This window comes from Canis lupus, unplaced genomic scaffold (assembly GCF_011100685.1).
Source record: "Canis lupus familiaris isolate Mischka breed German Shepherd unplaced genomic scaffold, alternate assembly UU_Cfam_GSD_1.0 chrUn_S1814H2011, whole genome shotgun sequence".
In the NCBI taxonomy this organism is placed as follows: domain Eukaryota; kingdom Metazoa; phylum Chordata; class Mammalia; order Carnivora; family Canidae; genus Canis; species Canis lupus.
The window spans coordinates 1-69,069 of NW_023330672.1; the positions used below are offsets into that span (position 1 = coordinate 1).

Below are 69,069 nucleotides of genomic sequence, written 5' to 3' on the forward strand. Positions count from 1 at the left end.
GCCTTTGGCCCAGGGCGCGATCCCGGAGTACCGGATCGAGTTCCACGTCGGGCTCCCAGCATAGAGCCTGCTTCTCCCTCTGCCTGTGTCTCTCCCTGACTCTCTCTCTCTATCATAAATAAATAAATAAATCTTAAAAAAAAAAAAAAAACAAGCATGCTCTCTCCTATAAAACTAGAGATATGACTCCTATAAATGGGTCCTGTGCTTGTTGTGATCCTTTATATTATTAATCACAGGAGCCATGAGCCAGTTGTAATATTTGTATGCACATTGTGTTTAATGTTTCCAATAGTTACTCTCAAATTTGAGATGAAAATTGTATTACTATTGTTAATTTTTTGAAATAAAAAGTGAAGTAAAATGGATTTTCGTGTAAATTATAAGTGGAAGTTGGTTTACAAAATATATCATAGATTATCTACTGCTAGGAGTTACTGTTTTTTCCCCCGGAACACTAAAACAGTTCTTACAAAGTTATCTTCCCATCCCATAAGATCTAAACCTCTTTTGTTGTTGGAACATTTCAAATTAAAGAGATACTTTGAACAGACATTATTCCAAGCTTTCCCATCTGAAATCTAGGGTCCAGTTACCCTATAAACATACTCCTGTATGATTAAGGTACCAGCCAAGCAATATACTCCTAAAAAACATTTGGAAAGAATTATATAACTATTACTTCCAAAGAAAACATCAAAGTAGTAATCACGGGGGGAAAATCAGAATTTGTTTGGGCTCCCTTATACTTACTTTACAGATTTTTGTTGTTGTTGGTTTAATTTACCCACAGTGGTGAAGATGGGAATACCACTGAATTTTTAGTGCAAAAGGCCTATATGGTCATCTGAAAGCTCTGCTGGAATCATGAATATGTGCTTTGTCTGGGGACCCCACACAAGTAAGAAAGACACTTTCCACTTCTCTCTTCTCTGCAGGGCTAGTCTCTAAGCACTTGTCCTTGTTCCACCATTGTCTCTTAACTTTCTGAAATTATTAAGATTTAATATTGGGTGATTCTGTTTTTTTTTTTAATTTTTATTTATTTCTTCATGACAGAGAGAGAGAGAGAGGCAGACATAGGCTGAGAGAGAGACAGGGAGCCTGATGTGGGACTCGATCCTGGGACTCCAGGTTCACACCCCGAAATCAGGTGCTTAACCACTGAACCCCCCCCCCCCCGCCCAGGCGTCCCTGGATGATTCTTTTTTTTTTTTTTTTTTTTGGATGATTCTTTTGAATGATCAGAATCACAATTACACCATGACTCCTGGTTCTCCCTTAAAAAGTCCTATACATTTCTGGGAGGTTTCCCCATTGTCTAACTTTCAACGAGCTATACTTTTTGCCTACATCTGCAAGTCAAAAGCATGGTCCTGACACTAGCATCATCGACATCTGGGAATTTCTTAGAGAAATGCAGCATCTCAGGCTCACCTGCTGAATCTGAATCTGCATTAAAACAAGATTCCCAGGAGATGCCTGGGTGGCTTGGTGGTTGAGCTTCTGCCTTTGGCTCAGTTCCTGGTCCCGGGGTCCTAGGATCGAGTCCCACATTAGGGTCCCCTGCGGGGAGCCTGCTTCTCCTTCTGCCTATGTCTTTGCCTCTTTCTCTGTGTCTCATGAATAAATAAATAAAATCTTAAAAAAAAAAACACAAGGTCCCCAGGTAATTCATAGGCACATTAAAATTTGATAAGTACTGCTTTAGAAACAACACAGAACATATATATCTATGAATCCCTTTCCTGATAGATTAAGAGTGCATATGTATCTTTCCCTCTGAGAGCCTATGTCAGAATAAGAACACCCAACCTAAACAAGCTACAGTAAAAAGAACATTTACTCTCTTAAATTACATGAAGTTCCAAGGTCAGACAACTCCAGGCTGAGTCCTCCGCGCCATCAGCCCATCCCTCCCATCCTTCGCTCTGCTATTTTCAGTATGTTAGTAGAGTCTCTCACAATAGCATGGTGGCCTCAGTTCCAGGCATCACACCCATGTACAACAGATAGAGTGAAGAAGATAGTCTGTTTCCTTCTATGTATGTACCTTTCCCTCAGTGGGTACACATTTCTGGAAGCCTCCTAGCAATGTCCCATTTGTACATCACATTCCTATTTCTAAAATAATCGTAGGCAAAGAATACAGAATTACCTTGGCAGGCTTAGACTAATTAATATCCTCTTCATAATCCTGAAACACGAACCTGATCCTTAAACACGCACCTGATCCTTAAACCACTCAGGCCTCTTATCTCTTATGAAGAAGAGAGGTGAAGGTGAGGTGGAGATGGGGAGGGGGGAATTTGCAGAGTCAGCAACTGGTAATAACTTTACCTTCATGTGTAAACAGAAAAAAAAGAATAAAGTAGAGATGATAGAAATCCTCTTTAAGGAATGAATCCTCTCTGATTTATTATATACCCACGCTAGAAGCATAACTAACTAAACATGTGTATATAATTAATGTTTGGCTTCAGTTTACTTTATTGCACTCTATGCCAAATGAAATCCTGATATGTACTTTACTTGCTAATAAATAGGCTTACATAAAAATTATTTGGGACAGGGCTTGGCCCAGGTTAAAAAAATCTGGTCTATTGCAATACTTCTAACTTAACCTGCCAGCCTTTAGACTTCCTTCCTGTGTATCAGATACAGAAGAGATTTCATATGATTCTTTTTACAATAAATAATTTTTTTTTCAAAAGTAAATTGATAGGGTGCCTGAGTGGCTCAGTGGTTGAGCGTCTGCCTTTGGCTCAGGTCGTGATCCCATGGTCTTGGGATTGAGTCCCAGCATCAGGCTTCCCTCAGGGAGCCTGGTTCTCCCTCTGCCTGTGTCTCTGCCTCCCTCTGTGTGTCTCTCATAAATAAATAAATAAATAAATAAATAAATAAATAAATAAATAAATAAATAAATAAATAAATTTGCCTAAAAACAAATGTTCAAAAGTAAATTGATAATATTGCTTTTCTGATTCAAATCCTTGAGTGTGTTCCACTGCCCTTCAGATAAATCCTAAGTTATTTAGCATAACATAACATCCTTCCGAGTGGACAGCAAGTAGTCTTTCCTGTCAGGTCCCAGGAGTCACCTCCCATCCCTCACCTTATTGCCCCCAAAAGTCGCTTCTTCCTTTACAACTTCAGATTTTTCCTTCCTCTGTTCCTGTGTTTCTCACACTGCTTTGTGAGTAGTTGTGAAAATATCTGGTTCCACAGAGTTTGTGAGCTCATTTAAGGCACAGACTGTCCCTGCTCCCAGTACAGTGTAGGTAATCTATCAGCATTCAATGAGCATATATAGAGCAAAGGTTGGCAAACTTCTATAGACAACCAGATAGTAAATATTTTGGCTTTACAGGGCATAAGGTTTGTCACAACTATTCAACTGCTGTTGTAGCAAGGATCAGTGTTGCTGTATTCCAATAAATCTTTATTTTAAAAATCTTTATTTAAAAAAAAAAAACACCGGTGACTAGCTGGATTTAGCCAATGAAACATAATTAGAAGAATAACATTATGTTAAGAATAAGCATTTATGTTGCCATAATGAGTCTTTCCCCTTTTTCCCACACCATCTTAAGACGCTTGGGAGCCTCAAACATTATCTTTAGGTCATTCTTTATTGATCTGTCTACCAGATGACAGTTTCCCAGTGTCTGGACCTGTTGATAGGACCCTTTTCCTGTTCCTATCATAAAGAGTGGAAGCAGGTGAGACAATAAACCAAGAACCAGAGCAGGATATTTCTGACACATCAAGAGTCTGAAAGTTGACTCTAACTTTTACAGACTTAGCAGCCACCCAGGAAACCTTGGGGTGTGAGGTGGGGGAATTGAATCAACTTGTATCAACTAGCTGAAACTCTGGATTTAAAATGTAAGACATGAAGCTGGAATCATGGCTATGGAAATGCCAGAATTAAACTATCTTCCTAAACTCTCAAGAAAAATCTGGGGATTTTTTTGGTGGGAGGTAATGTTTCTTTCCCAGTCTTGGTTTTTCCCTCCATGAAAAGGGAGTTTAGTCAAGCAATACCCCCCTGACATTCCCTGCTTCACTCACCACCTGCCTGGGGAAGGCAGTTTGTCCTACCTGATCAATACATTTGGGAAGAATCAACTGGAAGTGTTTGACTCATCTCCTGACCTTTTTTTTTTTTTTTTCTTTCCCCTCCTGGAGGTAAATTTGCTTGCAGTAAGCACAATTTATTGTCTGTTGCTCATGCTGTGAAATCCTTCCCACTTGGGAAAGTTTATCCTGATCCAATGCTACCTATGACCGCATGAGTAAGTCTGACTAATTCTGGATGGAGTTGAAAGGCCTGTTTAACTCTCATGTTAAGACACGTTCTCAAATGGAGGCTTTCTCAGTAATAGAGGGGATACTTTGTCCATCATCTGCCTCTCCTCTGTCTTATTGTTCATTTTGAACCCAGGTGGGAAAGAAAGGAGCATATTACCCAAATGTTCTTATTTTCCAAATTCGTGATACTCTGCCATCCAGGATCTCATTGACTGGGGCTAAAATGCCTCTCCAGGGCTAATTCCCAGAGATAGCAAATAACTCCCTAGAACCATCATATGCAAACTGACAAATCCAGAACCCACATCTCTCCACCATCTCCTTTATTTCAAACTCGTATGTACTAAGCCAATATTCCCTTGCCCTAACAAATCCAGGGCCAGGAACCACAGACTGTGGAACAGCCCCTGCACCCCAGAGACCACTGAAATCATTCAAACTGAGCCCAGTCCTGAACGTGCTCACTCTGCCTTGCTTTCCTTGCCTTGCTTTTCCTGAGGAGACCATGATACAGATTTTCCCCATGCCTCTTCTATCTGTAGAACCACCCTGTGGTTCCCCATGCGGTCCTGCATGGTGTGGTGTGCACCCTCTTCTTGGGGACTAAAATAAACTATCTTTTCAGTGGGAGTCATCTCCTGATTTATTGGTTTCATCATCTCTGGATAAAAATAAATCCCACATTCTAGAACAGGTAGTTGTTATTGGGCCCCTCTGGAGGCCTGAACAGATAGCTTCAGAAGTTGATGCAAAATGTGACTTTATGCCCTGGTCACTGATATTGGTTCCCCTTCTCTCTTCCTATATTTGTTTTTAACCAGAAAAATGGGAACAGAATTATCCACAGAGTAGGTCTGTGATTAGCAACAATTTCCTCATTTTTCACTTACTCTTGAGCTCCTGACAGTTGACTTCCCAAAGAAAGGTAACTCAACCAAGAATTTAGCAGTCCATCTGTCTCTTACGTGTGAAAGATTCCTTGTGTGTGTGTGTGTGTGTGTGTGTGTGTGTGTGTGTGTGAAAGATTCTTAAGTGTTGTGGACACAAGAGAAATGGAGTTCGTGGTCCAAGGTTTTAAGAGGCTTTTGGTACAGTAGGGAAGTAAAACTAGAAAATGCTGAACAATTGAGACGATCTAGTTTTAATGCAATATAGATGAAGTAAGGTATAATGGGAATTAAGGAAAGGGAAGAATAATTCAAAAGTGGCATGAGGGCTAGATCTCAAAGGATGAATTTAACTTGAAGGGGTAAAGAGATGGGGATACTCTTTGTAGACCAATTCAAGTTGGTTTAAGCAGAAGGGAAAAAAGATTGATTGTTATTACCGAAGAGATCAGGCACAGGTAGATCTAGAAGCTCAAACTATATCCTCAGGAATCCCTTGCTATTTGCTGGCTTTGCCAAGTACTACTCTTTTTAAAGGTTGCAACAAAAGATCTGGGTTGGGTGTCACTGGACAGCCTGAGTCATGTGTTCTGCATTGAATCAATTGCTATGACCAAGGATTGTGGTTTTCTGATTAGAAACATGTCCACTTCAGAGCTGGCTGTGGAGTCAGCCACATCCAAAGCTATGGACTTGATGGGTTTGATGTTTCCCAAAGGAAATTCTGGGTGATGCCACCAAAGGGTAAAATCAATTCTGGATGAGAATGTATACAAATCTTTGATGTTGTGGGGGAATAACAATGTGAGCAAGGTGGAAGGGCAGGCAAAGACCAGTCTGATTATAATTCATAAAAAGAAATAGAGGGAAATAAATTGCAATAATTCAGGTAGTATAAAATCATTAGAAACTTTCAAAGTCAGATAAAAGAGTTTGGATGAGTCACTAAGCAACAGAGATTTATTTTAGATTCTGAAGCAGCAGAATGATACAATGAAAGTGGTATTATGGAAGGATTAATCGGGCAAGAGCAAGGGGATAAGCTGCTGTCAGGAAGACCAGATGAGGAGATTGTTCGAATAATCCTGAAATGATGTGATAAAGATTTATGCTAGACGGTAATAGTAAAGGAAAGAGAGGAAGGTAAATCCAGATCATAATTTCAAAGGAAAAAAAGGTCAGAATTGAATATAGGGGATGAATAAAGAAAAGAATCAAAAAGGATGACAATGATTGTAGCTAGAGTTACAAAGATATCACTGAGAGAAATTATAAGGAGAGTGGATTTCTCCTCCTTCCAATGCCCCTGCCTCACAAGCTTGCTCCTTCAGCCTGTGATGGCCATCAGCAGGCTGGATAAAAACTGGAGAGTCTAAGTACTGGGAGATCATGGTAGCCTACCTTCACCATCATGTGCAATTACACATAAAAATAGATGATAGAATAAGCACAAGAAGTTTGACAGTCATGATGTGTCATGTGATGCTGCTGTGATGTTTGTTTATAATCACAAATACCATTTTACAGTTTTCTCTCATTAGAAATTTACCTGCTTATACCCTAACTCATGCTTAGTTTATGTAAGCCCGCACCACTTATTAGTAATAATGTCCTTATTTCTCACCCTCGGGTTGGAAACATTCTTAGACTATACATGTACTTTGGATTTTCTTTTCTTTTTTTTTTTTTGGATTTTCTTTAAATGCAACTTTTACAGTGGTGCTCTAATGCAACTGAAATTCTTTTTTTCCCCATAGGAAATGAAACAGGGTATTGAAGAGATATCTACATTCCCATGTTCATTGCAGTGTTATTCATAATTGCTAAGACAAGAAACATATATATACACATATACACATGTATATATGTATGTCTATGTATATATTTGTGAATTCCTATAAATACATATGAATATATATAAATTCTGAAATCTTGTTTATGATTTCCAGCTGTTTAAAAGTAAAAGCATATCTATCTAATCTTAGAATTAGGGCTATTTGATAGGGTTACCAATTATATGTACACATGAGGAAAAGAATAAGGAAGGAAAAATTAAAAATGCATCAGGTAAAAGCTATCTCGTGACTGGGGGGGAGGACTGTTAGTAGCATGCTGGTAATGAGATTCAACTTCCTTTCCAAGTTCCCTTCTCTGCTCACCCACATCAGAGGATAGATTCTCCTTCATTTTGGGAAACTGGAGAGATTCAATGATTTTGTTGATAGAATACAGGGAATGTGAGGATTCCCCCAAGGAGTAAAGCCAAGCATGGGAAAAGAAAACTGAGTACAAGTTAACAATTTCAAAATTATTGAGTACTGAGTTAATGGGGTGTGTGCCTTCAGAGTTATATTGAATGTTTCATCACAACCTTCCACTGCTACAAATTTTATTTTTTTCTTTTTTCCTTTAAACAATAGCTAATATTTAACAGACCACATCTCTTGTGCCAGATTACTGTGCTCAACGTAAAGTGTTTGCATGGGTTAAAAATGTTAATATTCACAGCAATTTTATAAGTAAGTTGATCATTAATTCTCTGTTTCACAGACAAGGTGAGTAAGCCCCAAGAGGGACAATAATTTGCTTAAGGTCACACAGAAAGATTTGATTCTGTTCTGCATGATGGACCCCGAAGCTCTGGTTTTCATTACCCATGTTATACTCTTTTCCAGACAAATAGAGAAACTCTTCAATTTCCTTTAGCCAGGTGACAATGCTCTAACTGGAAGACCAGAAGAAGCTGTATTGCCTGAAGAAGGGTCAGATGGAAACTGGGAGGCATTCTCTGCCACATTCCATAAAGCAGCACAATTCCTTTCTCCATGTTTCTTCAGTGGAGCACCAGATGAAGTAACTGGCTTGCATCAGGGATTGTGTCTCTAAAGGAACCAATATTTAGCCCTGTGAGATGCTCTGACTACAGGTATTATTTGGAGAGCTGGTGATAGACCTTATAAATTCACATCTCAGGGCACCTGCGTGGCTGTCAGTTAAGTGTCTGTCTTTGGCTCAGGTCATGATCTCAGGGTCCTGGGATCAAGCCCCACATGAGGCTCCCTGCTCAGCAGGGAGTTTTTTTTTGCTCCCTCTCTCTCTGTCCCTTCTGCTTTCTCTGCTGTGTGCTCTCTCTCTTGAATAGATAAATAAAGATTTTATTTATTTATTCATGAAAGACCCACACAGAGAGGCAGATATATAAGCAGAGGGAGAAGCAGGCTCCCTATGGGGAGCCTGATCCAGGACTTGATTCCAGGACCCCGGGATCATGACCTGAGCCAAAGGCAGATGCTCAACCACTGAGCCACCCAGGCAACCCCAAATAATAAAATCTTTAAAAAAAAAAATTCACATCTCATCCCATGGTACCTTCCAGGGATGCATTGATACCACCCTCACCCCATTTCAGTCTTCACTAAGCCTATGTAGTTGATTGGAATTTGATGCAATGGCACTCTCCCCCCCACCCCACCCCATCTCTTTTCCACCCACCTTTTGAAATAATTTTAGACTTCAGAAAGGTTGCAAGAGTAGAGCAGAGCAATTTCAGATAGTATTCATTCAGCTTTCTCTAATTTCAACATCTTGCATGATGGTCAAAACTAAGAAGTTGGTATAACAGCATTAACTGTAGAATTTATATGCACTACATCAGTTTTTCTACTAATGTCTATTTAATGTTCCAGAAGGCAGTCCGGGATCTGGCATTACATTTAGTCATCAGGTCTCCTCTGTCTTCAGCAGTCCATGACAGTTCCTCAGTCTTTTTCTGTCATAATCTTTACACTGTGGAAGAATACTAATCATTTGTTTCATAGAATGTCCCTCAACTGGGTGTACCTAGTATTTTCTCATGATTTGACTGGGGCTCTGAATCTCTGGCAAGAATACCACAGAAGTGATGTGCCCTTCCCAGTGTATCATATTAGGGGGTAGGTGCTTTCGTGGAGGGTTTTTTTTTTTTTTAAGATTTTATTTATTTATTCATGAGAGACACACACACACACACACACAGAGAGAGAGAGAGGCAGAGATACAGGCAGAGGGAGAAAGCAGGCTCTATGCAGGGAGCCTGACGTGGGACTTGATCCTGGGTCTCCAGGATCACCACCCTGGACTGAAGACAGCGCTAAACCCCTGAGCCACCTGGGCTGCCCTCGTGGATTATTTTTAATCAAGGGCAATGGCATGATGCAATTACAATTTGGAAAGATGACTCTGGCAGCTGGGTGCAGAATGAGTTGGAGTAGAGGAAGCTTGTGGTCAAGGCCCCAGTTAAGAGACTAGGAGTGAAGGTAGTCTGAACAAAGACTGTGGCTGTAGGGGGGAAATGAAAGTCTGAATATGGAATTTCTGAAGTGAAGCTAATAGGATTTGGGGGCTGTTTCCATAAGTGAAATGAGAAGAGGAACTGAGGATAATTACTAGGATATTAGAATAACAGGTAGATGGTGGATGCCCCTACCAACTGGTGACCAAAGTCTTTGTGATTTAGATTTCTTAAGATTTAAAAGAAATAATTTGCTGGCATGTGGCTTCTAGAAGAGGCTGTTTGAGTGTTGTGAAAAAAAGACACAGAAAGAAGGAGGAGATGCCCAGCTATGATTTTCTTTTCTTTCAAGTTTCAAGTTTGTAAACTCAGCATCCTTGGTGTGTATGTCTGAGTGAGACCAAAGTGTCAGCATCTCATTATGACTCTCATTTTCTCTGGGTAAAACAGATTTTTCATACGTATTTGACAAATATTTGTGGAACCCTGCATGAAGAGCCAATGTATCTGAGTCAGGGGCAAAAGGAATGTGATGGGAAGCCATTGCAAATTGTCCCATGGCCAAGGACTGTTTCATATAAAATGGCTTTGTTCTTAAGTCAAACAATGAAGGCAAGAGGGAAATTCAAGAGGAAAGTAGTGAAGATGAATCTTTCTGGCTCATTTCTATGTTAGAGATAGAGGGGAGAAGAAAACTAGATTTTCTTAATGATGGGGAATGCCCACCTGAGCTTCCAATCGCCTGAAAGCTAGTCTTAACTTTTCAGTGCATTGTAGAGGAAGGAACACAGTTTAGCTGATTCAAAGCCAGTGGATTATAATTGTACATTAAATATTTACACTTCTCAATAAGACAGAGGTTTTTTTTTTTTAACTCCACATGAAAATTATCTACAGAGTTTTAAGAAAATAAGATGTCCAGGATCCCCCAAGTGATTCAAATCTATTATTCAAAATGTCTTTAGTTGGAAGTGCCAGCAATGCAGCACAAATCAGCCTCAGCCAACAGTTTGGAGTGGGTTGTGCATTGTGATCTAATGCTGCATAACAAATCATCCAATTATCCAAAATATGGCAGCTTTAAAACACAGTGACCTTGTACAGTTACAGCGGATAGGGATTTTAGGAGTGGCTTAGCTGGTGGTTCTGCCTTGGAGTCTCTTACCAACTTGAAATCAAGGCTTCAGTCACCTAAAGGCTTGACTGGTCCTTGTAAGACCCATTTCCAAGGTGGTTCGGTTACATGGTTGGCAAGCTGGTGCTGGCCATTGACAGTGTGGTCCTACTATTTGCCACATGGCTTTTGCACAGGGCTGGCTGCTCGAATATTCTCACCATATGTTGGCTGGTTTTCCCCTACATCAAGTAAATCCAAGAGAGCAAGGCAGAAACAGCTTGATCCAATTTTATGGCTGGGATTAAGGTTTCTTTGAGGAGCAAAAGAGGGATGGTATTCATAGGTTCAGATCATCTGTTATTACAAAGGCTGAGGGCCCCTATATTGACTGTTAGGCGTAGAGCAAACATACCTATGTTCCATTCATTTCTATTAGATGAAATAATTAAAATGAGTAGTTGAATGAGGTCACAAGGTTATGTGTGACTGCCTCCAGCTATCCTAACAGCATTTTAACTTTGCAGGGGCCCCTTTAGATTCTATCACATGATTTTCTGATACCTTATTTGATCTTAAAAACAATCTTGGTTTGTAGGTTGAGGTCAGAGGGTTGGGATTGAAAGATGGAGTCTAATAAGAGTGAACACCCACCAACCACCAGGCATTTGACGGGATGCTTTATGTTCATTTCATACTTTTAACCCAATACCATGAGGTTGATATACAAAACTTCCATTTTGAGGGAGGCTGAGCCTCCTTGGGCCTCAAAGAATTACATGGCCTGTCCATGGTTCAAGCATCAGAGCTGGAATGAAAGCCTAGGTTTTCCTCTCACTATCACATGTGCTTTCTATTGGGCTGCTTCACTTTTCAGCCTGACCAATCATTGGTGCCACTTTCACCAGTGCTGCTGCATTCTTGACTTTTCCTCTCAGGCAGCATGGAGCTCCCCAAAAGACAGAGGGACCTATCACTGAAGGCCCACACTTACCATACCCTCGGCATGACTTGCTTTTGTTTTGTTTTGTTTTGGTTTGGTTTGGTGAACACTTCATTGCAAGTCTGTGGAAAGAAAAAAAGAAAGACAGAAGAAAGTATACTGGATTGGAAAAGAAATTGAGTTCACAATTTACACTGAAAATAAATCTAATACTCTGGGGAATGCCTCCCTTTGTTTGATTTTTATTAAAAATCTGGCTCTGATTGCAGACTACTTCAGTGGGCCTCAAGTAACAACTTGGCACCTCATTTACCTTGTTGTCAAGTGGGGTGATATTTCTTAAGTGTGGCCTAAATTTCATGGATGTGGGACAGGAGGCAATGGAAGACAGGAAGCATTTTGTATTCCTACAGTATGTGTTCGGGAGACATAAATGATCTTCAGGCTGTAAACATCATCTCTCCTGCGATGACCTCTCAACTTTCTAAATGCTCTTATAATTCACAAATATGCCTAGATGTGATTTGAGTCAAGATTTCCAGTTGCCAAGTAAACATTGCTTCTTCCATGTTTGTGGTTTCCTAAAATCAGTGGTAGGGGTCCCTAGGGGGGCAGAGTCCATTAACATTCAACTCTTGATTTTGGCTCAGGTGATGATCTCGGGGTTATGAGATTAAGCCCTTCATTGGGCTCTGCATTGGGGGTGGAGCTTGCTTAAGCTTTGCTCTCTCTTCCTCTGCCCCTCCTCCCCCCCTCTATTAAATAAACAAAAGCAATAATCATATCTTTGATTATCTAATATACATGTTGACTCTCCCATCAAATATATCCTCTATTTCCATAGACTAGCTAGGCAATAGGTCCTCAGTGCAGCACTGTCAAAGTGATTACAGGAGGAAACTCCGTTTCTGAGCCCTGTACCACCTCTGCTCCAGTAAGGACCACATCAGAGTAGAGGTCTGAAGGGCCCCACATTTACCCTGCTCCACATATCCTGGCGTCCAGAACACTCAGCCAGTCATATCTTCCGTGAAGTCTTATCCCTTCATACCTTCATTTCATGCCTGCTGAGCAGACAGTCAATCCTTCCTGTTATGGTAGAGTGTAGTGGTTGAAAGCATGACTCGGAAGTCAGCTTTGAAACGAGCTTTGCTTCTACTTGTGCAGCAGTGGGCAAATTACTTGACCTCTCTGTGCCTCAATTTTTTCACATGAAAGATATTATCTTCTAATAGAGGTCTGATGTGCTTTAAATGAGAAAATACGGGTAGAGAGTTTAAAATGGCACCTGGTATAAGGTAAGCACTCTACAGGTGATAGCTTTTTTTTTTTTTTTTTTTTTTTTAAGATTTTACTTATTTGGGATGCCTGGGTGGCTCAGAGGTTGAGTGTCTGCCCTTGGCTCAGGGCATGACCCAGGGTCCTGGGATTGAGTCCCACATTGGGCTCCCTGTGAGGAGCCTGCTTCTCCCTCTGCCTATGTCCTGCGCCTCTTTCTGTGTGTGTCTCTCATGAGTAAATAAATAAATCTTTAAAAAAAAAAGATTTTACTTATTCATTGTGGAGATACAGCATGTGAGCAGGGGGAGGAGGAGAAGGAGAGGGAACAAGCAGACTTCACATTGAGCTCAGAGCCCAACAAGGGGCTGATCTCACAACTCTGAGATTGTGACCTGAGCTGAAACCAAGAGTTGGCACTCAAACCAACTGAGCCACCCAGGCAAGGTCACCTGGGTGATAGCTATTTATATTACTGGTTAATTTTTCCTAAAGCTAGGTTACCTCCTAAGAACTTCAAAGAGTCAGGCAAATCAGAGTCCAATAAGTGTCTATATACTGCCTCTTGTGATTAGTATGATTGGACCAGATAGAGAAATCTAAAGATCAGCATAGATCTAAATTAAATAGCTTCAGTGCTGATGTCATCAATCCCTGATGCCTCTGTGCCTTCTTCTACCACACCCCCTATTTGTAAAGCAGGAAGAGGGACAAAAATGGAAAACTAGGATGAGCAAGTCCCACCAGAGTTCCTTCTGTCTTCTGCCCAGAGAGCGATAGCAGCAACTTGCTCATGGAGGTAAGTTCAAGGAGTGTGTTGAACATGGTGTTTTGAATTGTGTAGCTGAAGATCCCCAGGCACTTCTCAGCCAGGTGACTATTACATTGACTTCTGTGATATAATAAAGTGAGCACACAATGTTTCAGTGCTAGAAGGCTACTCTGATTGGTTCTTGGATTTTGAACTATGAAGCCCTTTCATAGTATATAAAGTGGGAGGGCAAGAGCCATGGAGGTATGATTGCAGGCTAATTGCAGTGGCAACAGCAAGCCATGGCACAGAATTAATTCTGGGACTAGCATTATAGTACAGCCTAGTATGCTTGTTAAGAGCTTACTGTTGGGTTCCAAACCTGGTTCTAACAAGTGTCAGCCATGTAACTTTGGGGAGTTATTTTACCTCTCAAAATCTCATAATTATGTGGCCACTAATGAGGGTGAAACCTTGTTGGAGAAGGCACTGCCATGGCTTACAAATGGCAGGAAAGTAGCTCTGGTGCCATGCTACAAAACTTGCTAGAAATTCATCCTCTAGAACTTTTGGGAACCACCTCCCCCTTTAGGGTACTGTGGAAAAGCTGCTCAGTGGGGAAGCGCCTCCTTGGAGGTACCCTGGTGTGGTTGCCAACCCACAAGAATCAAAAGCAAAATCCTTTCTTCTGCAATGTCTCTCCAGCACCCTCTATTGACAAAGCCTAACATCGTTCCACTTGGCAAAGGAAAAATATGTAAAGGGCCCAGATTAATTTTTACAGACGAGGCAAAAAGGAAGAATTTGGAGGGATAAAACCAATAACTAGCACAAGCATGATTCTGTAATATCTTTAGGGGCTGATAATACTGATAATTTCAAGCTGATAGTGTCCAAATAACAGCCAGTGTGGCCCATCTTGGGTCTGCACACTGCTGTTTGTCCTCTGCAGAGGAGTCATTCTGAAAGTCTAGTCCCTGGGTCAGTGTTGTCAGCGTCACATGGGAACTTGTCAGCAACACAAATTCTAGGGCCTTATCGCAGGCTTACTGAGTCAGAAGCTCCGGGGTTGGGGACCAGCGGTCTGTGTTTTAATGAGCTGTCCAAGTGATTCTGGTACCTGCGAAGGTTTGAAAACCACTGGTACAACAGTTAAGTTCTGGGAACTTGGTGTGCACGCTGGGAGGGAAAAGTCAATACAAATTTCTTTATCCAAACTTTAGTCTCAAGTTTTAATCTTGAAGAATATGACCTAACTTCTTTGGGATCTGGAAGTTGGCAGGGAGCATCTTATTCTATTTCCGCTTTCTCACGGATGACGTTTCTGGAATCAGATATGCTCAATTTGGTAAGAAAGTCTCTTGCTGATGCTCTCTTATATGCAACTCACACTTGATTAGAGCCCCAAGCCCACTATTGAGATTTCCATCTATTTCTGTGTATATGCAAAAAAGGGAGTGTAATGCTCACTATACTTTTTCCATATCGGTGCATTTCTCCCTAACTCTCCACCCTGGTTGGAGTGTTGGAAACAGCAAGAACCACAAGCCTAAGGTCAGCAAAAAGAGCAGCATGGAGCACATGTTAGCTTTCCACTGCTCCTGAGCAGGCCCGCCTCCTTGACTAGGCTCTAATAGCCCAGAACAGAAAGCTTCAGGTTTCCCTGACTCAGCTCTTGTCTTCCCAGGCTCCTCAATTTGCAATCCTCAAAGGAGAGAGGCCAGATGATGCAGTCTGGCAGACTTTTCTGCCCTTCTTTGCTTCAAAATTAAAAATGTGTGTGTATGTGCATATTTGAGCGCATACACAGTTTGCGGATCTGAGGTATGGGTATTGTGGCCTGGCCCTCGTCCCGCCACTAACTAGCTGCATGGGGTCAGGCAGGTCACCAGCTCTGGTTTTAATTTCCGTGCTGAAATACAGAATGTTGGACCCCGCTGATACTGCTCCAACATTTTATGATTCTGTATACCCACCACAAGCATGTCCTGAAAAGGTTTAACCTGGGTTTGAATCTCACCCTCTACTGTGACAGTCTGTGCATAGGTCCTTTTTAATTCCCTCCTGTTTGATTAAGTACGATGAAACCTTCCTACAACAATTCACCTAAAAGGATTGGGGTTACTTATGCACAGAGAGTGAAGACTTCAACAGGTTTGCTCTAATAAGCAATAATTTTTAAAGATGTGGTAATCTTCCAGTTAGTATTTATCTTCATGGCCCCACAAACTGCATCTTTAAATCTTTAAATCCATAAATAAGTTTCCTTAAAGTATCGCACTTTCCTGATCCTTCAAGCTCAATGATAAAGGGAAAGCACAAGAAAAACTTCAGTAGAATAGTTTTTATTTTGTAAACATTAATGTATTAAATTTGCTATACATCGAAGCAAATAATATACATTTTTATTTGAATTGTATATATGAATTGGATGTTATGACTAGTTGATTTTTTCATTGTGTTAGAGGTATTTTCGCTGAACAAGGTCAATTGGTTACCTCAGTATTACAGCCAATATAGCCCAAGGGACCATTCTCCCCAAGTCTGTGTTGTACTTTATTATGTGAAGTTGCATTTCTGTGACTCTGTTGGTGAGGTAGGATGAGTGCACTTGCTTCTTGTGGTAATAAACTTTTTCTGTGCCTCACAAATTGAAACAACAACAACAAAAACAGGTTTGCTTCTTTCAATATATAAAGAGCATATGCCTTTTAAAATAGATACAATGTCCCATCAACTGTGTGGGTAAGAGGAGATGCAGTGTGAAAATGCATAGCTAGAAATGAGGCACTGGGAGTCTTCATTTCAAATTTCCAATTTATTTCTCACTGATAGTAGTAAGCAAAAAGATAATTCTTTCCTCTCAAAATGTTTTGACTATTTCTATTTTTAATGTCTGTTAAGCTTTTTTGTCTCCCTTTCAAGGTAAAGAGTCTTTTTCTGACCTATTTTCACATGCTGAAATGGGGAGAAAAGTCAAGTGTAATGATCTTCAATCAGCAGGGACATCTCTCTCTGCTGGGCAGTGGGGGCAGAAAAGAATATTTCAGAAATTCTTGGAAATGATGTTTAAAAAATTATATCTAGACTTCTCTTCTAAAAAACAAAAATCCTGTTTTGAGAATAGTAATTTGGAATTGGAGCAATCCAAGCTTGATAAAATCATGGCCAGGTAAGGTAGGCAGAGTAGAGTTTGAAGTAGGCACTTTGGGTTGCTCACTTGTTCCCTCCTCCTTAAAAGAGGCTTGATTTTGTTCCCGTGGCAACATGCCCAGACAATGAATCATAATTGGTTAAAATCTGTCATGATATCCTCTGTGTCACCTCCCTTGCAGTCGGAAGTGGCCATGTGAGCCAGTTCTGACTCCAGAAACATCTGAAGAAGGTTGCTGGGGACACCATTGGGTGACTTTGGGAGGCATGTGGCTGTGTCTCCCTATGCCTTGATAGATGATGCTATGTCAGGAATCTCAAATGCTTTCCTGTGATCTCCTGGTGATAAGTCCACAAGTCAAGGATGGAAAATCCTGGCTTTTTAATGATATCTCTAAAAGATTTTATTTATTTGAGGGGGGAAGGAGGGAGAGAGAGAGAGAATGAATGGGGAGGGGGATGGAGGGAGAAGCAGACTCCCCACTGAGCAGGGAGCCAGACTCACAGAGTTCCATCCCAGGATCCTGGGATCACAACCTGAACCAAAGGTTAGACTGAGCCACTCAGGCGTCTCCTTTTTATGATTTTTGAATTGCTGCAAAAGCAGAGGTGCCAGATAAAATACAGGACAAATCTGAATTTCAGAAAAACAACAGCCTTACATATGTAGTATTTGAGACTTATTTATGCTAAAGTTATTTATAAGTAACTACAGAGTATCTGAAGTTCAAATTTAACTGTGTCTTCTAATTGTGTTTTGTTTTGTTTTTTCCCTAAATCTGACAACTCTATGTACAAACTTTGGACTGCCTGCTTTGAACTTAAAACAAACAAACAAACAAATAAAAAAACCAGTGAGTTTAAGCTACTACTCCTCAAATGATATATTGGTTGCCTGTGAATTCATTCTTGATGTAATAGGAATTTATCTTTGTACCCAATATTTTTTGTGTGTTCATCACATGCTAGACATGTGCTGATTCTCAGGGGTGTGTGTGTAAATAAGTCACAGTGGCAAGGCCTGCCTTCATGGAGCTTCTATGTAGCTGGAGAGACTGCCACAAAATGAGTGATTCTGCATGTGATAGTATAATTACAATAGTGCTTTGAAGGACAAGTAGGGGAGCCTTGAGAGCATCTCAGAGGGAAGGATGAGAGAAGTCTTCCTTGAGTAGGACCTCAAGGCACTCTGAAGGAGGGGCAGGAAGGGCAGGCTGGTTGGAGGGAAGGGTTGTGGAAGTTCACTCTGAGCATCTGGAATGCGGCAGGAAGGGTCCTGGTAACTCTGAGGAGAGGAGGTCACGGCACTGAACAGCAAAAAGCTGAGTGATGGGCAATGAGAACAGACAGGCACAGAGAAGCTGGTTCAGGGAATGCCTTGGAGGCCATACTAAAGATTTGAGCCTTATTCTATGCTACGGTCAGATATCACATATCTGCATATCATCTTACAAAGAGGAAATAAAGGCTTTCAATAGTTTGAAATAAAGACTTCCCATAATTCAATCAAGTCATAATAGCTATCAGGTGGAAGAACCGCCATTTGAGCTTTGTTGTTTTTTGCTTTCTGTGTAGTGTGTGTGATCAAAAACTTCCTAATTATCATTGAGTACAAACTAGTTAGAAATACAGAAAAGGGACTCCTGGGTGGCTCAGTGATTGAGCATCTGCCTTTGGCTCAGGGCGTGATCCCGGGATCCTGGGATCGAGTCCCACATCAGGCTCCCTATGGGGAGCCTGCTTCTCCCTTTGCATGTGTCTCTACCTCTCATTAGTAAATCAATAAATAAAATCTTAAAAAAAATACAGAAAAAATGAGGGCTGATAAAATGAATCTGTAAAGACCAGTTAAAGTTATTGTAACAATATGTTTATATTTGTAAAGATTTAAAGGATTGGGAGTAATCCACCTGTTACAAACAAGAGGTTGATCAGTACAGTAGATAATCTTAATTCCAGCATTGAAAGAGGCTTCAAAATATTATATAATTCAGATCTCCTGTCTGTTCTTTTCAGTGAAAGGAACATCATGTAAGTAACCGTAACTGATTTCTGTGACTTTAGACCATTGGTTTGACAGAAAAATAAAACACAGAGAAAATATTCCCTGTTATAACAAAGTATCAACACAAGTAACACAATGATCCACTGGTTTTACATATATGTAAGAAAGAGTAACAAAACACACACACACAAAAAGACACTCTGGTAAGTGACTGCTACTCCTGCCAAAGGCTTTATTTGCAGGAAATAGGCATTGGTATTGGATGGTAATGAATATTATAGAAAATCTAAAAATAGAAAAATATCAGTGTGCATTGAATCTAAGGCAAATGCTTTGTGATATATGAGGGGTGTGTATATATACACACACATCACATACATACACATACCTACATAAACACACATAGACAAGCACAATAGATTACATATATACTGGATTGTGATGTAAATATTATTTTGTACTCTGGGTCCCATTCAGAAAAGTTTGACAATCATTGGTCTAGAGAAATTGACTCATTTGTGAACTATGCTATTTCTCTACTCCGTGGAGGGAAAACAAGTCATTAAGGTAAATTCCTGTCCAGTGGTGTGGATAACTGTTTACTGTTCCACATGTCAGGGAAACCATGTGTGATAACACAAACAAAGGAACCAACAACTGTTATCATACCAAAGTACATATTGTATCTTGGTTAAGATCCTCAAACATACTCCTTGGAGTTTCCTAATTCATCTGAGGAAGGACTCAGTGCACTCCATCTTTATGTTGTTACTTGCAAACCTTGAAAACAAATACAAGTAGAAATAAATTAATAGAGAATTCCAATTCTCATTTTGTTAAATCTTCGCACGTAACAACAGTAAATCTTAATAGAATATTAAGATTACAGGGAATCTGGAGCCAGAAATGCTGCTTTTCCATAGAGAACCAAATAGAGGCCATGTCTCATTCTTTTAATCCTTCAACTAAATTTAAGCCCATCTTAAGATACCAGACATCTAATTTCATTTGCAATTGGTATAACACTTATTGGCTTCAAGGAATGAAACAGTTTGCAAATTAGAAGAATATCACAGAGGGTGGCTGGTTGTTGTAGAATTACTACTACTACAAGGAGTATTATCCTCGATTTAGAAAGAGTATGAGTAATTTTGCTCTTTTTTCTTAAACCAAGGAAGCCTAGCTGAAAACTTGGTGACTTTGGCTTGAAACTCAATGATAAACCTATTGCATTCATAGTATAGAGTTCATGTCAGAGAAACAAATTTTTTTGGTGTAGTATTTAATTTCTGAAGTATATACATACAAATATGATTATATTCTATGACCAAGCAAGTGCTACTTCTGAAAAACTTTAATTCCAGAAGAAGGAAACAAGTCATATGTGCAGATATTTTGACAGCATGTTATTTGCCAATGTGAAAAACTTGTAGCAGTACTAAAAACTCAACAATTGTGAAAAGGATCATTAATCCTATGATAATTTGGGCTACTATATTATATATTAGGTCATTATACTATTACTTTTAATTGAACATTATATTTTAAATTTGATATAGAAAAATACCAAAAGAAAAATTAAATTTTATTTTGTAATTTCTTATTTCTTTGATTTGAAACAAGACATATGACATCTTTCCTCTGCACTGAGATGTCAATGCCAAGTCTTAAAACTCACTTTTAATAAGCAAAGTAGAACTCAGCCCTGATTCCTTTAACTGGAAGAACTGTTTAGTTTGACTCAGTTTCATAATATAATAAACTCTATAAAGTTCCTTTAAATATTAAATACTAATGTAAAAGCAGAAATGAGCATGGTGATGAACCATGTAACCATATAAGACTTATGTGAACAGCAAGAATATTGGATATGTACACATTAAGATGTTAATATTGCTGATTGGTGGGAATTCAAGTGATTATTTTCTCTCTTTTTCATATTAAAACTTTTTGCATAGTTAATATGCTTTTATAATGAGATGGAAATACACATTTTTTTCCCCTTATTCTTTCTACATGTGGGAGCCAATCTCCCATCAAGTCTTGCCAGCTTCTATCTAGTATATGTGGCAGAGTCAGGCTCCCTTGAAAACCTAACAAGTATGCCAGAGAGCAAACCCCCACTATGAAAATAAACTCTCTCAAAAGGAGTTTGGATGTTCTGGTGGCTAGACAGCCTTGTCATTGTGAGAATAGGTTATGGTTAAATTTTGCCTCAAACACTGAATTTAAACAAGGATTAAATTAAATGTATAACTTTATGTTCTTACTCTCTTGGGTCATTTGTTTCATTAATAATTAAATTCAAACTCTGCTCCATCTCACTGTTATTATTTTATCACAATTCTGATTTTATGTATTTAGAATGGAAGGTTAGTTCAGCAGGCTTATGAGAGGTTATGAGGAGACTGCAGAGTAGTCCGCTGGAACCTCGGAAAGGCCTTTGCTAGCTCAGCCCCCAACCGTGGGTTAAACCAGGCCATGCCGAGGATCCCTCCAAGCAGCTTTGCCAGGGCACCATGGTTGCAAGAACTGGGAAAGGTGGTAGGTTACTATAAATAACACCGTCATTTATTTATGCAACTAGAAAAAAAAAACTAATATAGATCTTAAGAGGTAAGAAAAGCTGATCTGCTTTGGATTTGTCTCATCTTAACATTTGTTTTTTTTTGTTGTTGTTGTTTTGTTTTTTCTACTCAACTTTATCTGATATCTAGAACACAGACAAGATAGACTTAAAAGGTACAGGTCCTTTTAAAGGTCCTTACTAGCCTCTAGGACATAAGCAAGGAAAGAGGAGGGTTGCCACACACATGGACATGTACTTTCTTGTGGGCTTTCATTAGCTGAGATCAAGAGTCAGACACTTAACTGACTGAGCCACGCAGGCACCCCTTCTTGTGGGCTTTCAGTGTCCATCAAAACATACCTGTTGTTCTTGGGCCTCGGAACAGATGGCAGAGGCTGGCATTTGGCATGGAATGAAATGCAGTTTGCCTGAGCTACTGATTAAGGCTCCTTTCATCTTTATCAGGAGATGGATCACAAGGCCAAACTCCAAAGTATGACTTAGTCACTACAAAAATGGACGTAAGCACTGGCCATTATCAAGAGGATGGAAAGGTACGGGTGTCCAGCTGCTAAAACACCCTCAAGTATCTTGTTAGGGCCAGAAAGGGAGCCAATAACTCTCAGAAGAGTGGCTCTGGCTCAGCTGCTATCATTTATGAAGGCTGAACTCCTTCCTCCCTTCACCCCACACTCTTTACAGCCCATGTCGGTGCCCTGAGCTTCCCTGCCTTTCATCAAAGTAACAGACAGCAGGGATAGGCAGGCATATCTGCCAAGGACTGTAAGTTCCACTTAGGAGAAACTTTAAAATGGTCCTGAAGTTTCTTCAAATGCGTTCATGCCCACAGGAAGGGCTGATCCCAAAATGAGGAGTGTGTGGGATCAATAGGCTGGTTGGGCTTAATCCCCTCATAAGATAGGAATTTACTGAGAACAAAAGAAACCTAATTCTTGTTAAGAGATGATGACATCTGGACTAGGGTAGTTGCTTCTTAAAAGCACGTCCTATTCTGCACTGCAGGAGTGACTCCCACTGTCTCCTGAACAAGATGGTTGTATTTTGCATGTGTTAACCATGAAAACCCTTTGAGTACAAATAGTTCGAATATTATAGCAGCTGGATCCCCGCCTGCTTTTTCATCCTCCTTATGGTTTCTACTTCCTGCTCTGCTTTTCCTTTGTGGAATTTCTCCTGCTAAACAGGAGAGAAGATGAGTACACGGTCCAGCCCTAGCCAATCAGAGTGTGCCACCTCCCTGGCCAAAGTGGTGAGGTTAGCACAAGCCACATGACCCAAGCAGGACCAACCAAAATCTTCCCTGGGGCTTTCTAGCTGAGCTAAAATGCAAAACTGCTTTTTACAAAACTGTTTAAAATTCTTTTAGTGAGAATCATATAAAAGCTCCTTGGAACCCAATACCCAGCTTCAACATTTATCAACTCATGGGAAATCTAGAAAAAGGATAAACTGTCTTTTTCTACTGGGGATTTTACACAGAGGAGAATGCTGCTGCCAACACCCAACATATCTGTCAGTGGAGAGAGAGAGTCTGACTTCCAAAGAAACCCAAATACAACGTGGAATTGTGGCAGAGCCTTGAAGGTTATATTTGAGCTCCTTAACCCAGCGAGCCTGAAGCCATAGCTACCCCCTGTGCTTTCTTTCTGCTTAAGTCAGATTAAGGAGGGTTTCTGGTACTTGCAAAATGTGTCATCTAATATGAAAACCTTAAAGAAACATTCAATAAATATTTTTTTTAATATCGTGTGTTTATTTTTGAGGGATTTGGGAAAATAAATTCATGGGAAATCTTTAAGAGTAATAAAGGAGAAGAGGTGCTCTAGACATATTTAAAAGAGATCACCAGCCTTTTAACTTCACTCTGCCCAAAGGATAATTTCAGTCCCACTGAAATAATAGCCATCTACTAAAAAACTTAAACTATGTAATGTAAACATCATTAAGGGATGTAACAATGGGTGGATATTTTTACCCTTAAATAAAAAAAACCCTCATAAAAAAAATAATCAAGTCCCCAAACCCATTCTTTAAAGCAATGAATGAATGCATACAATCACTCCTATATGAGCATTCTGGTAAACCATTCGTGGGTATGTAATGAACTCTTTTCCTGGCTGTTCCTTCACCAGCCACAATACTTACACTTTTGCTTTGCTAGTTCTTGTAATAGATCTTCATACACTTGTGTAAAGAGTTCCTCTTCGGATTTTGTTCCATCTAGGTAAACTAAGGAGAAAGGAGAGCAGTTCAAAGGCCAATAGGCCTATTGGTAGAGGATTCTAACTCTGGCACCTGACATCTCCTAAGAATACTAATAGGTTTAGGGGCACCTGGGTGCCTTAGTCAGTTACATGTCTGACTCTTGATTTTGGCTCAGGTCATCATTTCAGGATGGTGAGATCAAGCCCCGTGCCACATTCTGTGCTGGGCATGGAGCTTGCTCTACCCTTTCTCCCCTCAAAAAAAAAAAAAAAAAAAAAAGAATACTAATAAGTTTAAATCAAGAACACAAGACCTTAAACACTTATAAGATTTAAAAGACTGCTTAAAAATGAAACCTTTAATCAGAAAACTGGAGGTGAGAGAGAGAGAGAGAAGTTTGAATGTTAAGAAAAGGATGCATAATTTGGGAGGACTTGAATGTGGGAGCAGGTATCCTGGAGAGATGAGATTTGACAGCAAGGCTGTCTATGCCTTAGTCTTCAGGGGACTCGAGGTCTGTTTGGCCTTTATTCCAAAACACTGGACTCTGTTTGCAGGTTAAGCAAAGTGGGGTCATGGTTAGATTGGCCTTTTTTTTTTTTTTTTTTTAAGGTTTCATTTTTAAGCAATCTCTCTACCCAACACAGGGCTTGAATTCACAACCCCAAGATCAAGAGTTGCATATTCCACCTACTGCGCCAGCCAGGTGCCCCTAGATTGGCAATTTAGGTGGAGAGGGAGAGAGGAGCACCCTCCATATCTGTTCTGTCGCCCTGTTCTATTGAGCACATACATCTCCCTCTAACATTGCCAGGGGAATCTCAGTAAAATCAGAATTTGGGGTGATCTATGGGTGGCTCAGTGGTTTAGCGTCTGCCTTTGACCCAGGGCATGATCCTGGAGTCCCGGGATCGAATCCCACATTGGGCTCCCTGCATGGAGCCTGCTTCTCCCTCTGCCTGTGTCTCTGCCTCTCTTTCTGTCTCTCATGAATAAAAAAAAAAAAAACAAAAAAAAAAAAAACAAAAAAAAACACCAGAATTTGGTATCTACCATGTCCTTGTTTAAAACCTCTCTGTAGGGATGCCTGGGTGGCTCAGTGGTTGAGCATCTGCCTTTGGCTCAGGGCATGATCCTGGATTCCCAGAATTGAGTCCCATATCAGGCTCCTTGCATGGAGCCTGCTTCTCCTCTCTCTCCTTGTGTCTCTGCCAATCTTTCTGTGTCTCTCATGAATAAATAAATAAAGAAAATACATAAATAAAACCTCTCTGCAGAGGGCTTCCCACTTCTCCTCAGATAATGACCCAAGTCCTTAACTTGCCTATGACCTTGTAGAGTTGAGATCTTCCTCATGTCTCCAGCATCTCCCCCACCCCACCTCGTGGTTTTCTCTACTGAAAATACACCAACCTTTCAGGTGCTATTCCCGCCTTCCTGTCCCTGGCCTTTCCGTGTACTGTCTGGGATGATCTTTTGCCCCCCACCTACCTCCCTTTCCTGTTAAACCCCTCAGAGTGTGGTTTAAGTGGTTCCTCAAGGAAGCCCTCCCTGATTGCTGGGCCTCAGCTAGTCCCCCAGAACTTGGTATCACAGCACCTGGCATAGCTGGAAAGGACATGCTCATGCAGCTAGTATTTTTAAACATTTGTTTCCCTGATAGAATGTTGGCTCATAAGAGTAGGGGCTGAGTTTGTCTTATTTTCCTTAATATCAATAGGGCAGTACCTTGTACACAGAAGGCATTCAATTCAATATCTGTTTCATGAATGATCATCTAGAAGTTGACAGGCTTTGACAAAAGCCTTAGAGAAACAGAAACCAGGACAGTCAATCATGGAAGAGCCCAGAGTGTTCTGGCTTAAAGAGTTCCTTTATAATGTAATTCACGAAAAAGATGCCTCCTAAAAATCCTTTCTCTCATGGACTTCGAGCAATGACAAGTAAAGGCCTTCCGTGGAGGGAGAGAAGGCGCTTACCAATGTTACGGGTGATGTTCTCCATTTCTTGTCTGTGCTTTAGATACATGGGCCACACGTGGCCATCAAAGTACCCTGAGGCATCTGGAGGCTTGTAGACCCTTTTACTATGAAAACACACAGGAAACTTAATGTGCACAGAGACATAAAATTGATAAAGTAAACTAATAATGGTCAGGGTGATGGGAAAAATCACTGAGACTTAATCTAAACAGAATTAAGAGTATACGTTTTAGATTCAATACTAATTAGAAGACAGCAGAACTGATTTAGTTTTCTGATCCAAAAAAACTACTTTTGTAATTCACTATCATTCATAATTATCTCCTCCTACTACAGTGCTTTCTGAGAGAACGAAGAGACAAATATCAATGTGAATAATGACAGAGAACCTGATAGATTGGATTAGGCTTTCAATTAATTGGGTGTTCTTTGTGGCTGTCACAGAATAATGGCTCTCAAATTTAAAATCAATCAACATGGGATTGCTGCATTTGGAGATATAGGAGAGATGAGTCAAATGGTCTGTAGAAGGGCCTTTTCTTAGAAAAGCAATTTGCATTACCTCACGTGGATGACTATTTCTAGAAAAAGATTTTGCTCTTTGTGTAGAAGAGACCAGGCTTCTCTTGTTTGAAAAATGACATATACATATTGCTCAATCATGTTCTTTCCTCATTGTTCCTAAATTTTGTCTTTTAAAAAATGAAAAAAAACTTTTTCTTAAAGAAATTAAAAAAAATTTTACTTAAAAAATTTTATTTTTAATTAAGTATGGTTGGCATACAATGTTAGTTTCAATTATATAACGTAGGGATTTGACTTCTCTATAGGTTATGCTATGTTCACCATGAGTGTAGCTACCATCTGTCACCATACAGTGCTATGATAAATACTACTGATCCTATTCCCTATGCTGTACTTTCTATCCTCATAAATTTTGTCTTTTTAATTATAATCCACAAAGGCAGTATCAAAACTCACCTCCTCCTCCTCTTACATTCTTCATATGGAATCGTCAGAAAATAGCTTCTGTTCCATAGAGTGTCTAGAGGCCTACAAAAACAGCATGTTTAGTTTACCAAGTTTTCACCCCATTCATTCAGAATCAATATTAGGTTGAGGATGCTTACTTATAATTAAAGAGAAGGAAGCCTTCGATGATTAATATGGGAATTTCTTCGGTGCTTCCAGAGTCTGTTGATGGGTTTTCCATCCAGCAGGAAATGGTGGACATCATTTCATCCATATTAAGCGCTTCAAGCACTTCAAACAAATATACAAAAATATGAAATCAATACAACAAAAGATTTATGATGTGGCTTTTTATGATGAGTATATCCAGGGCTCTATAAATATATAGAACAGCACTATTTCATTTACCATTCAAAATACCTAATAACAAATATTTCAGAAAAATTTAAATTCTATTACTGACAAATTGGTATGTTTGAAACATTTCTAATATGGAAAATTTCAAATACATATAAAAGTAGAGAGTAGAGTACAATGAACTCCCATGTCCAGCTTTGGCAATCATACATTAATGGCTAATATTGCTTTATTTATAATGTCTATTCCCTCCTAACTAGACCAAAGTTTAACATATTTGGATGACAAAATATCTATAAATTAGTGAAAGATAAATGATATACTGGGGAAAATATCTGCAATATATGTAGCAAAGAACTAAAATACATATCTTTTCTTTTAAGATTTTATTTATTTATTTGAGAGCAAGAGAGCAAGAGAGCAAGAGAGCATGAGTGGGAGGTGCAGAAGAAGAGGGAGAAAGAATCTGAAGCAGACTCAGCCCTGAGCACGGAGCCCAGCATGGGGCTTGATCCCAAGACCATGAGATCATGACCTGAGCTGAAACAGTCAGACACTTAACCAATTGAGTCAGTCAGGCTCCCCAAGAGCTAGTATCTTTAATATATAAAGGGCTCTTACAAGTAAATAAGAGATAAACCATTAGAAATTTTATAAAGGGGTGATCCCTGGGTGGTGCAGCTGTTTGGCGCCTGCCTTTGGCCCAGGGCGCGATCCTGGAGACCCGGGATCGAATCCCACATCGGGCTCCCGGTGCATGGAGCCTGCATCTCCCTCTGCCTGTGTCTCTGCCTCTCTCTCTCTCTCTCTCTCACTGTGTGCCTATCATAAATAAATAAAAATTAAAAAAAAAGAAATTTTATAAAGGATCCAAATATGTCCTTTTTAAACTCTAAAATGTGCATACTTTTTGAGTTTACAATTTCCAGCAAAATATTCCAAAACACTGATTCTCAAAGTGTACTACCTAGACCAGCAGCATTTGTATCACTGGGAATTTACCAGAATAACAGTTTCTGAGCCCTACTCCAGAACTACTGAATTGAGCCATCTGTACTTAGAGGCTTTTTAGTGGAAGGTTTTACAATTATGGATTAACTTATTCGCTAGACATAGGACTGTTAGGATTTTCTCATTGTTCTGGTGTTAGTTTTAGTAAGCTGCATTTTTCAAGGAAATTGTCAATTTCATTTAAGTTTTCTAATTTAGTTGCACAGACTGTTCATAATATCCTCTTATCTCTTTAATGTCTGTAGGATCTGTAGTGGTATTTCCTTTTTTTGTTTTTGATATTTGTAATTTGTGCCTTCTCTTTTTTTCTTGGTCGGTCTTGTTTAATCTTAATCTGATGGAGGATCAGTCAGATTCCTGATTTTATAGGTTTATGTCTTATGCCAAGTTTGTGATGTTTTACACATTTACTTCTTTTTAGCACCACACCTTTTTTCCTCTCCTGAGACTGCAATGATATTTCTGCTAGTTTCTTTTCAGTCTCTTTTTGGTCTGTTGTTTAGATAGAGTAATTTCTATTGTTCTGTCCTCCAATCCAAAGATTCTTTCCTCTGTCATATTTATTCTGCAGTTGAGCCCATCTTATGAGTTTTAAAATTTTAGTTACTGTATATTGTCAGTTAAGAAATTTCTTTTTTTTTTTTTTACATCTTCTATTTCTTTACTGAGGCTTTCTAGCTTTTTACTAGATTTAACAATGTTCACAATCACTCGGTGAACCTTTTTATGAATGCTGCTTTAAAATCCTTGTCAGATAATTCCAATATCTGTGTTATCACATAATTGGTGTCTGTTAATTGTCTTTTCTCATTCAAGTTGAGAGTTGCCTGGTTCTTGATATGGCAAGTGAATTTCAGTCTCATTCTAGAAAGTTTGGGTATCATGTTGTGAGGCTCTGGATCCCATTTAATCTCCTTTTTTATAGGCAGTTACCCTGGTTAGGTGTAGTATGCAGGTCCAGGTGGGGGTAAATGGTCATCTCCTTACTGAATCTTACCAACATGGAAATGGAGGTTGCCTTGGTAAAAGGAGGCAAATGGAGGGCTGGTGTGGCTTCCTTGCTCTTGGTGAGGATAGAAGTTCAGGTATCAAATGCATCCTGCTGACAGCAGCTGATGCTCTCTGGGTGAGGAAAGTGGGATGCACTACCTCACATTGCCTCATCCTGCTGCTGCTGCTGCTAGGTGGGTGTAGAAATTCAGTTCCCTGTCTGGCTCAACTGATAGGACTCCTGTGGGGTCCTCTTCCTTGCTGGTGCCAGACAGGTCCAAAAGTCTTGCTCACTGCTTGGCCCTGCTGAACCATGAAGGGAGGATGGTTTTTCTTTTTGTGTTTGGCTACAGTAGGGTATATTATCAAAATGACTTTCTATTTCAATAGGGCAACGCTTTTCCTGGTCCTTTGACTACAGGGTACAGGTTTCTTGGGGCTCTTTTGTCTGTACCTATTGATGATTCCATGGCACACCTCTCAAGTACCCCTTCCTGAATATATGACAGGTTAGAAGAAAATCCAAGGAATCACAACCAATCATTCCGCAAGTCCCAAAGGCCAGTCTGTTCTCTCTTTGAGTCTTCCTCTGTTTGCTGTGTTCCATCCAAGGTTTCCAATTATAAGAGGTGGAAAGAGCAAGGAATGTAGCCAATCCGTTTTGCTGAAACCACAAATACCATTAGTTTTAATATATTTTCATTATTGTTCAGTTAAAAGTATCTTCTGATTTCACGGTGATTTTTTCCCTTAACCCAAGGGATATATAGAAGTGCTTTACTTCGGGTGAAATGTGATGACATCTGGAATTTACTTCAAGAAGACACTGAAGGAGAAAGTGGGTGAGGGCATAGATGAAATATAAATTGGTCATAAGTTCATCGTTTTTAAAAGCCAGATGATGAATTTATGAGAGTTCATGACAGTCTTCTGCCTACTTTTGTATGCAGCTGTTTAAATTTTTCCAGAAAAAAAAGGTATTGATTAATATCCAAGCACTTGAAAGTATTCTATTTTTTGTTACTGATTTCTGATTCAATTCTCTGTGCTTAGAGCATATCTCTATATTACTTCATTCTACTGAAACGTACTGTTGTTCTATGCCCTTGCATATGCCTTCCATTTTAGTTAATGTTCCCTGTATTCTTTTTCTTTTTTCGGGGTGAGGGGATGTAGCAAAGGCAATTCTTTTTTTTTTAATTTTATTTTAAGAAAACAAAAATGTGTATTCTGCTGTGATTGGCTAAATGTTCCATATATATTAGAGTGGTTGTTTGTTGATTACGTTGTTCAAATCAGTTATACCCTTATAATTTTATCTGCTTTTTTCTATTAGTTACTGAGGAAGTTGTGTTAAAAATCTCCCATAATAATTACAGATTTGTATATTTCCTCACGTAGTTTTGTCAGTTTTTGCTTACTGTATTTTGAGGTTATGTTATTGGGTACATACAAATTTTAGATTGCTTATCTTCTTGTTGAATTGACCCATTTATCTCTATTTATCTCTAGTAATAGTGTCTCTAGTGATATTCTTTGTGTTTACTTTGTCTGATATTAGTAGTTATACCAGATTTCTTTCAGTATATGTTCACATGGTATATCTTTTTCTAGCCTTGTCTACTTTTCTTTGTCCTAGTATCTAAATATGTCTCTTATAAGGAGCTTATAGTTGGGCTTTTCTTTCTTTCATTTTTTAAAATCTAGTTTGACTGTCTTTGGAGTATTTTAGTTCATTTAACTTAATGTAGCTACTGCTATATTTGGCTTAAATCTATCATCTTATTCTCATTTTCTATATTTTAATCATCTTTTGATTTCTTTAAATTGTTTTTTACTTCTGACTTATTTTGTATCAACAAAATTTAATGATTCCATTTACTTATAAACTTGATAGCTATACATCTTTAAACTATTCTTCTAGTGACTATCATAAAGATTTTAACATTACCTTGATTTACATTAAATTTGTACATTTACTTAAAAATTTCAGATTTTTCTTTATGATAGGCTCCTGGAAGTGGGACACTTGACACATGGCATTAATACTTTAAGGTCTTTGGAACATATGCTCAAGCAACCTTCCAGAAAGGTTATATCAATTAATATTCCCATCTATGAAAGTTTTCATTTTATTGAGCCATCATTATGTAATTAGATAACTGTGCAACCATCAGATAATTACTGCTTTAAAAATCTGTTTATGAGGTGAGTGGGGAAAAAAGTAATTTACAACTCTTTGACTATTTCTGAGGTTGACTTTTATTGTACATTTATTAATCAAATAACCTTTTGCTTCCATGAATAGCTTATTTATATCCTTGGACATCTTTCAATTGGAATATTTCTGTTTTTCTTATCAGTTTATAAGAACTTATTTGAATTAGGAATAATTTTTTGTCAATCATTGAAAACAGACTTTCCTTGTTTAACTCTTACTCTGTAATTACCTTCCTTGCTAATCATTAGAGGGGAAGAAAAGTAAAAAATATCCTGGCTGCAGCTCAAGACACAAGAACAGGCAGTGAGTCAAGGATTTTGCTTCTCTTAAAACTATCAAGTGTCTGTAAGAACTGATTACATAACATTTTTCCTCTCATGTCATCAAAGTTAAAAATAAAGAATGTAGTTTATGGCTTTTTAAGATAGCTGTTTCTGTTGCCAGTTTGCATAAACACTCAGTGGTCATCTTGTTCATGATAAAAGCTGACAAGACCATTAAGTATAGTTTATTAGTATGATATTCTCTATAGGAAAATAATATCTTCTGATGGACTTTATAATCCTTTGGCTTCAAAGCAGGGTTAGATTGGGCAAGAGAGCGAGGTGAATCCATCTAAAAAATATTCGCTAACCTTTATGAGCAGTGGAAAGAAGAAAACAGCTGTCTAGTCCACTGCGGTCACTGGGAAGGTGAGCCCATTGGATGAGCTTAGAGTTTGCTCCAGGCGAGACTGCAGGGAGGCATCGGGGAAGTATCCTTAGTTATGTGTACCCCAGGCAGGGATGAGCAGAGTACCAACAAACCTACCTTATTCTAGTTTTAGTAGAAAAATCTATTGTTCCAATGTTTTCAGTTTTAAGTAAAAGCCTGGGGAAAAGGTTTCATTTGTTTAAATAGCTGGACATAAACGAGAAAACTTTACAAAAGTATGTGTAAAGGGCAGCACACTTTGATACTGTCTTCATAGATATTTAACACGTACTTAAGCACATTTTGAAACTGTCTTCACAGATAGAGAAGGTATTTGGGTTTGAAAGAGAAAAATGGACATCAGTGAATATTTCACACACTCATCTACTTACCGTCATACTGCAGAAATCCATTTGTATCTTTCGCTATCTCAGACTCTGGCTGGAAAAAATAACAAGAACCCATCAAAACTGTGCAGGGCAGAAATAATACAATTATAGAATGAAGAGGCGATAAACTTTTACTAAATCCTTTGGAAGACGAGGATAATTAAAATCAGAGCCACACCAATAAGTAATGCCATCTAGTGGATAAGTGGCATTACTGCAACCCTTCACCCCAAAACCTCTGTCCCCTAGCAAAGGCTTTTTGAATGTAATTTAATTAACTTTGCTACTAGAACTTTGTTGTATTAAATGAATGACCTAAGAAGTTTTATAAATACCTTAAAGAAATCATCCTGAGATATGACACTGCAGTTTGGGAGGTGTTTCTGCAAATTCTTAGCCAGTGTTGTCTTCCCGCCATTTGTCACACTGAACAGAAAAAGAAAAAGAAAAAAAAATTGAAAATACCAAGAAGAAAGATGCATCAAAAAAAAAAAAAAGATTTTATTTATTTATTTGAGAGAGAGAGGGAGAAGCACCCTCCTGCTGACAGGAAGCCTGCCCCATGTGGGGACTCAATCCCAGGACCCAGGACCACGACCTGAGCCAAAGGCAGATGCTTAACTGCCTGAGCCACCCAGGCGCCCTGAGTAGCGCATTTTAGTGCAAGTATATAAAATTGCATGTGGCCACTGTGATTTTGTTTCAGGGCACCATGGAGAAAAGTGGAGGGCTGGCTTCTGACAAGCCACTTATAACTCAATCACATCTCTGCTGTGATGCCCCCTTTATCATTAAATCTCTCTCCACTTTGGGGCTTGATGGGAAGTCCAGTGAAGCTTATCACATAGAGTCAGTTACATGTCCCTCGTGGCTGGACTGTGTGACGTGGAGGAGAATGCGGACCTTGGCTAACTCCTCTGTGTACCTAGTTTGCCAGAGTCTAGCACCACACAACAGCACATGAGAGGGCCTTCTGTAGTCACTCATTCAGTCAGAGCTTTCATTAACCTGGGGATGCTGCCTCAAAGGGTTTTGTGCACTGATTCGTGGACTTTGTGAACTTGAGTGGGAAAAGAAATGGCATTTTTTATATATTTTTATATACTTTTATTATATTCTAACAGAATTTTAGCTTTTCCTTTAATTATAAATATAAATAACAAACGTCAGTAGTATTAACAGAACCTGTGAAATTTGTTGTCGATAGAAATCAGAGATATTTTCATATCATTTGGGGCAGTTGGGGCAGATATCTTGAAGCGTGATCAATACTCATTATTATTTCAAATTGATGGCAGTTTTTAGACTCACCACTGGACACTGTTATTTAATAAATTAACAAAGAAGTGTATCACAAAGTGATGATTTGATTTTAAAATATTTTTATAGCTAAATTTCATTATAATAGGTTTCCTTTATATTTTTGTTTTTATTTTTTAAAGATTTTATTTATTTATTCATGAGATACAGAGAGAGAGGCAGAGACACAGGCAGAGGGAGAAGCAGGCTCCTTGCAGGGAGCCCGATGTGGGACTTGATCCCAGGGCCCCAGGATCACGACCTGAGCCAAAGGCAGATAGATGCTCAACCACTGAGCCACCCAGGTGCCCCTCCTGTATTGTTTTGTGCATTAAAAAAAAAAAAAAAAGATTTTACTTATTTATTTGAGACAAACAGAGGCAGAGATGTAGGCAGAGGGAGAAGCAGGCTCCCCACGCGGAGCCTGATGCAGGACTCAATTCCAGGACCCTGGGATTACAACCTGAGCCAAAGGCAGACGCTCAACCACTGAACCACCTGGGTGTCCCCTATTTTGTGTATTTAAAACCGAATTTTCATGGCACAAAAAACTCTTAACTGCATATTTATTTGCAAGAACCTGTGCTTAATCCTAGGTGAGATACATTGCAATGTATTTATAATCTAGACAAGAAACTAATATTCATTCATCAAAATTGTTTACTGACTATAATTCAATTATTACCCAAATACCTTATACCTACAAAGTACAAGGACTTGATTCAAAAGTTTTTTGTTTTTGTTTTTGTTTTTTGCCTTAGAAATACACAATTGGGTAGGAAATGGGCATAGTTATCTCGGAAAAGACAGGAGATGTGCTTGGGTGGCTCATCTCTTCAGCATCTGATGCTGATTTTGGCTCAGGTCCTGTTCCCAGGGTCCTGGGATCAAGCCCCAAGTTGGCTCAGTGGGGAGTCTGCTTCCTCCTTTTCCTTTACCCCTCCCCCTGCTTGTACTCTCTCTCAAATAACTAACTAAATAAACAAATCTTGGAAGAAGAAAGAAAGAAAGAAAGAAAGAAAGAAAGAAAGAAAGAAAGAAAGAAAGAAAGAAAGAAAGAAAGAAAGAAAGACATAAAAGAAAGGAGAGAGAGAGAGAGGAGAAGAGAAAGAAAGAAAGAAAGAAAGAAGAGAAAGAAAGAGAGAAAGAGAGAGAGAAAGAACAGGAAAGTGGGTGGGTGTTACCCTTTGCCTTGGAGAAATACTGGTATAAAATTTCTCCCCTTTAACAAAATGTCTATAATTCGCACTGAGTTTCCATAGTTCAGATACTGAACTTTGGCTTAAAAGAGATAGTAAACAGGGCTAACTTTATTATAGTATGAGCAACCTGGCCAGAAAATGTGTCATTTTCGAGACTTATCTCTTTCAAATGATACACAGTCAAACCAACACTGACTTAACTGGAGAGAGACAGTGAGAAGCAAGCACTCCAGTTTTGAAGACTTGGAGGAGGCAGACCAGACAGTATAGGTCAGAGAGATGGGAGGGGGGATTTAACAAGAATTTAAAAGAATTTAGCAAGTCGGAATTGCACAAGTTCATGCCTACGATCCATACTAGGAATCCTGGTCAGGTGACAGCCTTAAGACTAACTCTTCTCTTTCAGCATGCTCAAAACCACCACGCACCACCAAATTCCTGACCACCGTCACGTGCCCTCCCACCTCAGGGCAAGAGTCCCCAGACAGGTGCATGCTTTATCTTAGGGTAGGGGGAAGGAAAATGAATAACTGTTTGAGGACACTTCCTTCTTTGTTCACAACAGCCAAATAAATGCACAAGTCCTGGTCCATTTGTTTTTTGTCCAAGAGACAGGAGGGGGAGTGTATTTGGAATAGGACAGTGGGCTAAGCAGAAGTTAAAAAGGCTGTCTATAGGTACTTAAGAGGAAAATCCTTTCTGCAGCAAGCAGATATTCATATTACTATTTTACAGTTGAGGAAACTAAGGACTGAAAGACTATATACTCATAAAACTTGCCCAAGGTACAACTAGCAAGTCATGAGGAAGGGATACAAAGTCTAACTCTAAAGCCCATGGATCTTTTTTTCCCCAAAACCCTTAATATTTTTTAACATCACAGAATTCTGTGAGAATCTGTTGAAGACTATCTGCCCCTCGCCCAGAAAAATGAACATCTTCACACTGGCACTAAATTTTCAGGAGGATCCTGAATGACCCTTGACTCCTTTGGAACCCCTGCTATTCCTTGATGTCTTAACCAAATGATGACTTCATAGCAGAGCAAGTGGTTAAGTATACAAGGAGGATACAACACTGAGTCTGGAAGAAGGAAGAAAGGCAGGAACAGAGGTCACTGCAGCTGAGTCCAGCAGGTGCTTTAAATGCACAGAAGCAGCATTAAAATGAAATCCTGGCACTCTCCAAGGAAGAGACAGTGAAGAAGAGGCTTTCTTAGCACCTAATACACGTGGCAAGGAAGCATGAGACAGGTTTGTACATCTGGAACATTGAGAAGAGGGGATTTTATTCCTACATACACAGAATGAAAGTTGTTTTGGATGCCAGAGTAGAACTGGCAGCTGCCTCCCCAGGTTCTACCCCTGTTTCTGGGGTGTGGTTTGGACTGACTCGACTGTCAACTATAGAGCAGGGCCCCGCTAGCCTAAGCTAATCGGGGCAGGACCACCCATTTTGCCACAGTGACTGTGTGTATGTGGTACAGCTAGTCTGGTCAAAAAGAAACTCATGATCTGGAGGAAGAGAGGCATTTTGTTTTGTTTTTTTTTTTTACCCTAGTAGCAGGCTAAGAAATACAAATTCCCAGCACCCAGCGGTATCCCCTCGGGCCCAAAAAGTGGAGTCAACTCTAGGATGAATCCCAATGGATGAAGACACAAAGAAGAGATAGAAAGAAATGGAGTCTTCAGTGAGTTCCTGTATCAAACCTTTCCTGCAGCTTATCTGCCCCTGAAGCTGATACGTTTCTTTTAGTATTTATGGATAGTCTTCATACACCAGGATATTCAGATTCTGTTCCAGGTAACTGGTAACCACTGCATATCGTTCACCAGGTAAGAGAATAACTAAAAATTTCTGCAAGAAGATTCAACTGGTGGAGAGGTATGTAGGAAAGGTTAAGAGAGGGAGGCAATCAAGGAACGAGGGCCTGATTTAGGAGGGTGGCACTGAGTGCAGAAGGGGAGGCATAGCCAAGAGAAGCAATGCGGAGAAAAACAAAACTTGGATTCTGGTTCGATGGGAGCATGACGAGGCAGAGCTCTGACACCGGGTTCATCCCCTTTACCTCTGATTACTTATTATAGTAACATAATACAGTGATCCCCCCCAAATTCCAGACTTTTAAGTCTCAAATATCTTATGAATTGGACTCCACATAATGTGTGTATTCACACATTACTCAGAAGAAAGCTGAACATAACACAGTAGCAAAGTAGACAGCGTCCTTTGGAGCTGGCATTGGTGTCTTATTTGCATGTATACCTCTGGTACCACAGGTAGGGTGACCATGTAATTGAGGACGCTTTTGATGGGGGGACAAACACAACTAATAACCATGCCAGGGCAATAGGTTCATAAGGATAATAAGGATAGGGACACCTGGGTGGCTCAGTGGTTGATTGTCTGCCTTCGGCTCAGGGCGTGATCCCAGGGTCCTGGGATTGAGTCCTGCATCGAGCTCTCCGCAGGGAACCTGCTTCTCCCTCTGCCTGTGTCTCTGTCTCTCTCTGTGTCTCTCGTGAATAAATAAATAAAATCTTTTTTTTTTTTTTAAAGGATAAGGATAGAAGGTGTCTAGTGTCAACTCCAGCAAAGAAATGGGAAAGCAGGCATATTTTGCTTCCTGACGGTCCTCTTTCTCTAGGAGTCTAGGAGATTCCTAGTCTCTAGGAGTCTAGGAGACTCTCCCATCTCCTGTTGCCATTTCTGTAACCAGCATGCCACTGTTTTATATTTGCCAGGGACCTGCTCTCTTCTTTGGGAATCCTGACTCCTCCATCCCCTACCACATCCACATGAAAACACCCTTTGGACATCCTGAGTACCTCCACCAGTTGTTTGTAGCAAAATTACTCACCCACTGATTCCAATGACAAATGTTTTCATAATTAGCTTTGAAAATCAAGTCTTCCTGAAATTTCCTAAAATTAAACAAACAAACAACAAATCAAATGCTTATCACTGGGATGTCTAAAGAAGTAAAAGAGTCTGAAATTAAGAGAGCCAGCTGAGGGGGAAAGATGACCATGATCTCTGGGCGACCGTGCCCCTGGATTAGCCACACTCAGTAGAAGAGCTTCACAAGGTACCAGCTTCTCTCTGCTAGACTGACTCTATGCTAAATGCAACAACTGGTGTGTGCTCAACAGGCCAAAGTCTCAGAGAACACACATTACAGAGTCTCATAACTCTGAAATTCAGTTTCAAGATTCAGTTCCCTGGAGATGACCTATGTTATTTCCCCTATACCAGGAACCCACAGAGCTTGCCTCTCTCCCTCTTCAGAAATGAGGGCAAAACATCACTGCTGGTCAGAGGCAAAAGGAAGTTAATTCCCTTTAAGGGTGTTATTTCCTTACTCAAAAACCTAAGTCCAAGGCCAGGGTAGACAGATTTCTTCAGAAAAGGGCCAGGTAGTAAATATTTGAGGTTTTGTGAGCCCAGAGGCAAACTCAAGCTTATTACGTAGGTACTTATGTAACAAGAGAGAAAACAGATTTCTACAATGTTTTTAACGAAAGTCAAAACAAAATAATTGATTACAATTTTGTTGTTGCAATAAATGTCTACTAATGAGAAGAATGGAATTCCTTTCTGATTGGGATAATATTTCTTTTACTGGATTTCAAAGTTCGTGTTCTCAAACAGAAAACTGTTGGCAAACTTTCAGGCCCAGAGCCATATTTTAGCCACCAGGCCATTATCTGTTTACCTCAGATCTGGGGGGTGGGGAGTAGAAGGCAGTTTCACACAGGGCCCCCTAAGGTTCCATAAAGCAGTCCTGCGGATAGTCTAATGAACCATTTCTACCTCTTTATGGGAAAGATGAGCCTCAGCTGGAGGGGACCTCAGACTAGTGGTTCCTGAGGGTTGCCTGGACTAATGCTGTTCTTTATCCCCGGACTTCTCTGGTTGGATGATCGGGGATCTAAACTGGGCCACTGGGGTGAGTGGTCCCTGAGCTGGAGAACCCCCAGCAGCCCTCCCAGTTCCTATCTGGCCCTGACCTATGTCCTAGCAAGTCCATTGCTTTCTTCTTTCCAACCTGTTAAAAAGTACTTTATTACCAAGAGCAAAGAAAGGATGCTGCACATGTGCTAGCTTTATTGTGAGGCTCTCATGTATAATGGATGGCATTTTTATTGATGTATTATTAATAACTGAGCACACTGAAAGGCAAGGACTACTGGTCCCCCTGCTTCAGGCCACATCTGTGCATACACCTGAGGATACTGGATCAATTACATAGCAGGCAAATAAGGAGTGTGATTGTGGCACTGGCAAGATGCTTGAGGGGGGTTATTTGGGTGGAAACTAGCAATTCAGAAACAAAGGGTGAGGGAGAGTCAAGAACCTACTTACAAAATTGCTTGCATTCAGGAGGGGATTCCCACAGTCAAATGCAAGTTTTTACCAAAACAGGAACCCTTAATTCTGTATTAGTTGGCTAATACAGCTATGACCCAAGACAGTGTTTGTGTCAATGTTGGGCACAGTCTATTAGCATTTAACAATGTGACAATGTGGTGGGAGGGGTGAGGAACTGGGAGAAGCAGAATCAAGACAGGTGCTGGGGGGAGGGTGGGCCGAGGAATCCTAGATGCCATTAATTTCAAAAACCTCATTGAATGCACAGGGCAGCACCAGGTGAACTGCAAATTCAGGAATGGAATTGTCTACCTCCACACCACTTGGTGTTATTACACTGCCTGTTGCCTTCCTTAAGAACTATTTTAAAATCACACTTAAAAACTTGCAGTCAAGAGTTGCCAGACTCCAGATACATACAGCAGATTCCATAGGCGTTACAAGCTTCAACTACAAACTAAATCACTGGATGTCTCTGGAGAGACAACCGTTTGCAAATTTCAGTCTCATCAATCAGGGGCATCTGATTACTGGGAAAATATACTACCTCCAATCTCATGGGATATTTATGTACCTTATTCTCCCAAAAAGTGCAAAGCTTTCTTCAACAGTAGAGTCATTTGCAAACGAGGTGGAGAACAAGCTAAAATAGCCAAGAGCAAACCCAAAATGAGTATTTAAATGTATTTTTTTACCCTAAGTAAGGTATGTCGTTGAGTCCTTTTTTTCATCACTTGTATGTGCTTATTATGTGTATTCCACTACTAAACATGTGCATCTTGGATCCTAAACTGCAAAATGGTCAAGAGGTGGCATGTACAGAAATCAAATTATTAGGAAGGCACCAGCTCTCCAATACAAATGGGACGACAACATGCGGATCGTGCTTTTCCATGCATCTAAAGGGCAGTCTGGTATTTTTAAGCCAGTGAAGTGTTTCAGGACTTCTCACTCACTTGCTTTATTCCACAGTTATTTTGATTATCTTCTTTCCCCACAACAGGGAAGTCTTTTCCTACTATTGTCTAAATTCTGCTCCCTTTTAGTGAACAGAAATCTCCCACGGTAAGAATTTCTGAATACTCAACCCATGCCCCCTTCCCGTGGAATCACTTTCCTCTTTCCCTAATCCCCGGGGCGAAAACTTTCAAGCCTCATTTTAGATAGACTCTCACGTGAAGTTTTTTTTCTCGTCCCTTTTTTCTTCCCCCAAACATACAATTGGCTTCTAAGACCGTGCTACTTGAAACTGAATGCACGCTGCATTTCTTGTTTGCTCCGGCCCTTGCCTCCCCTTGGAGGGTCCATCGGCTAGGCCAGGGTCGGCCTACCTCAGCGAAATGCCAGGTCAGTCCATGATTTCATTAGGCTTTGAGGGCAGCCGCTCAGCTCTGCTGTCGCTGCAGAGAAAGCGGCCACAGGCGTTAGTTACATAAGCAAACGAGCGTGGACACCGAGATCCGAATTTCTTATAGTTTCCCAGCGCCCCCAGATCTTTTGATTTCTTTTCCTCCATTTAAAATGGTAAAAAACCGTCCCCAGTTAGCAGGTGGCAAGCGGGTTGGGGATAAAAGTTTGCGACCTCCCTTAGGGACCAAGACTTGGCGCCCCGAGCCTGGAGACTTGTCTCCACAACCTGTGTCTCACGCGGCGTGGGAGCAGCTCGCCGCGCACGCGGTCCCCGTCCCCGTCCCCGTCCCCGACCCGGCAGGCCCTCTGTCCGCGTCCGGGCGGCAGGGCCCCGCGCGGCTTGCAGGGCGCGGGCAGGCTGCAGCCGCGGGCCTCGGCGGCCGGGTCGCGCAGGTACTCACCGGGCGCGGGGCCGGGCCCTCCCAGGCCGAGCGGCTCAAGATCGCCGGGCCGACCCGCCGCGACCCCCGCGACCCCCGCGACCCCCGCGGCCGGCTCGCCTCGAGGCCCACCGCCCCTCCCTGCGCGCCCCTGCCGGGGCCCGGGCGGCCAACCGAGGCGATCCGTCGCGCCCCGGGCCGGACGCGGTACCGGCTGCAGCGCCCGCGGGGCGGGGCGGGGCGGGGCGGGGCGGGGCTCCGGCGACCTCGGCGCACCTCGCTCCCCCGCGCTCTCCGCCCCCGCCCTCGGCCGCGGCGCGCTCCCGCCGCCGTGCGCGCCGCCCGCGCCCCCGCCGCGCCGCAGCTGCCAGCCCGGGAGCCAATGAGCGCTCGGCGAGCCGGCGGCCACTTCCTCGTCGGCGGGCCGCGCGCTCGGGCGGCTCGGGCGGCTCGGGCGGCCCCGGGGCGGGGCGCGGCGGGGCGGGGCGCGGGGCGCGGGGCGCGGGGCGGGCGGGGCGGGGCGGGGCGGGGCGGGCGGCTGTGCCTGCGTGCGCTCGTCCGACGGCCGGCGGTGGGCGCAGGTCCCTGCAGGCGCGCGGCTGCGAGCCGGACGCCAAGGAGCTTGGGGGCCCCGGGAGCGCCGGCGGCGGGGCGCTCGGTTGGCTTTGCGTGCGCGGCGAGGACGCTCAGCCGCCCGGGGAGGCGCGATGTCGAAGCCGCCGCCCAAACCGGTCAAACCAGGTAAGGGTCCCCGCCGCCCGGCGCCCTGCGCTTCCTCCGCCGCCCGGCCCGGAGCTTCGCTTTCGGGAGCCCCCGCGCCTGCACGCCTCGCTTTGTTGCGTGCGCTGCACGGAGGGGTCGCTCGTTTTGGACGACGATTTCGAGGATTTAAAAAAAAAAAATGTTAAAGAGGAGCCCCTCCCTGGATTTCGCAACATTGTCATTCGCTGCGACCTTCCAGTAGGGGTGATGGCCCCGGGCCCTTGGAGGCTTGGTTGGAAGACAGGGATATTGATCCCTTTAGGGGAAAAAGGAAAAAAAAAATGTCTATGTGTGCCTTGAAATGGGCTTTTGGTCACTTCCTCTTTTTTTTTTTTTTTTCTTTCTCGTGTGTGTCACTGTCAGGTTAGAGTTCTTGACCGGCCGGAGCGAACGGGAAGTGCGCCGCTTGCAGGGTGGGGTGGGTGAGCGAGGCTCCTTTGGGGCTTTGGAGACCAGCGCCTCCGAAGTGGCCCCGGGATCTTGGAAAAAAGCATTTAGAAGACTGTACGCGAGCTCGCGGCGAGGGAAGTCCGGGCGGCGGCAACAGCCCTTCGGGAGCGACAGCCACGCAGGACGAGTCCTTTGCCTCCCCCCCGCCCCCGCCCCCACCCCCGCCCCCACCCCCGCCCCCGCCCCCGCCGTGAATTTGCCGTCAAAGCTGTGCTCTTGGCCCTTAGTCTGTTCGTTTTCTGCGACAGGGAGAGAGGAGAATGTGGAGGGACCCATGTAGTTCAGTTCAAGGCTGTAACAAACTCGTGCGTTCATTTGGCGAGTCATCACGGGAAACGTAGGAAGTGGCAAATAAATAGCTTTGATACGCTCCCGGGTCTTTTCTTCGAATCTCCTCTAACTTCAGTATAGCCCGAGCTGATACATACCCATTTAACGTCAAATTTCGAAGTAACCTTGGCTGCAGGCACTACACCTTCCATGATTATCTAGTTGTCTGTCTTCGCCATCGTACATACAGTGGCCTTTTCAAGCCATTTGATGTGAAAATTATGTGCATACTCATATAAAGGACAGTCATTCACTGAGGGCCTGCCTTTTTTTTTTTTTTTTTTTTTTTTAAGTGGGCCGGGTGTGAAGGAAGTTGCTGGGACTTTGACTTTGCGGTGAGCAAAGACGGGGTGTGGCTAGTATTGGGCTCTGGGCTTCTTTTTAGGTGGAATCTGATGAGAAGTTAGCATTTTAAGTGCACGTGTGGGAGGTGGCAGCCTTCTAAATTCAGATGTAAATCAGACTTCGAGTATCCAACAAAGCTGAGTTGTTCTTTGATGGCTAAACAAAGTACTTTATTTTAAAGAATGTCCTGAGAACTTAGAACTTAGTTGTTCTTGAGGTTCCCCCCCCCCCCCCCCCCCCCCCCCCCCCCCCCCGCGCCTCAAGACTTTTAAGCTTTTAAGTGGTATCTGTGCTGCAGCTGGAGGAGCGGTTGGCCAAGCCGTGGGAGTGTGACCGTGAGTACTGGTGCAGAGGCCAGTTTGGGTGGAGGATCATACAGTTACCAGTTGGGGATACACTCCTAGAAACCAGTTTTTGGTGATTGGACACCGCTGCTTTCCCCTTTCTCCTTCTCTTCAGCAAGTCAGAAAGCAAAGGGTTGAAAATATCTGCCGTTTTAGAGAGAGCGTTGGCTCCACGCTGATTGATGAATGAGATCGAAGCTCACGGTCACTGTAGAAATCGGTGTGTTAGTTTACGAATTGACAATGAGAAATATTACTTTCAATCAGACTTGAAACATTGGGTGGCCTGGCTTAATGGAAAACAAAACTGCCCTATTATAGTCCTGGTCCACATTTACTGTGTGCCAGGCACTGATCTAATCACTGTACATGTATTAACTCATTGACTCCTCACAGCAACCCTGTGAGGTCAGCCCCGTTATTGTTCCCATTGCACAGGCTGGGATATTAAGGCGAGGCACAGAAAGGTTAAGTCACTCGCTCAGGGTTAGCAGCCTGGTAGGAAGGAGCAAGCAGGATTAGCATCCAGGTCTCCAGACTTCAGAATCATAATGCTTTCCTGCCTTACGTCACTGTGTACCATTGACATGCGTGGTCTTGTGTATTTTAGAGCTGGTGGGTGGAAGAGAAAAGGAAAGTGCCTCCGGTCCTCAGATCTTCTGGTCACAGATGCACATAAAGGTCACTCCCTGGTTGGTAGCTGTGAGGAGAGTGAGCTTTACTTTCTTGTCCTGCAGGCAGGAAGTGAGGGTGAAAAATGTCTGAAACATCTTGGAAATTGGAATAGGGGGTTGTATTTAATTTTTGGGTTCTTGGTTTGTTTATAACTGGCCTCCTCCCAAATGAGAGTTAGAAAGAGAGAGAGAAGGAAGGAAGGAAGGAAGGAACAAAGCAAGCAAGCCAGCCTTGTAGAGGGAGGGAAGAATAATAAGAGGAAACCAGAGGAAAAGTTAGCTTACAGACATGTGTGTCCTAAGGTCTGCCAGGGTTTCTAAAGGGTGGCTGTAGATTTGGCTCTTGGCTTCCAGCATAAAGATAAAAGATCAATTATAGGATTCCTACTCTTTGTAAAAATAAAATGTGTTCCTTTCTCAAGGAGGAGTTATTTTAAAGGCACTGAGATCTGAAATAAACTTCCCCTGGGCCCTCTCAAAGTGTTGGAGTGGACCAGACATCTCTACAAGAAACACAAGCGGGACATGATAGTGGTGGTCCCTATAGCTTCCTGCAGAGCAAGACCCAGGCAAAACAGCATGGTTCAGTTCTGTAGGCAGGGCTAAAGGGAGGGACTAGGAGGCAGGACAAAGGACTTCATGGAAGATTTTAATAGCAAGGGACATTAAGCTATAATGTGGATAAAAGTATCTTTTGGGATGATCGGCATATAGCTCATAAAAGTACCATTTTCTTTTGCACCTTCCTGAGGTTATATCAGACTTTGGGTTTGTGGCCATGTCCAAAATCCATTTGCTAAACATTTCTTAATATATGCAGTTAAGGGGTGCCTGGGTGGCTCAGTAATTGAGCATCTGCTTTTGGCTCAGGGTGTGATCCTGGGGTTTGGGATCGAGTCCCAAATCGTTCCTGGAGGGGAGCCTGCTTCTCCCTCTGCCTGTGTCTCTTCCTCTCTCTCTGTGTCCTTATGAATAAATAAATAAAGTCTTAAAAAAATATGTATGTATATATATATATATATGTATGGAGCTAATATTTTAGGCCTTGTGCTAGACATTGGGGTTCCCAGGAACAATAAAATAAGGTCTCATACATGAAAGTATGGAATCTGATGGGGGAGATTTAGGTGTAATATAGATAATATCTAAATTGACTCATATCTGTAATTGGATGACTGATCTTACCCATTTTGTTTGGAAAAAATCTCGTGATTAAAAGTAAAAGTGATAATTTTTTTCTTCTTCTTTTTTTCTTCAAACCTTGTAATACATATTTTTGTTTTAGAGAGTTTAGAAAATACATATAGAAAAAAAGATCATCCCTACCTGTCTAGTGATAATCACTTCTTTCTCTCAGGTGTTATTTTTCTTCTTCAATTCTGTTTCATTAAAAAGAGAAAATACAAATGATTATCCTCAGAATGGTGTCTCAGTTTCAGTTTCAAGTGTTTTACTGTTGATTAGCCTGTTTCCTACTGTGGATGTACTATTGCCTATGCTCTGACAAATCAGTTGTCACACTTGACCTTTCCTTGCTTACTGATGTCTTTTTATAGGGTCACTTTTGGCCACTCAAGGTCTGTCACTGAAACTCTCCCCTCTAATTGTTAGCTGCCACCATAGGGATCAGTCTGCTAAAAAGTGTCACGATTTCATGGTCTTCATCTCATTCTTCATGGGACCCTCCTACCTCCTTGGGACCAATGCGGCCTCTCAGTTTATCCATATAGCATTATGGTTCTTGTCAGCCACCCTCCCAAGCCTTCACAGTTCAATTAGGGTGAACCTGCCAGACTTGACACAGTGTAGACGACAACTGTGTTCTCACAAAGACTTTTTTCAAAAGAGACTTCATTCTGAGACTTTATTCTGTAAAGACCAGCCAAAGGATATTGAGTGAGATTTGGACTAGAATCATCTCATTCTAAGCCGGTTTGATATCCCTCCATTGTAGTCGGAAGCCTGATGTGTGACCTTGACCAATTCTGTCAAATGGCTTATTGATTTGGGTGGTGGAAGTAAAAAGCAGCATAAATATTTTATGTGTCTTAGGAAAATAAATTCATGGGACTTTGAAGAGACAAATTGTCAGTATTTGGGGTTCTTTTGTATTTATAGTAAAAACATCATAAACTTCAAAGATGTCATGCATATGCTGCTTATATAACATTATTGAGAGGAAAAAAAGTCTTCATCTAAGATGATCTGAACTTTTGTGTATTCCCCCCCACCCCCCGAATAAATGAATTAGTCAAAGGTGAGAGTATGGGGTTGGCTAGGAGTATGCACATGGATAGTGTCCTTCATAAACATCGTGCTCCATTTATGCCTGGTGGCAGAATAAAGTTTGGGAAACATTTTGAAAATTCCAGAATGATGATGATGATTGTAATAGTAATAGTTAACATCTATTTGGCCCTAAGTGTTAGGTACTGTGCGAAGCACTTTGTATGCTCCATCTCATTTAATTATATTAACTTCCCAATGAGGTGGGTCCTAATATCCCCATTTTATGAGTGAGGTAGTACTTTGTGAGGTTAAGTAAACCACTTAAGGTCTGAGAGCTAGGAAGTGGTTGGTTTGACCTGGGAATGAAACACAAGCTTTAAGTGGAAGGGATTTTCTTGGGCAGAGAAATCTATGAAGATTCTATTAGTTTGGACTGGCTTTTGTTGGGCAGCTGCCTTTACTAACTTGTGGTTGTATTATTTGCAATTGTGTTGTAGAACTCCCCCCTTTCAACACATCTGTATTAGACCATTAGACACTTTTTGAGAGTAGAATAGCCTCTTATTTTCTTGCAACTTTACAGCAACTGAAGTTATTATTCATGGCCAATACATTGTCTTTTTTTAAAAAAAATATTTTATTTATTCATGATTGAAGACAGAGAGAGAGAGAGAGAGAGACAGAGACACAGGCAGAGGGAGAAGCAGGCTCCATGCAGGGAGCCCGATATGGGACTCGATCCCGGTCTCCAGGATCACACCTTTGGCCGAAGGTGGCGCTAAACCGCTGAGCCACCTGGGTTGCCCAATAAACAGCCTTGATATATAATAAAGTCTTTGTCTTGACGAAGGCAGGGTAAGCCATGGTTGGATACATCTTACAGCTTCACTATAAGGCAGCAAAAGCTAGGGGCAGTATCCATCAGTACTAGTTCCGGGCAGTCACGTCCCTCTTGTGTTTCAGCATTCACATAGCTAGACTACAGTGTGATTAGTGCAGTGAACTTTTCTGACACACCTGTGTAAGGGAGGAAAAAATCTTTCCTCTCCCCTCTAATGTTCTGTATCTGGGTCCTGGAAATTAAACTGACACAAAGCCAGATTAACGAGAAGAAAAGGGATACAAGTTTGGTGTTTTCAGGTTTACCTGCACAGGGGCGATGCAGAAAAGAGGTGAGAGTCCAAAGAAGGGTTAGATTTGGAAGCTTATGTGCCATTTTAACAAAGGGTGTTACATTGTGGAGCAGTGACTAGCAAAGGAAAAAGAGGTTTTGGTTTCTGCGGGCAGTAAGTTGTGGGAAAGTAAATATATGGGGAAACTAGTCAACGGTAAGGGTTATTTTAGTAAGGTTTCTTTATGCAGACACATTTAGGTACCATCTTCATCTGATAATAAGAGTTCTCCTTCTCGTATGACGGCAGAACTCAGTTCACAAGGGGAATTTATGCCCTGCTTTTAGGCACATGAGAGGGAGGCAGAGAGTTCTTTTGTATCTGCTTTTTCCTCAATTGCCTTCAGCTCAAAATAATTTTTTTTTTTTTTTAACGATTTCATTTATTTGAGAGAGAGCGAGAGAACAAACATGAGCAGAGGTGAGGCGGTACAGAGGGAGAGGGAGAAGCAGACTCCTCGTTGAGTGCATAACCCGACTTGGGGCTTGATCTCAGGACCCCAGGATCATGGCCTGAGCCAAAGGCAGATGCTTAACCAACTGAGCCACCCAGGCACCCCTTAAAATAATTCTTATACCAAAGTGGCGTACTGTGGGGTGGCATATTTTGATTCCCTTTACCTCATATCTCCTGTCCAGTGAAAACCATGGCCAAGGGCAGCCTGGGTGGCTCAGCACTTTAGCGCTGCCTTCGGCCCAGGGTGTGATCCTGGAGACCCGGGATCAAGTCTCGGGTTGGGTTCCAAGCATGGAGCCTGCTTCTCCCTTTGCCCCTTTCTCTCTCTCTCTCTCTCTCTCTGTCTCTCATGGATAAATAAATAAATAAATCTTAAAAAGAAAGAAAGAAAGAAAGAAAGAAAGAAAGAAAGAAAGAAAGAAAGAAAGAAAGAAAGAAAGAAAACCACAGCCAAAGTTGTGCTCAGTTGTTTAATGCTCAGAGGAAGACAAAATACAAGAGACAGAGACAGGGAGGGAAGGAGAGGGATGGAGAAATAACTTTCAGTGGGCTGATGTGAGCTGTCACATCAAGATTTCCTTTCTTTTTTTTTTTTTTTAAGATCTTATTTATTTATTCATGAGAGACACACAGAGAGAGAGAGAGAGAGAGGCAAAGATACAGGCAGAGGTAGAAGCAGGCTCCATGCAGGGAACCTGATGTGGGACTCGATCGCAGGACCCTAGATCACGACCTGAGCCAAAGGCAGGTACTCTATCACTGAGCCACTCAGGTGTCCCGACATCAAGATTTTCTAGAAGTTTGTCAATACTTAAAAAAAACTGCCAAAAGGGCAGCCCCGGTGGCGCAGCAGTTTAGCGCCGCCTGCAGCCCAGGGCGTGATCTGGAGACCCAGGATCGAGTCCCACGTCAGGCTCTGCATGGAGCCTGCTTTTCCCTCTGCCTGTGTCTCTGCCTCTCTCTCTCTCTCTCTCTCTGCATCTCCGAATAACTAAATAAAATCTTAAAAAAAAAAAAAGAAATATTTAAAAAAAAAACTGCCAAAAAAAAAAAAAAAAAGAAAGATGATCAAAAATATTAAAGGAGTTTGGGGAAAAATTAGAGAAAACAGTACAAAGAGAGCTCCTCCTGTTCTTTTGAACAAGGCATGATATTCCATCGAATCTATTTAATCAGACCCACATTAATGCACATTTGGATTGTTTCCACGTTTAGGTAGTTACCGCATTGCTTACTTGTGAGTAAATGCACAGGACAAAGTCCAGGCCGTGGGAGTGTCGTATCAGAGGGTAGGCGTGTTGTCATTTTCATAGACGTTTCCAAAATGCTCTCCGGAAAGGTTTTGCCAGTTTACCTTCCTACCAGAAATGTGTGAGCATGCCTTACACAGAAACTTTATGGTGCGTGTGATGGGGAGAGGGCTCCAAAGGCTGGGTAGTCCGAGGCAGGGAGTTTGAGGAAGCTGGGAGGGTGTCACCGAGGGGAAATTTAAGCAGAGCCTGGAATGCTGTGTCAGAGTTTGGTAGGCAAAAGAGCGGGGAATGTCATTTAACTCGGGCAAAATGAGATCACATGATGTCCTCTTATTTTCACTTGCCTGACTGTATAGGGCTGAGCTTCTCCCAGAGCAGCTTGCTGTGCACACATGGAAGCCGTGAGCTGGAGAAATTTGTTCCAAATTAAAGAGAAATCCATTTCCATCCAGTTGGTGGAAAACCACACTTTCCACACAGAAGTAAGACTTGGAGTGCCCTCATGTCAGTCCTCTGTGCATGTCTCTGCGAATCTGTTTTCAGGATGTTAACAATAGCTGTGGTGTGTTAGGGGCAGCTGTGTGTCAAACAGGGTCACAGCTTCAAGTCACTGCAGTCACTGGTGGGACCGCCGAGGCCACTTCCTCTTAATGGACTCTTGCTAGTCATTTCCCATTTTCCGTTGGGGCATCTGTAGGATTTTTAGAAAGTCACAAGGCAAATGCCTCAACTTACTCTTGGGGTAGGTGTTGGGGGGAGAGTTTTGTATTTGTGCATTTTGATTTGCGTGGGATTTTAAAACTCATAAGCATCCCTTAGAATTTGATAAACTACTTTGATTTAATATTCTTGGGCCTGAAGAATGCACTGAATGGGGTCCTTTCCTAGTCTCTGGGTCCTGATTTCCAAGGAGCCTGAGGTGATTTGAATTTAAATTAAGGAAGGCCTTAGAGACCAGCTGGTTTATTCTCCTCCTAGAAGGTCTGTCTCAGGCCTCTTTGGGGGACCTGAAGGCAGTCTTGAGGTCTTTCTGGCATCCTTCCACTCCAGGAGTTTTGCTTGGTTCTGGGAAACTCATGGATTCTATTAAGGGATTTTCTTACTGGGGAAGAGAGACTGAAATCAACTCACTTGCATGAAACAAAGGAATGACTTCTTCCTGGAGAGTATTCTGGAGTGGCTGTGTCTTCTAAGAAGCTTCCTGACCCACTCTGTTTTTGAGGGGACACACCTCCAAGTCCTAGCTCTCCGAGCTTGGGTAGGGGCGGCCAGGCTGAGCAGAGCCCCTCTGGCATTTTGCCACAGTTGGCAGGTATCTCAGACTCCAGATTTGGAAGATTCCACATAGTCTTATTAGATTTCTTTGCTTGAGAAAACCACAATCTTATGACACTCTCTAAAATGTGGCATACCCAGGTTTACAGGATTCCGTGGCTGCATTTGAGCCTGCTGTTCTGATGAGTCAGTGCAAGTTTGTCAGTAGGACAAACTGGGAGCTGGTTTCTTTCTTCTCTCTCTTTCTTTCTTTCTTCTTTCTTTCTCTCTCTCTCTCTCTTCTTTTCTTTCTTTTCTTTTCTTTTCTTTTCTTTTCTTTTCTTTTCTCTTTTCTTTTTTTTCTTTTCTTTTCTTTTCTTTTCTTTTCTTTTCTTTTCTTTTCTTTTTCTTTTTCTTTTTCTTTTTCTTTTTCTTTTTTCTTTCTTTCCTCTTCTTTCGAAGGAAACTAGCCATGGAACATTGCAACAGAAACCTATCCCTCCAGAGTTCATTTTCTGAATAGTGTGTCAGTCTTGACGTTGTTCTCAACCTTTTTTTCTGGTAGGAAAGAAATCATTCTCTTTGATTCCTCTGCACTCAGGTTCTAAATCTGAGTCACCCAAGCAGCTGCCAAGTGGAACATGGGCCTACATCAAGCTGAGCTGTGAGGTGGGCGTCACTGCTTAGGGTGACTGCCCACTGCCTCTTTTAGGGAGCCTGTTCCCACCACAGGGCTGCCTCTGGTCCTTGCCTGATGCCTTCCTACTCTCGAGGACTGGTTCTCTCCCTAAGTATTGGGGCTTTAAAGGGTTGAGTTCTATTCTCCACAATGGGCTCCTGCCCATTTTCTGATTTTTGCTTGGTACTAGGTCTCTCCTGTGTCGTGACATTTGGGCTAGCACTCTTGTTTACTGGCATTGGGAAATCTGCTACTTAGTTGGTCCTTGCTCTTGGCCTGCTTTTCCCATTCTTGGATACATGCTCCCTATCATGTGGACCTTCGGCTAATATACCTGTGCCTTTTTGATGTACTATGACCTGAAGATTAGTGTGGATCTGTATCTACTCTATTTATTTTTTTTTTTAATTTGAGAGAGGGAGAGAGAGAGCATTAGCAGGAGGGCAGAGAGGGAGAGGGAGAAGCAGGCTCCCCACTGAACAGGGAGCCCTCCACGGGGCTCAGTCCTAGGACCCTGGGATCAGGACCTGAGCTGAAGTCAGATGCTCAACTGAGCCATCCAGGCGCCCTCTGTGTCTACTCTTAAACTCCCCTTGTCTCCCTTCCTTCTCCAGAACTAACCTTTGGCAGACCTGAATGCTGTAGCCAGCTGTTGTTGATTAAACTCTGATTATGGCACCTCCAGGGGACCAGGGCCACTTGTCTAGAGAGCCTTGTAAGAGTACCTGGCTTAAGACTGTCCTGGTTTTCCTCTGACATTGCTCAGAACTTGGTTTCTTCTACTCTTTAATTCCACAGGGCTCTGAGAACAAACTCAGTTTCACATCTGATGAACACATTTACCTGCAGTGTTAAACCAGTCACTGATTTCTCAAAATCCTCTTCCCAAAGGTGCTTAAATAAGATAAACTAAATACAAGGTTCCTGAGAGGAATTCCCTTTTCAAATGAACTGCTCTAATGGTAGGACTTTAGGCATAAAGATTGGCTACATAAAGATATTGTAAGACCAAGCTGTGATTTGCAAGAGGCAGAGAATAGATAGTAATGGAAAACGGACATTAGCTTTGGAATAAAGTTCTGGCCCCATTTTTTTTTATTAACTTACTAAGTAACCTTGATGAGTAAGACTTTAGACCACTCTGATCCTCAGTTTCTTCATTGGCTTCCAGTTCTTCATTGCCTTAGACTGGCTTTTCAACTAATTCCTCAAGTTTCTACATAATTTCATCCTGTGCTGCTTCTAGAGCCAGCCCCATGACCCCTCTACCCATTGTCTTGCTACTCTCAATGTTCAGGACCATGTAAATGTCCACAGATGGAAGGATTAAATGCTTTAAGGGCTGACAGAGGGGAGAGGATAGGAAGAGGGTTAGGGTAGAGACATAATATATTATATTTTTTAAAAAGATTTATTTATTTATTTATTTATTTATTTATTTATTTATTTATTTATTTAAGAGAGAGCTCAAACACCAGCAGGGGAGGGGGAGGGGCAGAGGGAAAGGAAGAGAATCTCAAGCAGATTCCCCACTGAGCATAGAGCCTGTTGCAGGGCTTGATCTCGATCTCATGACACCCGAGATCATGGCCTGAGACAAAATCAAGAGTCAGATGCTTAACAGACTGAGCCATCAAGATGCCCCAACATAATATATTCTTAATTAGACCTAATCTGATTTCATTTAGACTCTAGCTACACAGGACAGTAGAGTTTGCTTTTGTGTGTGTGTTGTTTTGGTTTTTTTTTTCACTGTTGCCTAGAGGAAGACAACCAGCTGCTGGGTGGCCCTGCAGAAATGCATCCCATGAGATTCCAATGGGATCCTTGGGGAAAAAAAAAAAAAGTCATTCATGAGGAGCTCTTGTGACATTGAGGACTTATAAAGTTTGGAAAATATATAAAGTTAATTATAAATAGTGACAGCAAGTTGGTAGATTTGAGCTTTGAAAGTATATATTCTGCTAGTTTTTTGAAATTAAGTCTTGTGGAAAATATTGTTCTCCCATCTTATTTTTTCCTGTCTGTTTTGGAGGTGACCGTTTTAGGTTCAAGGTCAGAGCTTGCTTTGTAGGAATTCTCATAATTCATTCCAGGAAGGTGGGTTTCAGAGCTTCTCTCTGAAAGATGGAAAATTCTTCCTCTAAGAGAGTGATTCTTAGCCCACTTTTTACTTTGTAAGTTATATAGTGCTCACAGAAACCAGAAGCCTTCTTTTTCTTTTTTTTTTTTTTAAAGAAAATAACGTTTATATATTCATAGGGATATAAGGACAAATTTAAGACTGCAGCATTATATTGATGAGAAGAAATGTTATTGCTATAATTTTGTTTATTTATTTTCAAAATTTTATATTTATTTGAGAGAGTGAGCAAGAGAGCACAAGCAGGAGGGAAAGGGAGAGGGAGAAGCAGACTCCCCGCTGAGCAGGGAGCCCCACCCAGTATTCAATCCCAGGACCCTGAGGTCATAACCTGAGCCTAAGGCAGATGCTTAACCAACTGAGCCACCCAGGCGCCGTTGCTATAATTTTAGAACTCAAAAAAAAATTCTGTTCATAATTACAAATCTAATATTAATGTTCTACCAAATGTCTTAAGACCACAGGTAAAGAACTGCAACTTGTTAGAGCAGATGATGAGAGAAGGCAGGTTCCTTTTGCAGCTGGACAGTGGGTACTGAAGGAGAGCAAATTCCTAGTAATTATTATGAAAGCCTGCAATTTACACAACCACTGCAGATTGGTGGGAAGCCACTGTTCTAGAGAGCACTGAGTTTTCCTCTTCTGTCCCTGTGGACAGAAGTGATTTTCACTATCACCCGTTCACAGTATAAACTGCAAATGTTTCTTAAGACTCAAGGTTTTGAGAGGGTGTGGGGGTATTCCTAGACGTCTTAGGGCAAATTCCAGTATCTCAGTCCCCCACTGATGACCCCACGTTCATAAAAGGATAAATGATCTTCTGGGCATCCGTTAATGAAAAGGAGTTAACAACACACACCTAGAATCCAGGAGTACCTTGTGACCTCAGGAGTGGGTGTGAAAGGTGCTGTGTGTCTTAGAGTAGCTGAGGTTAGTCGCTAGATATAAGTATATGACCCCCAGCAGTGCTATATCACTGCTCCTGCCCAGGGCTTGAGTAGAAGGGAGATTTTCATAAGAACAGTCCTATAATTACTCACTCTTAATTACAACTCCAGAAAACCACAGCTTTTCGTTTGTCCTGCCTTGCCACTTTCTTGGGGAAATCTAACTCCATTCTTTCATGTCCTTCTCCTCCTCCCAATATCTGATCTGGTTTGGAAAATACCTGAATATTTCTTTGGGTTAACGTTCTCCCCTGGCCTTCCCTGGGAATCACTTGGACTCCTTGGGTCTTCCCAAATGTCCAGACCTCTACTAGCCCCTCCTTTTTATAAACAGTCTTGACTTTGGTGACCAGGCAAGTTGGAAGAAGGAACTGATCATCTGGAGCATCCCCCCTGCCTGGTCCAAACCTTCAACAAGGAGCCATTTGTGGAAATGCCCCCAAGGTGTCCTGCCTAACTGTTTCTAGGTCCACCAGGCAATGCTCACCACTTTCACAAGATCAGAATGTCACCCTCAGGAGCACTTAATAAACCTTGTGAGGAAGCACTGTTGTGTATCTTGAGGATGAAATTAGGGAAATAATTTTCAGTTTAAAGTCTGTTGTCTTAGTAAGTAGATGATCTTGGAAGAAGAGACTATGGTAGATGTCTTGTTGGTTTCCTATAGATGGCCCCTCTGAACCCACTCCCTGGTTTTGGCTCTGTCGTAATTTGGGTATGGGTTTTGGCAGTTTCTTGTATGTGCTGCAGTAGAAAATTTGAATTCTTTTGTTTTCTGAACGGGGAAGAGCTCAGTTTCAAGTTATTGCTTATTCATTGCTCTCTAATTAGTTTTTCCTCCTGTGTTTGGTAATTTTCTCATTCATCCAGATTTTGTATTGTTCTATGAGAGTTCTCAAGTTGCCTAAAAATGGTAAAATGCCCTCCCTCATAGTAGTAAAATGCTCTGGCCTCTAGGTGTCTATCAGGTAAGCTTCCAGTAAGCACCTTGCCTAAGCTTGGGTCTATGTCTCTAGAGAGTTTCTTGTTTTGTTCTTAGATACAGTGTATACCTATGCCCCTATATCAGGTTTTAAAGGGGTTCTGTTTTATTTATTTTTATTTTATTTTTCAGATTTTTACTTATTTTTGAGAGAGAGAGAGAGAGCGCATGAGCATGCACAAGCAGGGGGAGGGACAGAGGGAGAGGGAGAAGCAGACACCTTGCTGAGCAGGGAGCTGGATGTGGGGGCTCCATCCCAGGACCCTGAGATTATGACCTGAGCAGATGGCAGACCCTTAACTGACTGAGCCACCCAGGCATCCCAGGGATTCTGTTTTAAATAAAGGGAACATTTTTATCATCATGTTGTCTTGCTAGTATGAGTCTGTCTTAGAGGGCTAAGACCAAGGCCATTTTTTGGGGGGGGGGGGCAACTTTTTTATCTCTAAATACAACTAATTTTCCAGTGAATTGGGTGTTCATAAAGTCTGAAGTTTAAGCCTGTCCATTTATTTTGCTCAAATACAAAAAAATTCTCTTGAATTAAAAATAATTCCAAGGCCATTTTTAATATTTTATATTCTGAGAGTGTTTCATTACTGCCAGGAGTACCAGATATCTAAATCTGAATAAATTTCTATTTGGTCTCTGGACACTGGTTATACACATTCCTATATTAAATGCCCTGGCCTGGTGTTTTTTCAGACCTCGTGGTGACCTCGTGGTAGGTCTGTATAGTCTGTATAGTTTGTCATGACTAGCATCTTTTTTTTTTTTTTTTAAGATTTCTTTATTTTAGAGAGAGAGTGTGTGAGTGAGCATAGGGAGGAGGGACAGAGGGAGAGGGAGGGAATCTCAAGCAGACTCTGTGCTGAGTGCAGAGCCCTTTGTGGGGATAGGATCTTACAACTCTGAGATCATGAGCTGAGCCAAATCCAAGAATTGGAGGCTTAATCGACTAGCAGGTGCCCCTGTCATGACTAGAATCTTAATAAGAAAGAAGGAAAGAATCTTAATAAGAAAGAAGGAAAGAGAGCTGAGCAAGAATGGAAAATATCAGAGAGAATCCCTCAAAATAAGGAGAAGTGTTTTTTTATGAAACATTTTTTAGTTGTGTACACATGTGTGTGTTTCCTGAGCCCTGATGTACAATATGTTTCTAAATGTGGATCTCAGAAACATTTGAGAAATCTCTGGTTTGTCTACCATAGTCTCTTCTTCCAGTCATTGTTTCTCCCACCAGGCCTCAGGCTGGTAGATCTCCTTGACTTCCAACACCACCCTCCTGGCCTCCAGGCCTCTGTCTATACTGGGCTCCATATTCTCGGTCTGCCCTGTGCCTCTTTCATTGACAACACCTCTCATCTTTGCAAAAGCAAGTGGATGCCACCTCTGGTACAGCTTGCATGGCCTACAAATCTCCCCACTATCTGTGTTTCTTGCCACCCATATTCTCACTCCTCTGAGCACAGTGGGCATTATGGTTCCTTGTCTCCTCAGTGATTGTGTGTGTGTGTGTTGTGAGATCAAGGAGACAAAGAGGAAAAAAAAAAGACAAGGAGGACTCATAATAAAAAAAATACCTCCTGGGGTGCCTAGGCGACTCAGTCATTGTGTCTGATTCTTGATTTCAGTTCTGGTCATGATGTCAAGGTTGTGAGATCAAGCCTTGTGTTGGCCTCTAGTGCTCAGTGTGGGATCTGCTTGAGATTCTCTCCTCCCTCTGGCCTACCACTGCTCCTGTGTGTGGTGTGTGCATGCACTCTCTCTGCTCTCTCTCTCTCTCAAATAAATAAAATCTTTAAAAAATAAAAATATCCTGCTAATGAATAGTGTACAAATAACATGTAAGTTGTGCTTCAATAGGGCATTAAAAGAAAACATGTTTTCCTAAGTGTGTATGGGATTCTTATTCTTTGTGGACAACTGAGAAAATAAAGGAAGAAAATAAGCATGGCTTGTATTATCCAAAGTCACTGTGAGCATTTTGCTATTATTTTCTTCTACTGTTTCTTTTCTGTATATCTTTGTTTTACACAGGTGACTGTAAATGTAATAGTACTCTTTTATGTGACATTAAAATGTAAGCATCTCCCAAAGCTGATTTTTTTTTTTTTTTACAGAGAGAAGAGGGGAGTGTGTGCTAGGGTTGGGGGAAGGGCAGGGAGAAAGAGAGAGAGAGAGACAGACAGACAGACAGACTTTCAAGCAGACTCCCTGCTTAGCACAGAGCCTGATGCCGGGCTCCATTTCATGACCCCGAGATCGTGACCTGACCTGAAATCAAGAGTCAAAAGTTTAACCAGCTGAGCCACTCAGGCGCCTGCCCCCCAGCCAAAAGCTGAGTTTTAAAGGTCCCAATAAACCTTTTCTTAAAACCTCTTTGTTCAACAATAATGTTGTACACATCAAAATGTGTACACGTAACATGTTCTGTTTTTTCTGTAATTCTATATTCATAACTGTTGGGGGCGGAATGTTTCTGTGCCCCCAGAGTTCATGTGTCGAAGCCCTAACCCCCAAAGTGATGGTGTTTGGAGATGGGCTTTGGGGAAGCATTTAGGGTTAGAGTAGATCATGAAGATAGGGGATTAGTGGTTTCATGAGAGGGAATCTCATAGGAACGCACACGTAGGAAAGACCATGGGAGCACACAGTGGGCAGGCAGCGATCTGTATGCCAGGAAGAAGATTGTCACCAGAAACCAAATTGGCTAATATCTTGATGTTGGACTTCCCAGCCTCCAGAACTGTGAGAAATGAATGTCTTGTTATTTAAAGCATCGGGTCGGTTGCATTTTGTGGTTGTGGCTTGAGCAGATTAAAAATAATGTAGTTCTAGGTTTGAAAAATGACAACTGAAAGCTCATATTGAATTCTCAAATAGCTCCTAAGAGGTATAATATTAAATATTACGCTTTGTTTGCTTAACAAAAGCATCGAAATTCCTCTGCTGGGGTGTTGTAATTGTTAAATTCTCTGATATACAGGAAAAGGATTTGGGTAAATGGTTGCCTTGCTAGTGAGGATAAAGATGCAAGGAATCACCCCCGAAGTTAGCCAAAAATTTATAGTAATTAATACTAGCTAACCCTTGTGGGCACATAAAATGCCTCAGGAACTGCACTCAGTGTTTTATGTACATTGATTTGTTTGGTCTCACTTCATCCCAGCGTGCTGGCATTGAAAGCTCAGATCTCTGAGCCACATCCAGAGTTTTAGAACATGAGCCCTGGAGCCAGTGGCCTGCGGTTAAACCCCATCTCTGCCCTTTTCTAGCTGCGTAGTCCTGGAGTAGCTACTTGCCTTCTCTAACCTCAGTTTTCTCAGCTGTAAAATAGGCTAAATGCATAAAGTATTTAAGGGCCTAGGATTATTTTGAGGATTAAATGAGTTTCGGCAAATCAGCCCTTTGTATGGGTCAGGTGGTTAAGTGTCCCATAAACATGAGTTGAGATGGGTAATACCATTTTGGATGAAAAGTACTAGAGACAAGGGATCTTTTTTCTCTGCCTTGGGTTTATAGATAACCAATCATTTCATCATTTCACATCAGATGAAGCTGAGACCCACACTGCTTGTGGAGTCTGTGAGAGGCAGATTTGTACTTTCCTGTTATGATCCTCCTGTGGTATGACTTGTTACTAACAGGAAAAGGGACCAGAGGCTAGGGATAGGCAGACTTTCTTCTATAAAGGTCCATTCAGTAAATCTTTTAGGCTTTGTGGGTCACAGATGGTTTCTGTTGCAACTACTTAAGTGCCATCGTAGAACGAAAGCAGCCATAGACTGCAAATATGAGCTCTGTTCCAATGAAGCTTTATTTATGGACACTGCAATTTATTTTATTTTATTTTATTTTATTTTATTTTTTTGGACACTGCAATTTAAATTTCAGATAATTTCATGTGTCTTGAAATGTTAATATTTGTTGATCTTCCCTTCTCCCTCCAACCATTAAAATGCAAAAACCATTCTTAGTTCCTGGGTCATCAAGTAACAGTTGTCATGGGTCGGCTCTTTGATTCATCTCCCTTTTGCAGAAATTGGCATGAACAGTATTGCCTTTTTTAAATTCCAAGGACTGAAATAAAGATTTTCTAACATTCTTTCCCGTGATCTCTTCAAAGTGACTTTGGAAGCAGTTTGTCTGGAAGTACAGGGTCTTTAGGGGGCAACAGTTGCTTCTCTCTAATTTTAAGCCAGTTAAGACAGAGTTGACAGTGAGAGTGTCATTTGAAACTTTAAACTCTGTTCTTTGAGACTTTTCTTTCTTTTTTAATTTTTTTTTAAAGTTAATTTATTTATTCACGAGAGACACGCAGAGAGAGGTAGAAATATAGGCAGAGGGAGAAGAAGGCTCCCTGTGGAGAGCCTGAGGCAGGACTCGATCCCAGGACCCCGGGATCACAACCTGAGCCAAAGGCAGATGCTCAACCACTGACCCACCCAGGTGCTCCTCTTTGGAACTTTTATGTTATAACCATCGAGAAGAAATAAAATAACCAGCAGTCATGGCTCCTGAAGATGTAAAAGTAACAAAGTTTCCTGAAAGGCACTGAAAAGTATAAGCAAAGGAAAAAATGGGTAAGAAAGGCACAGTGTTAATAAACAGAACCCTCTTGTCAGAAAACACACTGGCTACTGTTTTTAACGAGTCTGCCATTCCTGCAGCTGAAATCAAGACACGTTTCAAATCTTTAGTTTTTTTTTTTTTTTTTTGGGCTCTGTGAGGGAATGAGGGGAGGCAGTGGGGAAGAGGTGGTGTTGGTGTAAGGAGGGATGAAAGTATTATGAAATATTATGTTGATATTTATTTTTATTAGTTATATCCTTTAAAGGCATATATGCAAATAGAATTCATTGGATTTGATTTAATTAATCCAAGAATACAAGTCTGAGGGAAGAGATTTATTCTTTGCATTGGAAACTCTTAGACATTGCTGTGCTTACAAGATGGTTTTCTCTGCAAGGATTACAGCCTCTGTGTTTTATCTTCAAGAGCAGAGAGCTTTTGTGGAATGACATGAATAGAGATCTTCACCAAGAAGCCTCTTCTGAGCTAACCCCCTCATTTATGGGCGTTGGAATCCACAAAGCCCAGGGGAGCTTGTGTTGGCCCAACAGAGCACAGCTGTTTCCTCTTACTGCTCAGTCGAAATGATGGCCTTGACTCTTGGATACTATCACATAGACTTGCTCTGTTTTGTTTCTCAGTAGAAAACATCCTGTTTCATCATGCATGTTTAATAAAATAATTTAATATGTCTAATAGAAGTAACATTGATATTTTTATTTGCCCTGAGAATATTCGAAGGTGGTGACAGGTTTTTCATACCCACAAGGGTATAAATTAAGAAGTGTTTGATATTCCCTGCATTCTCTTAGATAGGAGAACTCTGTGTATATGGTAAAATTCTTATTTTTCCATGATGCTCCCTTGTTCAAATAATTTTCTTCCTCTTCTTGCTTTTCAAAAGCTCCTTTATTGGTTCTAACTCCCCAGGGCAGGTGGGAGAATATTAGTTTTTATATATGCTAGCTGAATTTTGAAACCCACAAAGTAGAGGGAACATCACTCACTCTTAGAGAGTCCTGAACAAATCCCCCAATTTGATCAGATAGTGTAGAGGGGTCACTTTCAAACTTTTTTTGATTTTGATCTTTAGGAAGATACATATTTTACTTACTGATCTGATATATACAAAAGTACACATAAACACATACTAGACCACAGGAATCCATGGAAGTTTACCTCAGCCTCAAATTTCTTTCTAAATCTGCCAGTCACCTTCAGCTAATTGGCCAAATGGTGGAATGCCTTGTTTCAGTGTCATTTCTGACACACCTAGACTTGTACTTGAACGAGAGGATTATAGGTCGCACGGGTAGTCTTCCTGTTTAACCAGGGTGGTGGCAACAGTAATGCAAACAGGGCATACCATTTGGATTTGTTACCATACTATTCACTTTGAAAAACAGGTGACTACTGTAAATGTAACTGTTGCCGTGTCCCCTTTTATCCTTTGTATATGAAAATTCAGTCCATTGAGAGTATAAATATATATATATATATACTATATTTTTTTTTTTTTTTTTTTTTGCTGGAGAATAAAGTATTGCAAACATTGATGATGGTAAGGCAGTGATTTTAGGTGTCCAAAAATGCTGAAATAAATATTATCAATTATAGGTGTAGATTGAGAAGTAATGTTGAGTGGACGCTTGCTAATAATTTTGGGGAAACCGTTGTCTCCTCTGTGGATAGGCTTCGGTGAAATTGCACCATCAGCATTAAGCAAGTCTTCAGACCCAGGAGGTGAAAAGGAGGCAAGTCTTGACCTCACTCTGTTTCTCTCAGGGAGGAAGGAAAGCTTGCTAACTTGCTGGCAGCATCCTCACAGGCAAAACAGCTATGCTGACACCAAAATATCTGCTTTTACACAGACCTAATTTTGAGAGCACTTACTTAGTTTTGCAAAAGTCTCATCAGGATGCAGTTGGTAGTGGTGAGGAATTAAGATTCCTGCCCTTTTGTATCATATGTTTTAAAATGGGTCTGCCAGAATTGTAATCATCATGAATTTTTTGAATAAAATTTCAGGTTATTCTGTTCCCAAAGAGTCCCTTCTGTAAAGCCTCATTTGGCTTTGACAAATACCGATTTTACTATTGGCCGTTGACAGTATGCCAAAGGTGTATTTGGTAAAATTGCTAGAATAAACATCCATCTCTCTATCCATCTGTCCCAGTCACCATGAAATAAAAATTTCACAAAATCATAATTCTTTCTATCCTTTGTACTGTATCCTGGTCATTTCCGTTCTATTTAATATTTTAGAAAACCACTAATTCATTTCCTGGTGTACAGTTAAAAAATGTGGGACTCTGGGACACCTGGGTGGCTCAGTGGTTGGGATCCTGGATGGCTCAGTGGTTGAGCATCTGCCTTGGGCTCAGGTCATGATCCTGGGGTCCTGGGATCGAGTCCCACATCGGGCTCCCTGCAGGGAGCTTGCTTCTCCCTCTGCCTGTGTCTCTGCCTCTCTCTCTGTCTGTCATGAATAAGTAAATAAAATCTAAAAAAAATGTTGAGACTCATTGTCCTCTGGGGCTAGCGACACCATGTGAGAGGGGTCTTTTTGTACACAGCATTTTTACTCCCACAAAAGATGATATGATTAAGTTCCCTTCCCAAAAATGTAATTTAACATGTCAAAGCATGTTAAGACTTACAAAAAAATGAATGAATGCTACTGTCAAAGAATTTTCTCTAGCAGTTGTGCCTATTTACATGCCCGCTGATACTGTGAATTCTAGTTGTTCTATATCCTTCTGAACACCTAGCATTGCCAGTATTTTCCGTTTTAACTACCATAGTGGGTAGGCAGTAGTTGTCATGGCCATTTTTAGTGAAGTCCATCTAAAATGTCTTGCGCCTTCCAGTGTTTTTCAGCAGAATATAAATGAAATTGTTGATCTGTCGCAGATAACTAAGTTCAGATATTTTGAATTGTCATTCCTTTTGCTGTTTATGATATGTCCACCCGGATAGCCAGTGGGTCCTTTGTTAATGCTGTCATAAGGGTTCATCATATGAGCTTCTCCTCTACTCCTTCACTGACAGAGAATAACTAGAATAGGCACCCCAAGTCCTAATTGCAATCTCAGGGCCGCGGAGCTGCCTCTGTATATACTCTGTGGGCAATTCAGACATAGCAAATCTCTTACCCTTTGCCTGCACAGGACCCTGTCCCAGATCCTCTTCCCTCTATCTGCTTCTACCCCTGTGGGCTAGGATTCATTTACTGTAGTCTGGGGTCAGCCTTCACTCCAGAGGAAAACTGTGTTTGGCTGATGACTAGTGCTCTCAGCCCTTCTCTGTAGGGGCAGGGTGGGGTTGCACAGAAAGGGGAAGGGTGTGCCTGGCAAGGTGAGGAGCCAGCAAAGTGAAAAGCCAGCAGGGCCAGCTGTGGCAGGGGAAGGTGGGGGGATGGGGGATGGGGAATGGGGAATGGGAATCTGCTTATCTTGCTTACATCAGGAGGCCAGCCCTCCTGAATCCAGAATACCATTCACATGCGAGTCCACTGAAAGCATCAGACAAAAGATTGGGTGGGCCTCTTCCCAGTCTTAATTCAGGATGAATTCCAGGGTGATTTCAGGTAATGCATACAGTCTTCTCAGCTCCACTTTCTCTCTTTGTTACATGCCAACCAGACTTCCAAGAGAAATGGTCAAGGCAGAAGGTGCTGGGAGAAGGGAAGAAGGCATCTGATTTAGCCTCCCTGCCTACCCAAGAACACCAAGATTTTACGTTTGTGAATCCATTGTCTTTAAATATATTTCCAATTGGTCAATGCCTGCTCTTGATGATTGATGACAATGTTTGCCAATATTTTTTTTAGATGTCCGCCAGGACAGTACTATTGAAACACAGAGTACCCTGATTCCTTCCCTTTAATGCCCTGTGTGAACCTGTACACCTATAGAACAGTTGAATTAAATATGATGTAAAAATGCTCATGAATTACATATCTCTAATTATTGTTCTCTTTAGACTCTATCCAAGCGATGGTAGACTGTAATCATGAAAGTCATCTGTTTTTCATCTTTATGCAGTTCTTTCCTATCCTCTGGCTGTTTCTTTGGCATTCTTTCATTTCTGTTTGACTCAGGTTTGAGAATTGAATAGATTAAAGCCAAGAACTTTTCTAATACATGGAATAAAGAGGAGCCTCACAAGGCTAACGTCCCAACATGAATTGATAAATAGGATCATGGAGGTGAAAGTATTTTCTACAGCTTCACACAGAGAGAGAGAGAATGTTCCCTTGCATAACAGCCTAAAAGAGTGGCCTAATGTTCAGTGTGTAGCATAAACCAAAATGCGAATAAATGTCCCACTTCCTTTTAGTTGAGAACATTTTAAGTTGGACAGTCACAAAAGATAACAGTTATAGAGATCAGTGGCTTAGTCACACCCCAAGTATTTATTTTTCTCAGGTTCTTGAATTTGTAGTGAGTTTTATCTCAGCTCATTTAAGTTCACGTTGGATCTGGTTTCCACTGTTAGTCATAGCCTATCTTATTGCTGCCATTCCCTCAAAGGGACAAGAGAGTAACGTCATTATTGATTTTGGTCACCAGTGGACTGCTTCCTCGTGTAACTTCTCTTTGGAAAGTTTGAAGTAGTCGCAATAACTAATCTCCCCTCGCAGAGAGACAATCAGGTCAGCAGCTATTTCTCCTGGCAGCTCTTCCTTCCGTTTGGTGTTTCCTTTCTCAGGGCTGCGGGTGTGCATAAAAAACATAGTCCAGAAGAAAAAAGATTTCACATTTGCTTCTATTAACCTTTCCCTAGAAGAAGAGCAGGGGAGGAGTAACACTGGAACTTGTATTGTAAAAATAATGTGTGTGTTTTTTTTGTTTTTGCAAGCATGCTAAGTAACAAGGGATCTATCTTAGCCGGGGATCGCCTGTATAGGACATTTAGGAGAAAGAATGATTGCCAACCCCACCTTCCCAAACCAGCCCCCACCTACCATGAAAGTATCTTCACTGTTTTTATCGATTATAAAAGTAATGCACGCTATATGTAATGAATATAAACAGTATTTGTAAAGTAGATATAAAGAAGATTCCCCATAGTTGGTGCTATTTTTCAAGGAATATATGTGTGTGTGTGTATGTGTGTGTGTGTTGTCAACATAAACGGAATGATACTTGGCATACTAGTCTATAAGCTGCTTTCTCCTCACTGAGTATTTTGCAGGGTCTTTGCTACATATGTCATTGTCTGCAGATCTGTCTGCTGCATTCTGGGGATGAATCAGAGTTGATTTGCATAATCCCGCTCAATGGACATTTTGGTTATTTCCCGTTTTCTGACTTTGTAAGACTGTTTTGTTCCATATGCTAGCCACCAGCCACGTTTGGCAATTTAACTGAATTAGAATCACATAATGTTTAAAAATTTACAGTCACACTTGCCACGTTTCAAGTGCTCAGTAGCTATATGTAACTAGCCCAGAGGAAGAACTTGACTGTCATTGCATGAAGTTATGTTGGACAGTGAGTGCTGTTCTAAACTGCTGGTTTTCAGATTTTTTTTAAAAAGATTTTATTTATTTATTCATGAGAGACACACAGACAGAGGCAGAGACACAGGCAGAGGGAGAAGCAGGCTCTGTGGGGAGCCTGATAGTGGGACTCGATCCCAGGACACTGGGATCAGGCCCTGAGCCAAAGGCAGATGCTTAACCATTGAGCCACCCAGGACGTCCCTCAGATTTTTTTTTTTTTTTTTGAGTACATGTTTCCATTCTTTTATTCATCCATTCAACAAATAATTATTGAGTGCCTCCTATGTGCCAAGCATTGTACTAGCTACTTGGGTATCTCACTCACAGAACATCATTACCTGCCCTCATAATGTTTAGCATTCTACCTGCAAAAGGTTTTGAATATTCACTCCCAATATATGTATGTGTACTACGAGTTGCATATGTATCCTATTATGTTGTTATATTATAAAACATGATATATGGAACAAATTAAAATAGAAAATAAAAAGAATAAAATAAAAATGTAAATCATTTCCAGAATAGTCTTGCCATGTCGCACCTTAGATACCACGGTTCTGAATGATGCTCTTATACTAGGTGGCCATCTCAAAGATTCTTGTAGTTGTTACCTCATTTTAAACAGGTAGTCCTGGGCAGCCCAGGTGGCTCAGCGGTTTAGCACGTGCCTTCAGCCCAGGGTGTGATCCTGGAGACCCGGGATTGAGCCCCACGTTGGGCTCCCTGAGTGGAGCCTGCTCCTCCCTCTGCCTGTGTCTCTCTCGTCTCTCTCTCTCTCTGTCTCTCAAGAATAAATAAATAAAATCTTAAAAATAAAATAAACAGGTAGTCCTTCTGTCTTGATATTCCTGCTAAATCTATTTATTTCCTAAAAAGACCTCTCTCTCTCTCTCTCTCTTTTTTTCTACTATCTGTAGGCTTTTTCCTACAGTTTGAATTTGTTCTTTATTTACATATTCATTTAGTAAGCATTTATGAAGTTCTTATTGTATGCCTGGTAGATGCTGGGAAATTAAACATGTCAGAGTTCCTGCTATCAAATGAGACAAGCCAGCAAATCACTTATTCTGATACAAGGTGTTATGGGAATGCAAGAAGGGGGCAAATAAAAGATTGTTTGGGAAAACTGAGGGCAGCTTTTATGATCTCCTCTTTGCTGAGTTATTACACTCTGTTTTGGGACTTCATGGAATCACATATTTCTTCTGTTTTTTTTTTTCCCCATGGTATTTTCTTTTGAAAAATATAAAACTCTAAATTATTAATTTAAGGATATTAAACCACAGTGATTGTCACATTAAATATCTCTTTATGTAAAATGTTTATCTTTCAATTTTTAAACTTAGATATTAGGGTTGGAAGGGCTCTGTATAGGATAGAAATGAAGTCCAAATAATTATGTAGCTCCTTTTGTTTGAGAAGGGGAGCAAAAATCATCCCCAGGGATATGTGTTGATTCATGCCTTAATTTAATAAATATTAACAAAATACTTTCTCTGCAGGAAGAAATCACCTTAGGTTAATTCCACTTAATTCCAAAATATTTCTTATATGGGTTTTTACTTAGGGAATTCTGAGGAATATAATGGACAATATGATTTAGAGTAAGCTTGAAATGAAAGAATTGATCCTATGTTGTTTATTCCCTCTCTTTTAGGGCAAGTTAAAGTATTCAGAGCTCTTTATACGTTTGAACCCAGAACTGTAAGTATTCAGTGTTTTTTTTTAATTTTTAAAATTATTTATTTATTTATTAATGAAAGACACAGAGAGAGAGAGAGAGAGAAACAGAGAAATAGGCAGAGGGAGTAGCAGGCTCCATGCAGGGAGCCCCATTGCGTGGGACTTGATCCCAGGACTCCAGGATCATGCCCTGGGCTGAAGGCAGGTGCTCAACCTCTGAGCCACCCAGGTGTCCCAGTATTGTTTTTTTTTTTTTTTTTAAAGATTTTATTTATTTATTCATGAGAGACACACAGAGAAAGAGAAGCACAAACACAGGCAGAGGGAGAAGCAGGCTCCATTCCATGCAGGGAGCCTGACATGGGACTCGATCCTGGGTCTCCAGGACCATACCCTGGGCTGAAGGTGGCGCTAAACCACGGAGCCACCCGGGCTACCCCCGTATTCCCTTTTTAACTTTAAAATTGACATAAAAACCTAAGGTGATTTCATTTAGATACTTCCTCAAGCCTAAATGACCTGTCTTTTCTTTGATAGTTGTACATGATTCATGAGAATGGATGATCAGTCACTTCTGTGCAGTCCAGAGGTGTGAAAGCTTAGTCCCTCATTGATGTGAATGTGTCTCCACCTTGGGGTCGTGTCATCCACCCTGTTCTGCTTCCCCACCTTTCATCACACCACCCACTTTAAAAATCACCACGTAACCCCCATAAAGCCCATGACCTGATCTTAGTCATACTTCCTGTAAATCTCACGCTGACCTTCCTGGTTCTTCCTGTTGACCCTCTACCTCAGGCTGCCTCTTAACAGCACCTTTTACCAACTATATAGAGCCATTTTTTATGTGTCTGCTGTGTATGCTTTCCATTATTATAGTTTCTGGGGTCCATCCATCCTTGGTTTAGTGAGCACTTACTATGTGCCAGACCCTGGCCCAGGCCTTAGGGACCGTGCTACATCAACAGAAAGGGTGGCCCTCTGGAGCTCCCATCCCACTGAAGGGAGACAGACAGTAAGCAGACAAATGAACATGACTATAAGGGCCTGATCAGTGCTATGAAGAAAAATAAGGAGGGGATAGGGCTAAAAGGTTAATGGAGAAAAGAGTTATTTTCAGCAGAGTGTTTGAGGATGGCCTTTCTATAAAGGTGATGTTCCAGTAGAAACCTGAGGGAAGTAAGAGAACAAGGGAACAGCAAGGAGAGTCTTTGGTGGGTTCTAGAAACAGCAGGGAGATGCAACTAGAACAAAGGAAATGGGGAGGTAGGAGATGGGTTCAGGGAGCCTGGGCAGAGAGAGAGAGAGCAGATCATGTTGGGCCTCCTGGGGTAAGATGGAAGGTTTTGAGTGTAGGGTTGATAAGACAAGTTTTAGAAGGTGTGGGAAACTATCCAGCAGAGTGAGTGTGGGAGCAGACCATCCAGTTAGGAGGCAGAGGAGAGAGACCCAGCAAGGAAACGGGCTCCCTTGACTTTCCCGTCTTCCTCCCTGGAGATGGGAGCCTTCGTGCTTGGGGGGAAGCCAGCTTGCTGCTGGGTTTGCCTGGGTTTGCCCTGGACCCTGTTGTCCCCAGAGCCGAGCACCTCAGAAGGTAGCACAGAATGAGTGGTAGCACAGAACGAGTGACACCGAGCTTTGACTCACTCCCATCAGGCTGAGGTGGGCCCTCAGATTCCAAATCTGTCATACACTCTCCGTGAATTTACTTCCCCTGTGGCCCTCTGTGTCCTCATTTTGAAAATGGGAATGACATTAGCCATCCTACAGAATTTTGCTCTGAGCAGGGAATGAGACTGATAATCCAAGCCTTGCATGCAGTGAGTGCCAGGAAACCGCAGCAGGGAGTACAGCTGGTTCGGGGTGTGCGTGTTCTGAAGAGTTCTCCCCAGGACTTTATCAACAAAGTGTTCCTGGGATAAGAAAGGGGTTGAGTGGGTAGATGTAAATCTCAGTTTTTTCTTCTTTTCTTAAAAGCTTTCATTTATTTGAGAGGGAGAGCACGAATTAGGGAGGAGAGGGAGAAACAGACTACCCGCAGAGCAGGGAGCCTGACCTGGGGCTCGAACCCAGAACTCCAGGATCATGACCTGAGCTGAAGGCAGACACCTAACCAGCTGAGCCACCCAGGTGCCCCAGGTTTTTATTCTTACTAGGACATTCCATGCTATCTCTGCTGTATTGGTAGAGCAGGGAATGAACGGGCAGCGTGTTGCTTGCTAGGGCTGCCTAACAAAGTACTGCAGACTATGTAGCTTAACCGACAAAAATTTTTCTTAGAATTTTGGAGGCAAGACATCATGTGAAGTGTAGACAGGGTTGGTTTCTTCTGAAGCCTCTCCTCAACTTGTACGTGGTTGTGTATCCTTGTGTCCCCACAGTCTTTCCTCTATGCTTGGTTTCGTTTCTTTTTTCTTTTTTTTTTCTTCTCTTTTTTTTCTTTCTTTCTTTCTTTTTTTTTTTATTTTATTTTTCTGTATTTATTTTCTTTCTTT

At 41.4% G+C, this 69,069-nt stretch overlaps 1 protein-coding gene, 1 long non-coding RNA gene and 1 pseudogene across 8 annotated transcripts; 1 reads left to right on the forward strand and 2 right to left on the reverse strand.

Annotated features, from left to right (window-relative positions):
* The first annotated feature begins 13,238 nt into the window (after nucleotides 1-13,238).
* LOC119878678 lies at nucleotides 13,239-38,208 on the forward strand. Of its 3 annotated transcripts, none has more exons than XR_005387070.1 (3): nucleotides 13,239-13,605; nucleotides 14,781-14,905; nucleotides 37,371-38,208. It is a non-coding gene; the product is annotated as an uncharacterized LOC119878678 (long non-coding RNA). The 3 variants fall into 3 exon arrangements; XR_005387069.1 differs by lacking the exon at nucleotides 37,371-38,208 and adding an exon at nucleotides 22,672-23,047; XR_005387068.1 differs by lacking the exon at nucleotides 37,371-38,208 and adding an exon at nucleotides 15,245-15,473.
* Nucleotides 15,887-40,902, reverse strand: LOC119878677 (nicotinamide riboside kinase 1-like). 5 transcript variants are annotated; one of them, XM_038589261.1, is made up of 11 exons: nucleotides 40,809-40,902; nucleotides 40,329-40,397; nucleotides 37,487-37,550; nucleotides 32,461-32,551; nucleotides 32,129-32,177; nucleotides 31,678-31,776; nucleotides 26,623-26,755; nucleotides 26,474-26,545; nucleotides 25,490-25,596; nucleotides 23,451-23,534; nucleotides 15,887-19,495 (listed from the first exon to the last, which is right to left on the reverse strand). In XM_038589261.1, the coding sequence occupies exons 3-11, from the start codon at nucleotides 37,513-37,515 to the stop codon at nucleotides 19,476-19,478; spliced, it is 684 nt and encodes a 227-aa protein (XP_038445189.1). In that variant the 5' UTR covers nucleotides 37,516-37,550; nucleotides 40,329-40,397; nucleotides 40,809-40,902; the 3' UTR covers nucleotides 15,887-19,475. The 5 variants fall into 5 exon arrangements, with proteins under 5 accessions (XP_038445189.1, XP_038445193.1, XP_038445192.1 ...); XM_038589265.1 differs by lacking the exon at nucleotides 25,490-25,596; XM_038589264.1 differs by lacking the exon at nucleotides 31,678-31,776 and having other exon boundaries at nucleotides 19,437-19,495.
* On the reverse strand, nucleotides 20,730-20,843 carry LOC119878679 (annotated as a pseudogene).
* Nucleotides 40,903-69,069: the final 28,167 nt, after the last annotated feature.

Excerpts from the sequence above, each read along its gene's own strand:
- LOC119878677 (XM_038589261.1), bottom strand. The coding sequence starts at position 37,515 with ATGAAAACATTTGTCATTGGAATCAGTGG. Across the intron at positions 26,756-31,677 it reads TCTTTCCACTGCTCATAAAG|TGCTTGAAGCGCTTAATATG; the intron begins GTTAGCGAATAT and ends ATTTGTTTGAAG. Across the intron at positions 26,546-26,622 it reads TTCCTTCTCTTTAATTATAA|GCCTCTAGACACTCTATGGA; the intron begins GTAAGCATCCTC and ends CTGTTTTTGTAG.